General features: G+C 43.0%; 2 non-coding genes and 1 pseudogene across 2 annotated transcripts; all 3 read right to left on the bottom strand.

Annotated features, from left to right (window-relative positions):
* Positions 1-15,333: 15,333 nt before the first annotated feature.
* LOC129462741 (large ribosomal subunit protein mL45-like) lies at positions 15,334-16,326 on the bottom strand (annotated as a pseudogene).
* Positions 16,327-35,284: 18,958 nt separating this feature from the next.
* LOC129463274 (U6 spliceosomal RNA) lies at positions 35,285-35,388 on the bottom strand. Its single transcript, XR_008651079.1, has one exon. It is a non-coding gene; the product is annotated as a U6 spliceosomal RNA (small nuclear RNA).
* A 29,908-nt stretch (positions 35,389-65,296) lies between these two features.
* LOC129463255 (U6 spliceosomal RNA) lies at positions 65,297-65,403 on the bottom strand. Its single transcript, XR_008651064.1, has one exon. It is a non-coding gene; the product is annotated as a U6 spliceosomal RNA (small nuclear RNA).
* Between the last annotated feature and the right edge of the window lie 6,686 nt (positions 65,404-72,089).

Consider the following 72,089-nt stretch of genomic DNA (forward strand, 5'->3'; position numbering starts at 1 on the left):
AAAAAACGGAATGCAGCCTTGACTCTTTCTGTTCTAGCTGCAGAGTGATCCACTGGAAGTGAGATACAACCTCCCCATTCTAGGAGAGGTGGTGGCCTGGGGCCATAGGGGCCGCCACCGCTCTGGTTCCCTTTCTCCTGGGGCTTTGCTTGAACTGTGACAGGCTCTGGGTCCCTGAGCACTCTATCTCACCTCTGCCTGCCCTGACTCAGAAGAAAACCCGCTTTGGGCCAGGCGCGGTGACTCACGCCTGTAATCCCAGCACTTTGGGAGGTCAAGGCCGGTGGATCACGAGGTCAGGAGTTCGGCCAACATGGTGAAACCCCTTCTCTACTAAAACCACAAAAATTAGCCGGGCGCGGTGGCAGGCGCCTGTAATCCCAGCTACCCGGGAGGCTGAGGCAGGAGAATCGCTGGAACCAAGGGGGCGGAGGTGGCAGTGAGCCGAGATCCCGCCACTGCACTCCAGCCTGGGCGACAGAGTGATACTCCATCTCAAAACAACGACAACAATCCGCTTTGTCCTTGAACTTTTTGAAAGGATCTCTGCAGATTTAAAGGAAAGCAACTGCTAGAAGGATAGCCTGAACAATTTTATGTAACTGATGTGTTTCCCTCCTACTCTGGCCACCTTCTGGCTGAAGGTAGGCAGGTGCAGGGGCTGATAAGCCCAGGGTGAAGGGAAGGAGGTCCTCGCCTCCCTCCTCTCTTGAGTGACAGCTGATGGACTTCTCCTTGCAGATGGGGTGGGGCCGCCTTCTGGAGGACTAGGCCAGGTTCAAAGAATACAATATTTCCGATGACCACCTTAGAGTGCCTTTCAGGTGGAGTTTCCCAACTATTTATTTGTGCGCAGTACTAACCTGATAATGTCAAGCAAGGCTAAGCTATGAAATAATTTTACCGAACAGGCTAGAAAAGGTAAATAGACACGAATGCTGCTCTGCCACCCATCGCTGGAGAGCCGACTTTCCTGGGCTTCAGTTTCCTCACCTGTCAGGTGAAACACTGGGAAGCAAGAAAAAGGACAAGCCAGACTCAGGCTGTCAGGACAAAGGGCCCCGCCGCATGCGCTGGACGCCCCCATTCCCGACCTGAAATCCCCTCAGGAAACTGTCACCGAACTATTTCTTTCCCGAAAGCTTTGCTTCCAGTGGGTCTGGGGCGGAGGAGGGGTGGGAACTGCAGGTGGAGAGGGAGTGGGGGAGGGAAGTTCATAAACAGGCTGGCGCCACCCCTCCCCTCCCCCGGTGGCCGCCCCACTTGGAGGTCTGGGTGGGGTGCTCCTCCCGAGGGCACAGGCTGCCAAACTCCCACCCACCGCCGCCGGCGAAGCCCCCAGGAGACCACAGAGCAGAAGGAATTCAAAGGAGCCTTCTCAGGTACAGGTGTGTGCATTCCAGGCCTGCCAGCCGCCTCCCCCGCCGCCTTCCCGGGCCGTTTGTCCGAAGGCATTATGCAAAATAAAGCCGCCTTGTTTCCTGCGCCTGGTAACCCCGGGCTTCCCGGAGGCTTTCTTGGTGAGAGGGAGGATCCCAGAGAGGCGACCCGGCTGAATCACCGCGAGCCGCGAGCCTTCTTCCTGCCACTTGTTCTGGCCCACCTGGGAATTCGCAGTGGGGAGCAGAGGAAGATCAGACCCAGCTTCTACTTCAGCAAGTGTGGCCCCATAACGCCTGGGCAGCCCCTAGCCAGGGGACCGCACCTCAAACACCTAGCACTGCGCGGGAGGAGATGGACCTGCGCCACGGCGGCGCGGGCTGGGGGATTGGAATTCAGGCCGCGAACCAACTTGCAGGAAGAGGAGTTCCATGTTGAGCCTCTAGGTGGCGCAATTCTTCCCGGGGACGCGTGGGTGAAACCCTGGCTGGGCCTGCGGCTGTGGCATAGTGAGGCGTGAGAAGAGTACAGGGCACAGAGTGGCGCCACTTTTCCAAGTTAATCAAGTCCCACAAGAGCTAAAAGGCAGCCCAGAGACGAAAGGTCCCCTAACTGGATTTCAGCATCTAGCGAGGCATAACAGTGGGGCAGAAAAGCCAGGGTCCCTAGATCTGGTTCCAGCATGTCCCCTCCTGGTGGGCTACCTGGTCTACTCATTGATTTCCTAGTGCACCCCCGCCCTCTCTCTTCTCTGTGGGTACCAAACTGCTGAACAGGGAACACCTGGATGAATAAGAGAGCATCACTCCTCCCTCTTCCACAGAGAACACCTCCAGCTTGACTCATGGCCTAGAGAAGAAACGTGTGTTGTTTTGAGTTTTCTTGGGGAAAGCAGTTTTATAAGCAGATAATTACAATGCAGTATGATATGGTTATAATAAAGGCATGTACCGAGTTTTTTGGAAGTTCAGGGAGAGGGAAATTAACTCTTCCTGGGACGTTGAACGAGGTTTCACAGAGGAACTGGGTCCTGATGAAGAGTAGGCATTTGAACGACAGGAATGATAGAAATTCAGACAATAACTTCAGAATCAAAGACCTTGAAGCAGGAAAGTGCAGACGATAGTTGAAGAATGGTATTACTATTTTCATATGATGTGAAGATCTACACTGAGAACACAAAAAGAATCATCTAAAAAAATATTAGAGCTAATTAGACCTGATTACAAAATAACCTGAAAAAAATCAAGTTTGAATTTTTTTTTATTCTAGAAGTAAGTAATGAGCAAAAAGATTTTCCTTTTGGTAACAATAGCAACAACAAGCAAAAGAGCAAGAAATAAAGGTGCGGAATGTAGATGAACAAAATTTCAGCTTTTTTTTTTGAGTTGGAGTCTCGCTCTGTTGCCCAGGCTGGAGTGCAGTGGAGCAATCTCGGCTCACTACAATCTCTGCCTCACGGGTTCACGCCATTCTCTTGCCTCAGCCTCCTGAGTAGCTGGGACTACAGGTGCCCGCCACCACGCCCGGCTAATTTTTTTTATTTTTTAGTACAGACGGGGTTTCACCATGTTAGCCAGGATGGTCTCAATCTCCTGACCTCGTGATCCGCCTGCCTCTGCCTCCCAAAATGCTGGGATTATAGGCATGAGCCACCGCGCCTGGCCCCAGCACTTTGTATTTTTTTAGCCATCTTGTTCTGTCACCCAGGCTGGAGTGCAGTGGCATGATAGCTCAATTATTGCTCATGGCAGTCTTGAACTCCTGGGCTCAAACAATCCTCCTGCCTCAACTTCCCGAGTAAACAAGAACGACAGGGGCATGCCACCACTCCTGTTAATTAAAAAAAAAAAAAAAAATCTTTATAGAGATGGGGTCTCACTCTGCTGCCTAGGCTAAAACTTCAGCACTTTCTGAAGGACACTTACAACTCTAAATGGAAAGACACAAATATACATAAAACTTTAGTGTGTAATAAGGGGAGGCACTTTCAAATCAACATGCTATGCATCTATTCCCCCAAAAGAATAGAGAGAGAACTGGATAATCATTTGGAATAATTATAAAATAAGATCCCATCACACTCCAAAATCGGTTCCAAAAAGGTTCTAGTATTTCTCCTTTCTTGCTTGTGACTTTAAATCTTCTTGCCAGAGTTCTCATGAGCCAGGCCTTGCGTCTGTAGGTAAAGGCTTCATCAAGGACGGAAACCCATGGACACTGACACTGGCGAACCCAGACTCTGCCTCAGTTCATGAGTAGGGAAAATGAGGAGAATGTATTTGCCTTCTTTGAGGAGTCAGGCTGTTATATCCTGACACAGAAGCCTAGAATACCAGAGGTTAAAACCAGCAGATGACATTCTGCCAGATTGCTGAGGACAGAACTTTGTACCACAGAGATCAAAGTACTGTATTTCACATATATTGTCTTTCTCTGTTATGGGTTGAGTTGCATGCCCCAAAAGGATATGTTGAAGTCCTAACCCCCAATGCTTCATTCGGAAGGTAACTTTAGCCAGGTGCGGTGGCTCATGCCTGTAATCCTAGCACTTTGGGAGGCTGAGGCAGGCAGATCACCTGAGGTCAGGAGTTCGAGACCAGCCTGGCCAACATGATGAAACCCCGTATCTACTAAAAATACAAGAGTTAGCCGGGCATGGTGGCAGGCACCTGTAATCCCAGCTACTCGGGAGGCTGAGGCAGAAGAATCAGTTGAACCCAGGAGGTGGAAGTTGCAGTGAACCAGGATCTCGCCACTGCACTCCAGCCTGGGTGACAGAGCCAGACTCTATCTCGAAAAAAAAAAAAAAGAAAAAAAAGAAAAAAAAAAGATGGTAACTTCATTTAGAAATAGAATCATTACAGATGTAATTAGTTAAGCTAAAATGAGGTCATACTCAATTACAGTGGGTCCTTAATTCAATATGACTGTTGTCTGTATAAGAAGCACACAAGGGGCCAGGCACGGTGGCTCCCAGCCCTTTGAGAGGCCGAGGCGGGCAGATCAAGAGGTCAGGAGATCAAGACCATCCTGGCTAACACGGTGAAACCCCGTCTCTACTAAAAAAAATACAAAGAAATTAGCGGGGCATGGTGGCGGGTGCCTGTAGTCCTAGCTACGCGGGAGGCTGGGGCAGGAGACTGGAGTGAACCCGGGAGGTGGAGCTTGCAGTGAGCCGAGATCGTGCCACTGCACTCCAGCCTGGGCAACAGAGCGAGACTCCATCTCAAAAAAAAAAAAAAAGAAGAAGCACACAAGGGGCCGGGCACGGTGGCTCACTGGCTCACGCCTATAATCCCAGCACTTTGGGAGGCTGAGGCAGGCGGATCATCTGAGGTCAGGAGTTCGAGACAAGCCTGACCAACATGGGGAAACCCCGTGCCTACTAAAAATACAAAATTAGCTGAGCATAGTGGCACATGCCTGTAATCCCAGCTACTTGGGAGGCTGAGGTAGGAGAATCGCTGGAACCTGGGAGGCAGAGGTTGCAGTGAGCCCAGATGGTGCCACTGCACTCCAGCCTGGGCAACAAGAGCGAAACTCCATCTGAAAAAAAAAAAATGCACACAAGGAGAAGCCATGTGTAGATGGAAGCACAGATTGGAATGATGCACCTACAAGCCAAGGAATGCCAAGGGCTGCCAGCAACACCAGTAGCTAGGAAAGGGCCATGGAACAGATTCTCCCTGGGAGCCCTCCAAAGGAACCAACCCTGCCAACACCTTGATTCTGGACTTCGAACCTCCAAAACTGTGTGAGAAGAACTTTCTCTTGTTTTAAGTCCTCCAGTTTGTGGTACTTTGCTGCAGCAACCCTGGGAAACCAATGCATTCTCTAAAAAAAGAGAGAAATACAGTTCATGCATTATTTGAGTGAGTTCTTTTAAAGTCTACTAACCACCAAGTAAATGATATTTAATGGAGTCATTCTACTTGTATTTTTAATAAAGTGATGCTGGTAACATAAGTGTGCAAGGCTATTGGCAGGCGTATGAGAGGGCTGAGCCCCCCTCTCCCCAGCCCCAACCTGTACCCTGGCTTTCCCTCAGAAGACCAAAAGGCAAGTTGGCTGCCTTCCCAGGCAGCTGCCCCCCAAGGGGAAGCCACCCAAGCTTCCTGCATTAGTTTGGGGCTGCAGTTACCTGCTGAGGAAAATGCCTCCCAAAAAGCACGAGAAAAGGAAGGTGGAACATTGAGTAAAGGAGTCTGAGGGTGTGGTATTTGCCACCCAAACCAGCCATTTGCTTTAAGTCTTAATAAATGTACAGGGTAATCTCATCTATTAAGCATGGACCCAAGCTTGTGGGCAGTTTAGGTTTTCCATCCACAGTGTCCTAAATAATACAATGAGAATAACCACCTGCTGTTGAAGAGAGTGGGGAAGGTCCTCTGTACCTCCTGGAACCTTTATAAAGATAAGAGAGGCTACCTGGGGAAATCACACCAAAGATTTCAACTGCAGTGGGAATCTCATTGCTCCAACCCAGCCTAATAGGCTGGATGGAGCAGGTCTTTTTGGGTTGGTTCATACTGAGCCTTCTTCCTTTGTGCCTCCCCTTCCTGCCACAAAGGCTTCATATGATTGCCTCCTCTGTTTAAAATACTCTTCCCAATTTTCAAAACACTGTGTCTCCCCTGCTCCTTACCCAGCCTCCTCTTATAGGCATCCTTCAAGTCTCAGGTTTAACATCATTTTATGGAGGAATTCTCCATGTGACACGCCATTCTTTCTGCTCAGAATTCTAGATAAGGGATCGTTAAATGATCATTCTAAAACTATATGATTAAGTATGAGTTCAGGATTTCCAGGAATAAGGTAACCTAAATATACTGAAATCCTCCAGTGCAAAACAGCTTCACCCTTTACAATGCCTGGATGAGCTTACAAAAAGAAAGTCAAACAACAACAAAGGGAAATCCTTGTGAGAAGAGGCAATGCTGGGTAATCACCAGCTCTGAATCCGCAGCTGCCCTGAGGGCACCATTTCACCCCTGGTGCCTAGAGTTTAGACCACTTGCTGGGAACCAGACAAAGAGCCAAGAGTAAGATCAGAGACCCGCTTTTAAAGCTGGACCTCCACAAAGGGCTACACCATAGGGAAACAGTGAGACAGGAAAAAAAAATCTGTATAGGAAGAAGACAGCATGGAAAAGAGTTTGTCTTGGCCTTGGCTCTAGGTAGGTTCAGGGAGAGTCTTCTCAGAAAACTCATAGTCAAAGGCCTGAGTTTCTTTAGGTGTGATAATGGTAATGTGGTTTGGGGCTTTTAATAAAGTGCTTATCTATTAGATGTACACAGTGAAATATTTATAGGTATAATTATAAGATGTTGTAATTTACGTGTAATGGTAAGTGAGGGGGATATGGATAGAGGTTATCAGTGGAAACTAGAATGTCCGTGAGTTGACAATTATTGAAGCTGGGTGATGGAGAGATGGAATGTTATACGATTCCAATTTTGCATATGTTTGAAAATTTCTATCATGAGTTCACATGGTTCAAAAATATTAAATGGAAGGCTGGGCACAGTGGCTCACGCCTGTAATCCCAGCACTTTGGGAGGCCGAGGCGGGTGGATCATTTGAGGTCAGGAGTTTGGGACCAGCCTGACCAACATGGTGAAACCCCGTCTCTACTAAAAATACAAAAAAATTAACTGGGAGTGATGACACATGCCTGTAATCCCAGCTACTTGGGAGGCTGAGGCAGGAGAATCACTTGAACCCAGGAGGCAGAGGCTGTAGTGAGCTAAGATCGCACCAATGCACTCCAGCCTGGGAGATAAAGGCAGACTCCATCTCAAAATAAATAAATATGAAATAAAATATTCATTACTTGAATATTATTAGGGACAGAAATACAAAAGAATTAATAAGTGGCCTTAGCAAAATTGCTAGATACACTCTTTTTAGAAAATGTAACTGCAGTGGCTCCAGTGGCGCAATCGGTTAGCGCGCGGTACTTATAAGAAAATGTAACTGCATTCCTAGATACTAGAAATATACAATTCAAAAATCAAATTTTAAAAATATCATTTCCAATAGCATTGAAAAACACCAAATACCTAAGAGAAATCTAACAAAAGAACAGAGCATTACAGAGAAAACTAAAATCATTATTGAGTAAAATTAAAATCTAAATAAATACAAAGACATACCTCCTTCATAGATTTGAACACTCAAGTTCATAAAGATGTCAGTTTCCCCCAACATAATCTACAGATTTGATGCAATCACAATCAAAATCTCAACTGCATGTGTGCCTGTGTGTGTTTATAATTGCTTAGGGTCAAGAATAACTGTGACAATCTTAAGGAAAAAGACAAAGCAGGAAGACCACTTTTGCTGATATCAAAACTTATTGTAAAGCAATTGTGATAGAATTGCGGTGTTGGCAAAGGATAAGCAAATAGACTGATGGAACAAAATGAAGAGTTCAGAAACAGACTCATATACAAATGTTCTCTTAGTATGAATACACTTATTTAGTGTATTTCTATAAATAAGAATTAGTATGAATACACAGTATATTTCTATAAACAAGAATTACAGTTGATTTTTAAGACTCAGTAGAAGAATTAAATAGGAGAATATACATCAAAATGAAAACTGATGAAAGGGAGATAAATATAAAGAAATTACGAAAAATGTGACTTGGAGAAAAAAGGGTGGAAAATATAATAAAGAGGTTAAGCAAAAGAAATGATAGATGGCTGCGTGCGGTGGCTCACACCTGTAAACTCAGCACTTTGGGAGGCCAAGGTGGGTGGATTGTCTGAGGTCAGGAGTTGAAGACCAGTCTGGCCAACATGGTGAAACCCTATTTCTACTAAAAATACAAAAAAATTAGCCGGGCCTGGTGGTGTGCACCTGTAATCCCAGCTACTCAGGAAGCTGAGGCAGGGGAATTGCTTGAACCAGGGAGGTGGAGGTTGCAGTGAGCTGAGATTGCGCCACTGCACTCTGGCTGGGCGACAGAGTGAGACGCCATCTCAAAAAAAAAAAAAAAAAAAGAAATGATAGAATAAGTTTTACCATATATTAAAGCAAACTCTCAGAAAAGAGAATAGAAACAATGAAGGAGAGGTGGTATTCAAAAAGATGATTGCGGCCAGGCATGGTGGCTCATGCCTGTAATCCCAGCACTTTGGGAAACCGAGGCTGGCAGATCACCTGAGCTCAGGAGTTCGAGACCAGCCTGGCCAACATGGTGAAACCCCGTCTCTACAAAAATACAAAAATTAGCCAGGCATGGTGGCGGGCACCTGTAATTCCAGCTACTCGGGAGGCTGAGGCAGAATAATCACTTGAACCTGGGAGGCAGAAGTTGCAGTGAGCCGAGATTGTGCCATTGCACTCCAGCCTAGGTGACAGAGTAAGACTCTGTCTCAAAAAAAAAAAAAAGATGATTGCTAGAATTTTTCAAAATTGATGATAAACATTGAAAAGATAAAAACTCTCATGCAGAACATATAAAAAGAACTCCATACTGAGACATATCTTAATAAATCTGAAGAACATTGAAGATAGCAAGATTATTGAAAAGTAACTAAGAATGGATCAGAGATGGACATGAGATTAGAAAAAAGAAGTAACCAAGAAAAAACAGAGTCTCTATATAGTAATAAGAATTGCATTGGAAGCTAGCTTCCCAACAGGAACAAATGAATATCAAAGACAGTAGAAAATATCTTCAATGTGAAGCTATCTTCACATTGAAAAAATGAAGACCTTTGTTAGATAAGAAAAAACTGAGTGAGTTTATAGCAATAAAACTTCACTAGTGGAATTCCTAAAGTGTCTATTTCAAGAAACCAAGTTTTGATGTCAAAGGATGATTTGAGATTCAAGGAGCAATTTCAGCAAAGAAAATGGTAAACAAGAGGGGAATTGTTGAACAAACATTTCCACTATAAAACAATACTAGAGGCGGGGTGTGGTGGCTCACACCTGTAATCACAGCACTTTGGCAGGCTGAGGTGGGTGGGTCACCTGAGGTCAGGAGTTCAAGACCAGCTTGGCCAACATGGTGAAACCCCTTCTCTATTAAAAATACAAAAATTAGCCAGGTGTGGTGGTGCACGCCTGTAATCCCAACTACTTAGGAGGCTGAGGTAGGAGAATCGCTTGAACCTGGGAGGCGGAGGTTGCAGTGAGCTGAGATCACGCCACTACGCTCCAGCCTGGATGAAAGAGCAAGACTCCATCTCAAAAAATAATAATAATAAAAATAAAAGTAAGTAGTGGTAAAACAGTGGACAACAAATAATAGCATATAAGCTGGAAGCTTGGTGATTAGAGTTAAGGCTTCCAGATATATTTGAATCATTCAGGACCAGCCTGAAGATAATAACTCAACTTTAGCCTTTAAGTTAAAAGTGCAAATTAGGCCAGCCATGGTGGCTCATGCTGGTAATCCCAGCACTTTGGGAGGCCAAGGTGGGAGGATTGCTTTGAGGCCAGGTAGGCAACACAGCAAGACCCTATTTCATAAATAAATAAATAAATAAAATCACAATGCAGAAAAGGTAAGAAAAACAAAATGTAGAAAATATATGGTAGAAATAAATCTAAATGTGCAACAATATGTGGAAACAGATTAAGCCCTCCAGTTAAGGGGCATAATTCGTCAGAGTGTATGTTATTAGGAAATACACCTAAAAATAAAACCAAGAAACCTTAGAAAGTTTGAAAGTAAAATGATGTAAACAGATATTATAGTAGATAAGAAGAAGACTAATCCAGCTTCTCTACTTCAAGAATCATGAGTGAGTAGGAGCTCCAAGAAATTGTGTTCCAGGCTGCGTGTGGTGGCTCACGCCTGTAATCCCAGCACTTTGGGAGGCTGAGGCAGGTGGATCACGAGGTCAAGAGATGGATACCATCCTGGCCAACATGGTGAAACCCCGTTTCTACTAAAAATACAAAAATTAGCTGGGTGTGGTGGCGTGCACCTGTAGTCCCAGCTACTTGGGAGGCTGAGGCAGGAGAATTGCTTGAACCTGGGAGGTAGAGGTTGCAGTGAGTTGAGATCACACCATTGCACTCCAGCCTGGTGACAGAGTGAGACTCCGTCTCAAAAAAAAAAAAAGGAATTCTGTTCCAAAACCGTAAGACTCCAGATATGACACACTTTGGTAGGAAATGCTGATCAATCTCTCAATCTTATAGGAGGTATTAGAGATCCCCAAAGACAACCCCCTAAAATTAACTAACCAGACAAAGTAATTTAAAAAGCTAAATCCTCAGTGAGGGAGGAATAGGGGGCTTGGAAAATCTGGGCCCTGGGGCCTAGGGTGTCAGAAGCCAGCTGTATACATGTAGGTAGGTGATGCCATGGTGGCAGGAGATCAGGGCCAGAATGGCGGAGAGCAGGAGGAGAGCAGTGGGAGAGTCAGGAAGTCAGACCTAACAGGCTGGCAGCAGGGATAACACGGTGTCTACATCAGTCTGTTCAGGCTGCTATTACATAGTACCATTGATTGTGTAGCTTATAAACAACAGGAATTTATTTCTCACAGTTGTGAAACTGGAAGTCTAAGATCAGGGTGCCAGCATGGTCAGGTTCTGATGAGGACCCTCTTCTGGGTTGCTGATGGCCAACTTCTAGTTGTGCTCTTACATGGCAGAGAGGGATGAGAGCTCGCTGAGATTTCCTTTTATGAGGGCATTAATCCTGTCCATGAGGGCTTCAAGCTCGTGACCTAATCACCTCTCAAGTGTTCCAACTCTGAATATCATCAATTTGAGGATTAGGATTCCAACATATGAATTTGGGAGAACACAAACATTCCATTCTTAATAATGCCCTTACTATCCCAGCGCTAAAATAGTATACCGATTTTTTGAAATAACAAGAAGGGTGGGGGTGTACCCAATCCCCTGCAGAAGCAAAGGCAAATCCAATGTGAAAAACATTCCCAAAGTAGGCCTATAGCACTGTCATAAATGAAAATCAGGAATAAACTAAAAAACAAAGAACTCACAGCATGTAAGAAAGAAAGCCGCTGTGAGGCAGTTTATAGAAACAAGACAATAGATTTAGATCCCCAACTATAAAGAGTTGGAAATGTCAGGTAGAGAATACAGAAAGGCTGTGTGTGAGATGGTTAAAGAAATAAAAGATGCAATCACAAAGATGAGCATAACACAGGAAAACATCAGAAATAAAGAGGTAAACTTAAAAAAAAAAAAGATGGAAATGGTAGACAGGAAAATTCCAATAATTGAAATTACAAACTCAGAGACTAATGCACAGCAAGTTAGTATTCTTTTCCTAACTTTTAGTAGGATGCTCATTACATTAATTTTCATTTTCATTTTTCTTAGTTTCTTTTTTTGTTTTTTTTTTTTTTTTTGAGGAGTTTCGCTCTTACTGCCCAGGCTGGAGTACAGTGGTGCAATCTCAGCTCACTGCAACCTCCACCTCCCAGGTTCAAGCAATTCTCCTGAGTAGCTGGAATTACAGGCACCTGCCACCACACCCAGCTAATTTTTTGTATTTTTAGTAGATACAGGGTTTCACTATGTTGGCCAGGCTGGTCTCAAACTCCTGACCTCAGGTGATCCACCCACCTTGGCCTCCCAAAGTACTAGGATTACAGGTGTTAGCCACTGTGCCCGGCCAATTTTTCTTGGTTTCTAGTACAAGCATCTGAAGATCTAAATTTTTTTTTCTTTTTTTTTTTTTTGAGACAGAGTCTCGTACTGTTGCCCAGGCTGGAGTGCAGTAGTGCAATCTCAGCTCACTGCAACCTCCACCTCCCAGGCTCAAGCGATTCTCCTGCTTCAGCAGGAGAGCTTTAGCTGATTAGAACTTTCGCTGCATCTCATGATTGTTTATATTTTTCCTAAAATTAAATTATAAATGATTTTTAATATTCAACAGATTTGGAAATCAACATTTCTTTCAATTTAAAGATTTCTTTCTTGCTGCATGAGATAATTAGATAATTAGAAGTGTGTTTTTAAGGTTCCAGGTGATTTTTTTAGTTATTTATTAATGATGTCTTACTGAAAACTTTATTGACAAAGAACATAAAATCTAGACCAGATTTTTGAAGTTTAGTTTTATATTATGGCATAGTGCCTAGTCAAGTTCATAAAGCTTTCTTTTTTTTTTTTTTTTGAGACGGAGTCTTGCTCTGTCACCCAGGCTGGAGTGCAGTGGCGCCATCTTGGCTCACTGCAACCTCTGCCTCCCGAGTTCACGCCATTTTCCTGCCTCAGCCTCCTGAGTAGCTGGGACTATAGGCACCCGCCACCACACCCGGCTAATTTTTTGCATTTTTAGTACAGATGGGGTTTCACTGTGTTAGGAAGGATAGTCTCAATCTCCTGACCTCATGATCCACCTGCCTCGGCCTCCCAAAGTGCTGGGATTACAGGCATGAGCCACCGCACCCGACCCTAGTTCATAAAGCTTTCTAATATCCCTCAAGAGATGTTATATTCTCCAATCGTTTCTATATGTGCCCATCAGATCAACCTTGTCAATAGATTTTGTTCTAATTTTCTGTATTCTTAAAGATGTTTAACATTACTAATCATTAAGGAAATGCAAATTGAAACCACACACTTCACACACATTAGGATGGCTATTACTAAAAACAAACAAAGAGGCCAGGGACAGTGGCTCACGCCTGTAATCCCAGCACTTTGGGAGGCCAAGGCAGGTGGATCTCCTGAGGTCAGGAGTTCAAGACCAGCCTGGCCAACATGGTGAAACCCCGTCTCTACTAAAAATACAAAAATCAGCTGGGCATGATGGAGGTGCCTGTAATCCCAGTTAACTTGGGAGGCTGAGGCAGGGGAATCATCTCTTGAACCTGGGAGACGGAGGTTGCAGTGAGCCGAGATCATGCCATTGCACTCCAGCCTGGGTGACATGAGCAAAAATCCGTCTCAAAACAAACAAACAAAATAACAAGTGTTGATTAGGATGTGGAGAAATTGAAACCCTTAGGCACTGCTGGAAAAGGAATTTAAAATGGTGCAGCAGCTGTGGAAAACAGTCCAGTGGTTCCACAGGAAGTTAAATCAATGAGTGGATAAAGAAAATATGGTAGATATATCTACCATGGAATACTACTCAGCCATAAAAAAGGAATGAAATAATGGCATTTGCAGCAAACTGGATGGAATTGGAGACTATTATTCTAAGTGAAGTAACTCAGAAATGGAACACCAACCATTATATGTTCTCACTCATAATTGAGAGCTAAGCTATGAAGACACAAAGGCATAAGAATGATACAATGGACTTTGGGGACTTGGGGAAAAGGGTGGGCGGGGGGTGAAGGATAAAACACTACACATTTGGGTACAGTGGGTGCACCACAATCTCAGAAATCACTGCTAAAGAACTTATTCATGTAACCAAACACCACCTGTTCCCCAAAAACCTATTTAAATACAAAATAAATTAAAACAAACAAGTTAAAGCATGTAGAATTACCATAGAACTCAGAAATTCCACTTTGGGTATATACCCAAAATAATTGAAAATAGGAACTCAGATATTTGTACACCCAGGTTAATAGCAGCATTATTATTATTATTATTATTATTATTATTATTATTATTATTCTTTTTTTTTTTTTTGAGATGAAGTCTTGCTCTTGTCCCCCAGGCTGGAGTGCAGTGGTGCGATCTCGGCTCACTGCAACCTCCGCCTCCCGCATCCAGGTGATTCTCCTGCCTCAGCCTCCGGAGTAGCTGAGATTACAGGCGCCTGCCACCACGCCTGGCTAATTTTTGTATTTTTAGTAGAGACAGGGTTTCACCATGTTGGCCAGGCTGGTCTTGAACTCCTGACCTCTGGTGATCGGCCTGCCTCGGCCTCCCAAAGTGCTGGGATTACAGGTGTGAGCCACCTCGCCTGGCCAATAGCAGTATTATTTACAATAGCCAAAAGGTAGTTACAACCTAAATGTCCGTCAACAAATGAATGGATAAACAAATGTGGTATATACATAAAATGGAATATAATTCAGCCTTAAAAAGGAAGAAAATTTTGAAACATAATACAACAGGGATGAAACTTAAAAGTGAAATAAGCCAGACACAAAAGGACAAACATTGTATGATTCCACTTACATGGAAAACCTAGAATAGTCCAATTCATAGAGACAGGAAGTAGAATAGTGGTTATCAAGGGGGAAATGAGGAGTTACTGCTTAATGAGTACAGACTTCCAGTTTGGCATAATGAAAGAGTTCTGGAAATAGATGGTGGTGAAGGTTACCCAACAATGTGGATGTACTCAATGCCACTGAATTGTATACTTAAAAATGGTTAAATTGGGCCAGGCTTGGTGACTCACACCTGTAATCCCAGCACTTTGGAAGGCTGAGGTGGGCGGATCACCTGAGGTCAGGAGTTCGAGACCAGCCTAGTCAAAATGGTGAAACCCCTGTCTCTAATAAAAATACAAAAATTAGCTGGGCGTGGTGATGCACATCTATCATCCCATCTACTCGGGAGGCTGAAGCAGGAGAATCGCTTGAACCCAGGAGGCAGAGGTTGCAGTGAGCTGAGATGGTGCCACTGCACTTCAGCCTGGACAACAGAGCGAGACTCCATCTCAAAAAAAAAAAAAAGTTAAATTGTGAGTTTTATGTTCTGTTCTGCCCCACCCCACCCCCACCCCCACACACTCGGAGAGTGTTTTATTTCAAACTCTGATCCCTGCCCTGTGATTACAAAGAGAATACTCCTGGTTATCTCCTGCAGTCCCTGCTGTGGGAAAAACTGGTATCCGACATTCTCTGAAACATACTGCCTTTCATCTAGACTCAGAAGCTAGACATACAATTTTAAAAAGAAGAAGAGGATCCATGGCCGTGTTATACCCACCACCTGCCTAGGACCAGCCATCAGCCATGGTTGTTGACGGTGAGACGGCTGAAAAGACCCAAGCAGGATGGGAGAGAAAAAAGATATTTCTTTCTATAGCATGAAGGAGATAAAAGACTTTCAAGCTTCCAGAAGCCTCATCACTCAGGCTTCATCCCAGAAGTTATTCTTGCCATCAGGCTAGCTGAGGCTTCTGGGCCTCTCCTTGTGCCTCTTCATATTCTTCCCCAGGTTTCAGCTGAGGGCCAGGGATCATAACTGTCTTAAGGATGGTGCTTAGCGGGTGCCCATGGGGGAACGATCTTGCCAAGCATTCTCCAGCTTCCACAGGGGTTTGTCAGGTGCTTTTCAAATACAACATACTCCAGGACATTCTTGGGTACATCTTCCTGTCCATACATCAACCGGCCAAACCAGTCACAGATGGCCAGAGTCTGCTGGGTGTGCCTATGGTGACCTAGCCGTATATGTTGCCCTGGTTCGTCAGACTTGAACAGCGAACCTGAACCACATGGTAGGGCTCTAAAGATTCCACGAAGCTCCAGCGGATGGTCTTATATTTGATGTCTCAGATCATGTCTGGAAAACAGTGTTCAGTTACCAAGGTATGCAGTCAGTCATGCGTGAGTTGTTTAGACAAAGGTGAGCTTCAGTAAATACATCCTTAGCTTTTTCAGGGAAGTCCTTTGTTTTAAAATTGTCATGATACTCTTTTATCTTCTGGATTGACAATTGTATGCCACATTCTTCTTCATTTGTTCAGTTCTCTGTTTCAGTCCTTCCTTTGAAAGAGATGGCATGTGAGCATCACCCTCAGGAGGAACATAGGCATCAAAGATACCAGCCGTACAAGCCAGATGTATGGGACGATCCAGATGTTCTGGAGGAATAACCAGTCCTGCTTTCCAGGCATGTTCCATAAACTCCTTTTGTGTTTTGTATTTAGGTTGATAAATAGGAGGTGTGAAACATTTTTTAGTTCTTACTGGAACTATAGCTGCAGACTGAGTCACCAGAACTGGCTGCCGAGATCACCAGCCCAAAACCCTTAATAAAAGAGACAACCCCTGAGATATGGGGGTTGCCATTTTGTTCACGCAAAGGCTGCCAGGAAGGTTTTTTTGTTGGTTTTTGTTTTTTTAGACAGAGTCTCGCTCTGTTGCCCAGGCTGCAGTGCAGTGGCACAATCTCGGCTCACTGCAATCTCCACCTCCAGGGTTTATGCCATTCTCCTGCCTCAGCCTCCCGAGTAGCTGGGACTAGAGGCACCTGCCACCACTCCCAGCTAATTTTTTTTGTATTTTTAGTACAGACGGGTTTCGCCATGTTGGTCAGGCTGGCCTCAAACTCATGATCTCAGATAATCCACCCACCTTGGCGTCCAAAAGTGCTGGGATGACAGGCATGAGACACCATGCCCGGCCAATGTTCTGTATATTTTATCACAATTTTTAAAAAGGAATGAAGGGCCAGGCATGGTGGTTCACACTTGTAATCCTAACACTTTGGGAGGCTGAGGTGGAAGGATCACTTGAGCCCAGGAGTTTGCAGCCAGGCTGGGAAACATAGGGAGAACCTGTTTCTAAAAAAAAAAAAAAAAAAAAAATTAATTAGCTGAGTGTGGTGGCACATGCTCCTGGTCCCAGCTACTTGGGAGGCTGAGGTGGGAGGATCACTTGAGCCCAGGAGATGGAGGCTGCAATGAGCTGTGATCATGCCACTGCACTCCAGCCTGGGCTACAAAGTGAGACCCTGTCTCAAAGAAGAAAAAAAAAAAAAGGAAGAATTTATACATGCTACAATGCAGATGAACCTCTAAAACACGCTAAATGAAGGAAGCCAGACACAAAAGGTCACATATTACATGATTCCATTTATATGAAATATCCAGAATAGGCAAACCCATAAAGTCAGACATCAGATTAGTGGTTTACCAGGGCCTGAGCAGAAGGGAAGATAGAGAGTGACTGCTAATGGGAATGAAATCTCCTTTGCGGGTAATTAAAATATTTTGGAACTAGATAGAGGTGGTGGTTGTATGACATTATGAATATACTAAATTGCCACTGAATCATACACTTTAAAATGGTTAATATTATATTATGTGAATTTTACATTATGTGAATTTTACCTCAAGTTAAAAAAAAACTTACCTGATGCTACACATTAGTTGGGATTGAAAAAGAAAAATAAATAAATACTTGAGAATAAAGACAAAACATGGAGACTCTGTAACGACTAAAGAAATTGAATGAGGGGCCGGGCGCGGTGGCTCAAGCCTGTAATCCCAGCACTTTGGGAGACCGAGGTGGGCAGATCACGAGGTCAGGAGATCGAGACCATCCGGGCTAACACACTGAAACCCCATCTCTACTAAAAATACAAAAAAATTAGCCAGGCGTGGTGGCATGTGCCTGTAGTCCCAGCTACTTGGGAGGCTGAGGCAGGAGAATGGTGTGAACCCGGGATGCGGAGCTTGCAGTGAGCCGAAATTGCGCCACTGCACTCCAGCCTGAGTGACAGAGCCAGACTCCATCTCAAAACAAAAAAAAAAGAAAGAAAGAAACTATTTGAGAATCTTTCCACAAAGAATACACTAAACCCAAGTGGATTTACAAGTGAATTCTTCCAAATGTTCCAATACCCAAATGTGTAGTTGAGTGGAAATGTCAGAAAAAGTTTTAATGGCTGGAAAGCAGAGTGTGGGATGGGGTGGTGCTTGGTGAAAGGTGGGCTGGAGAAAATGGGCAAAAGCCAATCATGATAAAAGTCTATCATGGGGTTTGGACTATCTTAAGGGGCCTTGGGAAGATTTTGATGGGTCTGAGCAGGAGAGTGAAATACTACCTTTGAACCTCTGCCTTACATGGTGGGTTTGACTGTAAACAGTGCTCTCAATAACCATTATGAGTATAACTTTTAAATTTTTAGAATTTATTTTAAAAATATCCTTGGCCAGGCGCAGTGGCTCACGCCCATAATCCCAGCACTTTGGGAGGCTGAGACAGGCAGATCATCTGAGGTTGGGAGTTTGAGACCAGCATGACCAACATGGAGAAACCCGTCTCTACTAAAAATACAATATTAGCTGGGCGTGATGGCACATGCCTGTAATCCCAGCTACTCGAGAGGCTGAGGCAGGAGAATCTCTTGAACCCGGGAGGCAGAGGTTACGGTGAGCCGAGATGGTGCCATTGCACTCCAGTCTGGGCAACAAGAGCGAAACTACGCCTCAAAAAACAAAACAAAAAAATCCTTGCACAGGGGCCATGCTAATATTCTTGGCATCATTCTAATTTTACTATATGTGCTGCTGAAGCAGATACTATATAACTTTTATAAGCTTTATTAACCAATGCCTTTTGTTTGCTCTTTTCATTTTTTCTTCTATTCTTTTTTTATGTATTTTTAAATATTCTTTCTAGAGACAGGGTCTTGCTTTATCACCCAGGCTGGAGTGCAGTGGTGTGATCTCTGCTCACAGCAACCTCTGCCTCCTGGTTCAAGCGATTCTTGGCTCACTACAGCCTTAAACCTTTAGGTTCAAGTGATCTTACCACCTTAGCCTCCCAAGTAGGTGAGACTGCAGGCACGCACCACCATGCCTGGCCAATTTTTTTGTATATTTTGTAGAGAGGGGGCTTCCACCATGTTGCCCAGGCTGGTCTCAAACTCCTGGGCTCAAACAATCCACCCACCTTGGCCTCCCAAAGTGCCGGGATTATAGGCATGAGCCATTACACCTGGCCTGTTCCATTCCTTTAAATGCAATCTAAGATATAATGACCAGAAGTTTTAAAAATGAGTTTTAGTTTATTAAGATTAATTCATCCTTTTAAACTGTTGACATGCTTATTAATTCTGTCCTAACCATGATTTTATTTTATTATTTTTTTTGAGACAGAGTCTCTCTCTGTTGCCCAGGCTGGAGTGCAGTGGCACAATATTGGCTCACTGCAACCTCTGCCTCCCAAGGTTCAAGCTCCCGCCTCAGCCTTCTGAGCAGCTGGGACTACAGGCACATGCCACCACCCCTGGCTAATTTTTGTATTTTTAGCAGAGACAGGATTTTACCATGTTAGTCTTGAACTCCTGACCTCAAGTGATACAGCTGCCTTGGTCTCCCAAAGCGCTGTGATTACAGGCGTGAGCCACTGCACCCGGACTTTAACCATGATTTTTAAGCATAACTTGGTTTTTTTTGTATCTTTTTTCTAACTTTTTATTTCTGTGTTTTTAATATTTATGTATTTATTTAGAGACAGGGTCTCACTTTGTAACCCAGGCTGGCATGATCATAGCCCACTGCAGCCTTGAACTCCCAGGCCGATATGATCCTCTTGCCTCAGTCTCTGGAGTAGCTAGGACCACAGGCACAGACTGTCACAGCTGGCTGATTTTTTTTTTTTTTTTAATTTTTAGTATAGATGAGGGCTCGCTATATTGCCCAGGCTAGTCTCAAACTCCTGAGCTCAAGTGATCCTCCCGCCTTTGCCTCCGAAAGTGTTGGGATTACATGTGTGAGCCACCACGCCTGACCTCTAACTTTTTATTTTGGAAAATTATAAATATGCTCAGTTGGAAGGAATGGTGTGATGAAATCTCATGTATACAACATCCAGCTTCAACAAATTTCAAGTAATGGACAGTCTCTTTCATCTATACTGTCACCTACTTCTTTACTCTCATTATTTTGAAATAAAACCTAGACATTGTATCCGTTTATCTGTAAATATTTTATTATTAAACATAATCATGTTCCATTATAAAATGAGTTTACCAAACTTCAATTCTCAGGTGTCTGTTATATATGTTTGTATATCATGCTCATTGAAGATATTCCAAAATTATCTTTAAAAATAAAATGTGGGCTGGGCACAGTAGCTCACACTTTTAATACCAGCACTTTGGGAAGCCTAGGTGGAGGATCACTTGAAGCCAGGAGTTCAAGACTGGCCTGGACAACATAGCAATATGTCATCTCTATTTTCTTTTTAAGGTAATTAATTAATTAAAATAAAATAAAACGTGGCATGTATATTTGGAACTTTGTTCACAGATGTCAGGAAAAATTATAAAATGCACCATTACCCATTTGAAAATAGCTTTTAACCTGGTTTCATCAACAAGGTGTCTCTAAGAGAAAGAGTAACAGATATAATTAAAAATTATTTGTTAACTTTGTAAAAGCCTTTTTGATATATTTCTCAGGAACTGAGAGAGGGAATAACACTAATAACTTGGTAACACATTATTTTCTTCATTGAATGGTTTCTATTTCTTTGATTTTTTTTTTTTTTTTTTGCTTTTCATATGTTGATTTGCTTTCATCCTCACAACCCACTCAAGGGCTACTGAGAATCCCACTCCATCATGTTTCAGCATTGTATAATTGGTACGGTTGTCTCCCTGAGTTCTATCCCCTCCAACAAAGAGGTAGTATCCAAAATTGCCACCTGTCTGGTCGAAGCCATGATGACCTCAAGCCTTCATTTTATAATAAACTTCTTTTTTTTTTTTTTTTTTTGACACAGAGTCTCGCTCTGTCACACAGGCTGGAGTACAGTGGCATGGTCATAGCTCACTACAGCCTCAACCTCCAGGGCTCAAGTGACCCTCCCACCTCAGCCCTCAGAGTAGTTGGGACTACAGGTGCGTGCACCACATCAAGCTAATTTTTAAACTTTTTCATAGAGACAGGATCTCACCATGTTGCTCAGGCTGGTCTGGAACTCCTGGGCTCAAGGGATCCTCCCATCTTGGCCACCCAAAGTCCTGGGATGACAGGCATAAGCCATAGGTCTGCTCAATAAAAGACTTTCAAGCAAAATTATATTAGGATAAGATTCTGGGAGAAAAAAAGAAATATAAAATTTCCAATTTTACAAAAGTGTTTATGTATTTGTCAGTGGCTGATAAATACAAAAGTCATTGTGGAATTTAGATTACATTGGATAAATACAAATTGGGGAAACAATCATATTTTAAAATTATGCATGTATGCATATGTGTTTATGTATTCAAAATCACATTTTTCAAACTAAACAAACTAAAAAATTGTAATGTCTATTATATGAAATAGTATATAATTTTAAAAAATTCTATCACAGGGTACATGAACCAAAAATGTTGGAAGCCATTCCTCTAGATGGCCTATCTTCAGGAAAGGATAGAATCTCAGGAACTCCTCTCCCCTAACATCTACCTTGAAATATTTACTGATTTTTAAAATTCTTCTTTTTCAAGATTTCCTACCACAATGAGCCACTTGATCCACCCCATCAACCTTAGGCCCTCTTTCCTTTCTGGTTCAACAGTGGACCCGTCCCTGCCTCCATCTCTCCTACCCTTCCCCAAACTCCCTTCCAATCATCCTAAAGCCCAAGACCCTCTCAGCCTGGTTGGAGCTCTGAGCTGCCTGTAAACATGAAAGGATTTATACCTCCATGACTAAAATGAACTTTTACTGCCATCATCTAAGCCACTTAATTGAAAAGTATATTTGTCCCTTGGTATCCAAGAGGGACTGGCTCCAGGAACTCCCTCAAATACCAAAATCTGTGGATGCTCAAGTCCCTTATATAAAATGGCATAGTATTTTGCATATAACCTACACACATCCTCCTGTATACTCTAAATCATCTTTAGATTATTTATATTACCTAATGCAATGTAAATGCTATGTAAACCATTGTTGTACTGTATTGTTTAGGGAATAATGACAGGAAAAAAGTCTGTGCATGTTCAGTACAGACTTTTTTTCTTTTTTTGAGACAGATCTGGCTCTATCGCCCAGGCTGGAGTGCAGTGGTGCAATCTCAGCTCACTGCAACCTCCACATCCCAGGCTCAAGCCATCCTCCCACCTCAGCCTCCTGAGTAGCTGGTAGCTGGGACTACAGGTGCACACTACCACGCCCAGCTAATTTTTGTATTTTTTTGTAGAGATGGGTTTTGTCATGTTACCCAGGCTGGTCTTCAACTCTCGTGAGCTCAAGCGGTCCTCTCGACTCCGTCCCCCAAAGTGCTGCGGTTACATGCGTGAGCCACCACACACGGACAGACGCAATTTTTTTCTCCAATTTTGTTTTTCTTTTTTCTTTCTCCAGTGTTAGTGTTGATCCAAATATTTCCAATCTGCAGTTGGTTGAATCCACCAATGCAGAACCCACGGAAACAGAGATCTGACTGTATTGGACCTTGAATCATTCAGGTTATATCCAGAACAGTCCATGTAGCCTCCTGTACTTTTGTCTATGAGTGACCTAAGGCTGAAGGCTGACTTTGACCTCCAGGTGAGTGCCTGAAGGCACTAGGTATCACAGCCCTTCAGGGCCACTCTTGTTTAATACCTCTCAATGGTGCCAAATACTGCGGACAACAGAATGCAATCTCCCAATTTCCCTCCTTGACTGGGCCAACCTTATCTTACTAAACTCACTTAAGGTCACTTTCCTCTTCTCCTTTCTCACTAAACTCAGTCACCCCACTGTCCTTCAGCCTCTGGTACAGGTCTAGCTCTCTTGTGTCCCTCTCCTCTACCTTCACCTTCAAGGTCCTTTAGCCTAAAGTGTTTTCCAGACTCCTTCAGTGATTGGCTGCCTCTTTCTCTTTGGGTTTGTTGCAATTTGACAGTAACTGTCAAGATGTAAGGTATCTACCTATGAGCCCATATGAAGAAATATTCATATAGTAGCCCATAACATTAAAAGGATGATTATTGCAACATTTTTTATTTTTATTTTTTACACAGAGTCTGGCGTGTCACCCAGGCTGGAGTGCAGTGGTGCAGTCATAGCTCACTGCAGCCTTGAACTCTTGAACTCTTGAACTCAAGAGATCCTTCCACCTTAGCCTCCCTGGGAGTTGGAACTATAGGCATGCCACCACTTCTCACTAATTTTTTATTCATTTTTATTTTTTATAGAGATGGGTCTAAGTATGTCTAAGTATGTTGCCCAGGCTGATCTTGAACACCTGGACTCAAGAAATCCTCCTGCCTTGGCTTCCCAAAGCACTGGGATCACAGACATCAGTCACCACACCCAGCTCAGCATTTTTTTGTTTGTTTGTTTGAGACAGGGTCTTGCTCTGTTGCACAGGCTGAAGTGCAGTGACACAATCATGACTCGTTGCAGCCTTGATTTCCCCAGGCTCAAGCAATCCTCCCACCTCAGCCTCCTGTGTAGCTGGGACTACAGGCATGTGCCACCACGCTGAGCTAATTTTTAAATTTTTTTGTAGAGATGAGGGGTGTCACCGTGTTGCTCAGGCTGATCTTGGACTCCTGGGCTCAAGCGATTCTCCTGCCTTGGCCTCCCAAAGTGCTGGGATTACAGGTGAAAGCCACCATACCGGCCTTTTTTTTTTCTTTTTTTAATAGATAAGGGGTTTCACTATGGTGCCCAGGCTTGTCTTGAATTCCTAGGCTCAAGCAGTCCTCCTACCTCTACCTACCAAAGTGCTGAGATTATAGGCATGAGCCACCACGCCCAGCCTGGTCATTTTTTAAGAGAAAAAAATTGTTAAGAATTTAAATACCCTTCAAGAAAGGAATGGTAAAATGGTGTACATATGCAGCCATCAAAAAGAGTGAAGTAGATCAGTAAGTCCTGGCATGGGTAGAGGTCCACGGTACTGAATATTGCATGTAAAAGAAGAAAATCACAGCACATATAGAATGTGTAGTCCCATTCATGTAAATACCACAAAGCCACCAGCCTGTGTGGATATAGAAAAAGTTCCAGAAAGCCTCACACCAAGCAGGAGTGGAAGAACAGGAGAAAGAACATTTTTCTTTTCCTCTACTTATTTCTATTTTGTGTGAGCACTTTACAGTAACTGTGTGTTTATGTACTAATATAAATTTGAGGTAAATTTGAAGGCAAGGAGCTATCTGCGAATTGGTGTCATGCTAGGGAAATATAACCTTCCAAAGAGATACCAAAAGTTTAAAGCAACCTCCCTGGCACCTGCCTTGAGCTGAGCAAGTAAGATGTGACCCATTGCCTTCGTGCTGGAATTGTCAGTTAGATGCTTATTGTCCATGGCTAGGCACGGTGGCTTATGCCTGTAAACCCAGCACCTTTGGAGGCTGAGGCGGATGGATCACTTGAGGCCAGGAGTTTGAGACCAGCCTGGTCAACATGGTGAGGCCTCATCTCTACTAAAAATACAAAAAATTAGCTGGGCGTGGTGGTGGGCACCTGTAATCCCAGCTACTCGGGAGGCTGAAGGAGGCTGAGGCAGGAGAATTGCTTGAGCCCGGGAGGCAAAGGTTGCAGTGAGCTGGGGATCGTGCCACTGCACTCCAGCCTGGGTGACAGAGCAAGACTTTGTCTCAAAAAAAAACAAAACAAAACAAAAAAAAACACTTATCTTCCAGAACAGGATCACATCTTTTGACATAAAGCTGTTGGGTAGATGGCACAGGCAGGGCCACCATGTGCATGGATGTCATCACGGTTAGTGTGTTAGGCCATTCTTGCACTGTTACAAGGAAATACCTGAGGCTAGGTAATTTGTAATGAAAAGAAGTTTAATTGGCTCATGGTCTGCAGGCAGTACAAGAAGCCTGGTGCCAGCATTCATTTCTGGTGAGGGCCTTAGGAAGCTTACTTCTCGCAGTATTATGTTGGTGCAAAAGTAATTGCTGTTTTTGCCATTACTTTTAATGACAAGTAAAAGTATTACTTTTTTACCAACCTAATAAGTACTTACTGGCTGAAGGTGAAGTGGGGAGTGAGTGTCTCACACGGTAACAGCAGGAGCAAGTGGTGGAGGGGGAAGCTCTGCACACTTTTAAACAACCAGGTCTCAAGAGAACTCACTATCTCTAGGACAGCACCAAAGGGATGGCACTAAACCATTCATGACAAATCGTCCCCATGGTCCAGTCACCTCCCACCAGGCCCCACCTCCAATTTTGGGGATTACAATTCAACATGAGGTTTAGCAAGGACATCATCCAGATCCTACAGTTAAAAATGGTTCATTTCTTCTTGCCGGGGTTCCCAGCCAAGGCAAAGCTTGTTTTTCTTCCCTGGGGCAAAAAAGGGAAATGGGGAGAGTGGCAGGGGCTGGGAGATGAGAAAATAGAAGTGGAAGAATAAATGAATCAGGAGAATAAAAAAGAAAGGAGAAGAACAAAGGGGAGCAGATGGGAGAAGAGAGAAGGGAATGGGATGGGGCAGGCAAGAGCAGAGGAGAGGAGAAGAAGGTGGAGAGGAAATGTGAAGGGAAAGGAAGGAAAAGGAAAGGAGGAAATATGAGGGGAGGGGAGAGGAATTCTTATCACTCGAATTTTAGGTCGAAGAGGAGCACTTGAGAAAGGATGGAAAGAAAGAAGGGAAGACAAAAAGGAAAAGAGAAAAAGAATGAAAACTCAACCTGATGGTGACTATTATTTTAATTTCTAAGCCAAGTAGGAGGAGAAGATAAATATACACGATAGGTTGTTTCTGAACAGCTGATATTTGGGAATGCTTTGTTTTCCGACCACTGCCAGTCTAAATAAACCAAGGTGTCTATTGCTGCATAACAAATTAACCCAAAACTTAGTAGCTTAAAACAACAAACATGTATTATCTCACACAGTTTGTAAGAGTCAGGAATCCAAGGGTTGCTTAGCTGGGTAATTCTGGCTTAGAGTTTCTCATGAGGCTGAAGTCAAGATACAGCCAGGGCTGCAGTCATCTGAAGGCTTGACTGGGGCTGGAGAATCAGATGCTTCATCTACACTGACTACAGGCCTCAGCTCCTTGCCAACTGGGCCTCTCCATAGGACCGCTTGAGTATCCTCATGACATGGCAGCAAGCTTCCCCCAGAAGGAGTGATCCAAGATAGCAAGGTAGAAGTCACAATGTCTTTTATGACTTAGCCTTGGAAGTCACAGACCATCACTTCTACCCTATTCAGTTGACCATACCCACCTTTTATACAGTGTGGAGGGGAACTACAGAACAACATGAATATCAGAATCTGGGGATCATTCAAGGCCATCTTGGAGGCTGGTAATCACACAAGGCAGAAGAAAAAATTCTTTATTTTGAGACAGAGTCTCACTGCTCACTGTCACCTAGGCTGGAGTACAGTGGCACAATCACGGTGGCTGACTGCAGCCTCAACCTCCTGGGCTCAAGTGATCTCCCCACCTCAGCCTCCCAGATAATTTGGACTATAGACGCTCACCACCATGCCTAGCTAATTTTATTTTATTTTAGTAGAAACAAAATCTCGCTATGTTGCCCAGGCTGGTCTCAAACTCTTGGGCTCAAGCAATCCTTCCACCTCAGCCCCGCAAAGTGCTGGGATTACAAACACCTCACCTGGTCTAACAGATAAATTTCTGATGAGAAGTCTCTTCTCTAGCTGTTTACAGTGACTCAAGAATTAGTCTTGTCAAATATCTCTGGGATGCTTATCACTCAGCAGTTTCTCTTCTAGCTGTATTCTCTGAAGATATGTGTACCAATGGACAAGAATATCCCTAAAAGCATTGTTCTTGGACAAAAAATATTTGATAGCCCAAACACCATTCAGCAATTAACCACATAAGTTGTGCTATATTTATATGACATAATACTCCAACTATAAACCCACTATCATGATTAACCAACTATGACCATATGCAACAACCTAGATGAATCTCACAATGTTGAACAAAAGAAGCCAGACCAATATATACTTTCTTAGTTCCCAGTTAGATAAAGCTTAAAACACTCAAATCTAAACTAAAATGTTCAGGGCTGTCTTCTTAGGTGATAAAACTATAAATACAACAATGAACTTATCAGCATAAAACTCAGGGGAGTGACTTCTTTTTTGGAGTGATGGAAGGTGTTACAATCAGGAAGGGGCAGGATGAAGCTTCTGACAAAGTTTTATTTCTTTGTCTGAGTGCTGATTACAAGTGTTTCCTTTTAAATAATACCTTAAGCCATAGATTTACGTGTTGGGCACTTTTCTGTATATGTATCGTTTCACAATAAAAGGACTTTAAAAAAATATCTTAATGCTCCAAGATCCTGTCTTAGAAAACAATCAACAATGATGATAATAGTAATCAGCCTATAATGTGCATGTAGGCCCCATCCCTCTGCAGTGTGGGTGATGGGGATTTGCAGCGAGTAGGGAGAAGCTTGTACCCTCAAATCAGTGACACGCAGTGAACCCTGACCCCTGGTGCCCATGGCTGCAGAGCCTCACGTTTGGACTCTGGGAACTGAATCCCTATTGTGGTGACCTCTGAGCTTCTCCTTCCAGAAACCTTGGTCCTGGAGGAATTTCAGTCTGGTTCTGCCATCATGGGTCTCCCCCATCACCCGTCCTTCTTTGCCTGCTCCCTCCCACCCCTTCCAATCCTAGCTTTTCTGAATTTCTTTTGTTAAGCTGACAGAAGCCATAATTGAGCCTCCTGACAAGAGCTGGACTGTGCTTTTCTCTCTCTTTTCCTTTTTTGCAATCTACAATGAGCCTTCCAAGTTCATTACCGCAGATGGTCCTGGTCAGGACCCAGGGCCCGATGGCAGAAGCTTATTATCCAGCCTCGGGGACAGTGAGAACTGGCTGGCAGCCGCAGTCATTTTGAAGCAGTCATGTCCAATTAGAAGAAACATTAGGCACTTTCCTTCTGGAGCCCCATTAACAAATTAGTCGTACCACAAACTGAGAGAGACTGGATGGGACCAAATACCTTTTGACCACTGGATAATTTGATAATTTGGAGAAGAAACAGTGCAGAACACTGCTGTGTGTGTGTATGTGTGTGTGTGTGTGTCTGTGTGTATGTGTGTGTCTGTGTGTATGTGTTGGAGGTATGAGATAGCAGGTAGTTTGGGAGGAGGATTTGACCCCATATGCCTGTGCCACCCAGGAATGAAATATTTCTAATACTAAGCTATGCCTGTTACTGGATTAAAATGGTCAGGGATTTGGCAAGAATGGCTGTCTTTTTTTGTGGTCAGTGTCTCATCCATGCTGCACTTGCTGGATAGTAGAAGCTGGCACTGTGTCCTTATGAATTTTTGTTAAGCTTTAGTTCCAGGAAGTTTGTGGGAAGAGGGTTGGGGAATCCAATGCCCCATGAACCTGCTGTGATAAAATAATCTTAATTCACTATTTTAAAATTATGTTGGGTTTTTAAAATATTGGTTGTAAATGGCTTGCTCAGGAAAAGTACTAATTAGACCTCTGAGATTTTTTTAAATTCCAAAGTCTGAACCACAAATAAGTTTTTGTTGCTAAGGAAACCACTGCATTCAAATTACCATTGCAAATTTAAATTGCCATTTTAGGTTCATTTGCAATAGAGCAAAAGATTAGAGCAACTCCTCTAAAAGGGAGAGAGAGAAAGGAATATGAAGTAAAGAGGAAAGGATGTTACTGGTGAGAACACAATTCCTATTTTTGATGGATAGCTGAAGAACTAAGAAAATCTAGAAGCAGAAGACTGCAGAGAAGGCATGACAGGTTATCAATCCTGAAGTCTCCCATTAGAAAGATTCTTAGAGATTTTCTGCCAACTCCTATTCAGCACAGGAGTGTTCTTTTTATTTACTATAGATCTTACATATATAAACAAATAATAAGAGAATCTTATAAACAACTTCATGCCAATATGTTCAAAAACCTAGATAAAATGGATGGGTTCCTTTAAAAACATAATTTATCTTATCTGTCATAAGATTAGAATTAAAAGAATACAAATTATAAAAAGTAAAAGAAAAAAGTAACGTATCAAAACTAACCCAAGGAGAAACTTTAAAATCCAAATAGCTTCATATCTGTTAAATATGTTGAATTGTTATTATTATTTTTTGAGACAAAGTCTCGCTTTGCCACCCAGGCTTGAGTGAGTGCAGTGGCATGATCTTGGCTCACTGCAGCCTCTGCCTCCCAGGTTCAAGTGATTCTCCTGCCTCAACCTCCCAAGTAGCTGGGATTACAGGCGCCTGCTACCACACCCGGCTAATTTTTGTATGATTAGTAGAGATGGAGTTTCACCATGTTGGCCAGGCTGGTTTCGAACTCCTGACCTCAGAAGATCCACCCGCCTCAGCCTCCTAAAGTGCTGGGATTACAGGCATGAGCCACTGGGCCTGGCCAAGGAAGTTATTTCTTTTTTTTTTTTTTTTTTTTTTTTTGAGACGGAGTCTCGCTCTGTCACCCAGGCTGGAGTGCAGTGGCGCGATCTCGGCTCACTACAAGCTCCGCCTCCCGGGTTCATGCCATTCTCCTGCCTCAGCCTCTCCGAGTAGCTGGGACTACAGGCGCCCGCCACCACACCCAGCTCATTTTTTTTTGTATTTTTAGTAGAGACGGGGTTTCACTGTGGTCTCGATCTCCTGACCTTGTGATCCGCCCGCCTCGGCCTCCCAAAGTGCTGGGATTACAAGCGTGAGCCACCGCGCCCGGCCCCAAGGAAGTTATTTCTAAAAAGCAGTGCTGCAACTGTGTATCTTTTAAGGAAAAAAATTTAATCCCAACCCAATCTCACTCCACATGTAAAATTAATTTGAAATTAATCACAGACAAAACATAAAAACCAAAACCGGAAAGCTTCCAGAAACAAAACACAACAAAAAGCAATCTTGAAGTTATCAAAGATTTCTTGAACGGGCACAAAAAATGTTAAAGAAGAAATAAATAAGTTTGACTTTATAGATACTTCTATTCTCCAGAGATACTAAAAGGGCAAGCCACAGACTGGGAGAAAATATTCACAACGTGCATATGTGGCAAATGTCTTTAATCCCAATAAGAAATAGTTCAGGCTGGGCGCGTGGCCCACGTCTGTAATTCCAGCACTTTGGGAGGCTGAGGCGGGAAGATCACCTGAGGTCAGGATTTTGAGACCAGCCTGACCAACATGGTGAAACTCTGTCTCTACTAAAAATACAAAAATTAGCCGGGTGTGGTGGTGGGCATCTGTAATCCCAGGTACTTGGGAGGCTGAGGCAGGTGAGTTGCTTAAACCTGGGAGGCAGAGGTTGCAGTGAGCAAAGACCGCGCCATTACACTCCAGCCTGGGTGACAAGAGCAAAACTCTGTCGCAAAAATAAATAAGTAAATTAATTCATAATAATAATTCTTACAAATTAATAATAAGAAAACCAACCTTTTTTTTTTTTGAAATGAGGTCTTGCTATGTTGCCCAGGCTGTTTTGGAACTCCTGAGCTCAAGTGATCTGCTCACCTTGCAAGTGATCAGCTCAGGCTGCAGTGCAGTAGCTGTATGTAGCCTCGACCTCCAGGGCTCAAGGGATCCTCCCACCTCAGCCTCCCAAGTAGCAGTGGAGGCCAGAGGATCACTTGAGCTTGTGCGGAAATTATATGTGTGATTTCCACGCATATAATCCCTTTAATATTCCCAACCATTCCGTGAGGTATCTGCTTGTATTCTCATCCTGGAGACAAAGAAAGTGAGATTCAAAAAGGTTCAGAGAATGTCTCAATAATCCCTCCCAAAGTGCTGGGATTACAGGCGTGTGCCACCGTGCCCAGCCCCCAACCCAATTTTTAAATGGTCAAAATTTTGACCAGAAACCACTAAAAAAGATATGCAAATGGCCCATAAACACGTGAAGTTATGTTTAACATCATGAGTCATCAAGGAAATGCATATGAAAACCACAATAATGGCTAAGTGTTAAAAGACTGATAATTACAAGAGTTGACAAGGATGTGGAACAATGAGAACTTCATACACAGATCATGGGAGGGTAAAATGGTACAACCACCTTTGAACACCGATTGTAAGTTTCATATAAAAATGACACGGCTGGGTGCTGTGGCTCACACCTGGAATCCCAGGACTTTGGGAGACCAAGGTGGGTGGATCACGAGGTCAAGAGTTCAAGACCAGCCTGGCCAAAATGGTGAAACCCTGTCTCTACTAAAAATACAAAAATTAGCCGGGAATGGTAGCAGGCGCCTGTAATCCCAGCTACTCAGGAGGCTGAGGCAGAAAATTGCTCAAAGAGAATTGCTCGAACCTGGGAGGTAGAGGTTGCAGTAGGCTGAGATTGCACTACTGCACTCCAGCCTGGGCAACAGAGAGAGATTCCGTCTCAAAAAAAAAAAAAAAAAAAAAAAGACCAAAACACCTGTATTATGATCCAGCAAATTCCACTTCTAGGTAGCAGCAGATGTCCACAAAAGCACTTCCATATAAATGTTTATATGATAGTAGCTGCCATGTTCTGAATGTGGCCCTCCAAAATTCATGTATTGGAAACTTATTTTATTTTATTATTATTTTTTAAAGACAGGGTCTCGCTTTGTTGCCCAGGCTGGAGTGCAGTGGTGTGATCATGGCTCAGTGTAGCCTTCACCTCTGGGGCTCAAGTAATCTTCCTGCCTCAGGCTCCTGAGTAGCTGAGACCACAAGTGCACACCACTATGCCTGGCTAGTTGTTTAATTTTTGTAAAGATAGGTTCTCACTATATTGCCTGGGCTGGTCTTGAGCTCCTGGGCTTAAGCCATCCTCCCGCCTAGGCCCCCCAAAGTGCTGGGGTTACAGGCATAAGCCACCATGCCTGGCCATGTTTTGGAAACTTAATCCCCAATGCAACAGTGTTGAGAGGTAGAGCCTTTGGGGAGGTGATTAGATCAGGAGAGCTCTGCTTTCATGAGTAGATTAATGCTGTTATAAATGGGCTTGATGGAGGAAATTGGACCCGTTTTCTTCTTTCCACTTTCCACCATGTGAGGACACAGTGTTCCTCTCCTCTGAAAGATGCAGTGTTCAAGGCTCCATCTTGGAAGCAGAGAGCAGCTCTCACCAGATGCCGATGCCTTGATCATGGACTTTCCAGCCTCCAGAACCCTGAGAAATAAACTTCTGTTCTTTATAAGTTACCAAGTCTAGCATTCTAATATTACAGCAGCAAAAACAGACTAAAACGGTAGATTTATTCATTAATAGCCGAAAACTGGAAATCAATCAAATGTCCATCAGTGGGGGGCTAAAGAATCTGACGTACATGTACACAGTAGAATATTACTCAGCAAGAAAAAAAAACAATGAATTATTGATACATGCAATAACACAGATGAATCTCACAATTATCATGCTGAGTGAAAGAAGCCAGACAAAAAGACTACACTGTGTATTTCATTTATATAAAGTTCTATAGCAAGCAAAACTGATCTGTGGTGACAGAAATAAGATCTGCCATGAGCTGGGTGAGCAGTCACCACAAAGGGGCAGGAGGGAGCTCTGTGAGGTGAAGAAAGTGTTGTACATCTTGACCAGGTGGTGGGTAAATGGCTTTATATGTACCAAAACATAGCCAACTGACTACCAAAACGGGTCCCTGTCCTGTACATAACTAAACCTCAATCAAGGTTTTTTTTGTTTGGTTGGTTGGTTGTTTTTTGTTTGTTTGTTTGTTTTGAGACGGAGTCTTGCTCTGTTGCCCAGGCTGGAGTGCAATGGCGTGATATCGGCTCCCTGCAACCTCTGCCTCCTGGGTTCAAGCAATTGTCCTGCCTCAGCCTCCCAAGTAGCCGGGATTACAGGCATGTGCCACCACACCTAGCTGATTTTTGTATTTTTTAGTAGAGACAGGGTGTCACCATGTTGGTCAGGCTGGTCTCGAACTCCTGACCTCAGATGAGCCACCTGCCTCGGCCTCCCAAAGTGCTGGGATTACAGGCGTGAGCCACTGCACCTGGCCTTCAAGTTTTATTTATTAATTTTTACATGGGTGGGACCAGATTAGAAAGAGGTGTGAAGATTGAAAGAGGAGCTTGTGTTGTATCCTGCAGCCAATAAGAAACCACTATAGTTGCTTACCAGAGAGTGATAGGATGAAATTAATCAGAATCATTTAAATTCACCAAATAGCTGTTGGGGCAAGGCATTGTGCGAGATAGTGCAGCAATTCTGATGGAAATAATACAAATAAAAGTCATTTATTCTTGTTACATTTTACCTGTTCCACAACCAATGCACTTCCAAGTACACTGAGTAGACTGGACATCACCCCCAAACAACCTGCTAAGGTAGAGGAGGAAGGTTTCTAGATCCCTTTTATATAGGAGATAACTGATGCTCAGATTGGCAAGTGAGGAAGTAAGGACTAGACATTCAGATACAAATTCAGCTCTTTTGTAATGTACACTTACACAGAGTTTAACAACCTACAAATGATTTTCACACATATAATCCCTTTAATATTCCCAACCACCCCACGAGGTATCTGTTTGTATCCTCATCCTGGGGACAAAGAAAGTGAGATGCAAAAAAGTTCAGAGAATTTCTCAAGAACCCAGAGCTAGTCAAGTTCAGAGGCTAGTACTGGGACCTGGTTTTTGTGATTCCACATCTAACCTGGCACCACCTCACGGTGTCTCTGAGTCCTCGTTCTACGGATTGGAACTTTGTCAGGTCCAGAGCCACAGCTTCTGTGTGAGCCATCCCTGCTGAAGCTCCTCACAGCCCACTCAGACCTGGGGATAGCCATTGTGGCCACACTCAGATCCCTTGACTCCTTCCACTCTTTTTTTTTTTTTTTAAATTAAGAGACAGAGTCTTGCTCTGTCACCCAGGCTGGTGGAACCTCCGCCTCCCGGGTTCAAGTGATTCTCCTGCCTCAGCCTCCAGAGTAGCTGGAACTACAGGCACCCGCCACCACGCCTGACTAATTTTTTTGTACTTTTAGTAGAGACAGGGTTTCACCATGTTGGCCAGGATGGTCTCGATCTCCTGACCTCGTGATCTGCCCACCTCGGCCTCCCAAAGTGCTGGGATTACAGGTGTGAACCACCACACCCGGCGAACTCCTTCCACTCTTTTCTTTTTTGAGACAGGGTCTCACTCTGTTGCTCAGGCTGGAAGGCAGTAGCTGCAGCCTCGACCTCCAGGGCTCAAGGGATCTTCCCACCTCAGCTTCACAAGTAGCTGGGACCACAAACACATACCACAATGCCCAGCTAATTTTGTTTTTGCTTTTGTTTTTTTGTAGAGAGGGATACTCAATATGTTGACAGGCTGGTCTTGACTTCTAAGCTCAAGTGATCCATCTGCCTCGGCCTCTCAAAGTGCTGGAATTACAGACATGAGCCACAGTACCCCGCCAACTCCTTTCACTCTTAAAACTGTCAAAAACAGACCGGGCGCGGTGGCTTATGCCTGTAATCCCAGCACTTTGGGAGGCTGAGGCGGGTGGATCACGAGGTCAGGAGATGGAGACCATCCTGGCTAACATGGTGAAACCCTGTCTCTACTAAAAATACAAAAAATTAGCCGGGCGTGGTGGTGGGCACCTGTAGTCTCAGCTACTCAGGAGGCTGAGACAGGAGAATGGCGTGAACCCAGGAAGGTGGAGCTTGCAGTGAGCTGAGATGGCACCACTGCACTCCAGCCTGGGCGACAGAGCATGACTCCATCTCAAAAAAAAAAAAAAAAAAAAACCTGTCAAAAGCAAAAAAAAGTAAATATGAGCAGTGATGGATATGCTAATTAGCTTGATTATGGTGATCATTTCACAATGTATACATACATAAAAACATCACATCGTACACCTAAAATATATACAATATTTATTTTTCAATTATGCCTCAATAAAGCTGAAAAAAATCATTTAATATGAAAGGACTTTTCTGACCGGGCATGGTGGCTCATGCCTGTAATTCCAGGACTTTGGGAGGCTGAGGCAGATGGATCCCCTGAGCCCAGGAGTTTGAGACCAGTCTGGGCAACATGGCAAAACTACGTCTCTACAAAAAAATACAAAAATTACCTGGACATTGTGGCTTGAGTCTGTAGTCCCAGCTACTCAGGAGGCCGAGGTGAGAGTATCTTCTAAGCCCAGGAGGTCAAGGCTGCATTGAGCTGAGATCATGCCACTGCACTCAAGCCTGGGTGACAGAGCGAGACCCTGTCTCAAAAGAAAGAGAGAGAGAGAGAGGGAGGGAGGGATGGAGGGAAAGAAAAGAAAAAGAAAGGACTTTTCCTTTCTGGCTTAGGCTAGGTTTTATTCATCTCAATTTCCCCTTCTGTCTCTCTCTCATTACCCCAAATCTTTATTTATTTATTTATTTTAATGGAACACTCCAGGAATTTGCATGTCATCCTGGTGCAGAGGCCATGCTAATTTTCTCTGTATTGTTCTAATTTGCAGTATATGTGCTGTGGAAGCAAGCCTAAATCTTCATTGGTTTTTTAAAAATTATTGTAAAAGTATACATTCTTATTGTAGAAACAAAACCAAACCAAAGAAATATAAACATTTATGACTTAGATTTGAGGGGAGTGGTAAATGCCTCTAATTTCATAGGGAGTCATTTACAATGGAAACAAATTACATGACACTTCTGTAAAAAGTGTTGTTGTTGTTGAAAAAGTGACACCCTGACTGGGTCTGGTGGCTCACTCCTGTAATCCCAGCACTTTGGGAGGCAGAGGCAGGCGGATGACGAGGTCAAGAGTTCGAGACCACCCTGGCCAACATGGCGAAACCCTGTCTCTACTAAAAATACAAAAATTAGCCGGGTGTGGTGGTGCATGCCTGTAGTCCCAGCTACTCGGGAGGCTGAGGCAGGAGAATTGCTTGAACCCAGGAGGCAGAGGTTGCAGTGAGCTGAAATCACACCACTGCACTCCAGCCTGGGTGACAGAGCGAGAGTCCATCTCAAAAAAAAAAAAAGAAAGAAAGAAAAAGTGACATCCTGCCTGCTTAACTAGTCTCCATCATCACTGGACCCCTGAAGCCATGTGAGTTTGCAACCCCTTCTGTACGCTCAGTCCTCATCCTTGGACTGGTTACTCCCCTCATTGGGGTGGAGGAAAATTCCAGCTAACATTTACAGGTCTCTGCTATGAACTAAGTGCCTTTCCATGTATTATGTCATCAGATCCCAGGGACTAGCCTTAGAGGAAAGGCACTGCTCTCCTTATTTTTCAGATAAGGGCATGGGGAGTTGAAGCTCAAGGTCATGTAGTCTGTGCAAGGTCAACACTAGTGAATACAGGACTCTAGTCAAATGTAGAAAATTAATTCTGAACCCTATGCATTTAACTCTAGACTGTACCACCTCCCTAAAGAGACCCAAACCATGCCTTATAGCGACCTTGAAGGATAAAGGCAGGTCCAGCAGAGGGTCTAACATCCAGGGAAACCTCGCCGGAGAGCTTGGGCTTCACTAGGGATCCTTGGCTCCAGATGGAATAAGTCCTGAATGGGTGCCTTTCGGGTTGGGTGACAAGCCAAAGGAAAGATATTCTGGGGGGAGGGGATGGGACAATAGGAAAGCAAAGTCTCTTTAGCACCCTCCGTGTTGATGATTTCTATTTTTAGAATCATCAAGTTTCCTTTCCTTCCTCCCTCCCTCCCTTCCTTCCTTTCTTTTTTCTCAATCTCTCCTTTTTCATCCAACTGAAACCTGTGGGAAATGCTGGTATCTTCCTGAGCTGAAACCTTTTAAAAATTTTTTAATCTGATTTCAGAGAGGCATGTGTTGATCCCTCCATTGTCTATGATGGAACAAAATCTCAGACCCATAATTATCTCTTCTCCTGGCAGGCCTTAAGATGAAACAGACAGGAAGACCTGAGCGGATTCTTCTCAGATGCCACCTCTTAGCACTGGGCTTTGCGAGCCTGTTATTTGGGGCGCTGCAGAAGGCAAGGCCCTATCCCGCCAAGGATCAATGGGAAAATAAGCAGTTGCTTGTGAATAGACTGCGGTCTCCTGCAGTTGTCAGGCCTCCTTGGTAATGGCTATTTATCCCCACTTAATTGCTACCTGGGTTCCCCTCATTCTGTGCTGGCTGGCACTTCCCACCACTGCCACCCTGGGCAAACTCAAGGCAGCCTGCAGAGGTGCAGCATGCCTGCCCTCCAGCCCCTTCACAGAAGCTGAAGATGCTGGTGACCTCAGCAAGCCTGCATGGGTGACACCACCCTTTACTGCCTCTCTACTGAGTGGTGTTACCCTGATCATCAATGCCTCATGACAGCTGTACTGGCTCAGCCTTGAGATCTGCTTGCCAGCCATGCTGTGTCCGGGTGGTTCGTGGGTAGACTTGAGTGATAGTACTTCTATTTGACAACAAACAGTCTGAAGCTGAAAGAAAAAAAAGAAAAGGAAAAAAAAAAGTGTGTTCCTGGAAAGTGGAAGAGCCCAGAGAACTTCAGAGAAAGGGCCTCTAAGTCCATCCATATCTGGATCTCTTGTTATGTGATATGATAAATGGATACCCTTAAAATAAGAGAGAAAAACACATTAGCACCTAAGTAAAAATCCCACACAAAATATGATAAACCAAACCACACATTATAGCATGAGTAAATTTGACAAATATAAACTAGCTTGAACTTGGAAAATCAAATCCTGTAATTTATAAGCATCAAGAAGAGACAACTCACAGAATGGGAGAAAATATTTGTACATTATCTACTAGACAGTGGCCTAGTGTCTGAAATATATAAAGAACAATGATAGCTTAACAATAGAAAAACAATGCTAGCCTGACAAAGGCAAGGCAAAAAAAAAGATAATCCGATTTAAAAAGATTTGAACAGGCATTTCTACAAAGAAAATATACAAATGGGGCAGGGCATAGTGGCTCACACCTGTAATCTCAGTACTTTGGGACGCTGAGGAGGGATGAACCCTTGAGACCAGGAGTTTGAGACCAGCCTGAGCAACATAGCGAGACCTCATCTTTACTAAAAGAAAACAAAATTAGCTGGGCATGGTGGCTGGTGCCAGTAGTTCCTGCTACTTGGGAGGCTGAGGTAGGATGATGGCTTGAGTTCAGGAATTCGAGGCTACAGTGGGCTGTGACTGAGCCACTGTACTCCAGCTTGGGCAACAGAACAAGTCCCTGTCTCAAAAAAATAAATTAAATAAATAAATAATGCAAATGGCCAATAAGCACATCAAACAACGTTCAACACAATCATTGGGAAAATGTAAATCAAAATTACAATGGACTACCATTTCACATCCACCAGGATGGCTATAATCAGACATATAGACAATAGTAAGCACAGGCAAGGAAAAATCATACATTCTCATACATTGCAGCTGAGAATATAAAATGGTGCAGCCACTTACATGCTGGAAAAAGTATGGCAGTGCCTCAAAAGTCAAACATGGAATTACTATACAATCCTATGCATAGAGCAGCACTTCTACTCTTAGTTCATGAGAACTGAAAATGTTACGTCCACGCAAAAGCTTGAACATGAATATTCACAGCAGCATTATTTACAGTAGCCAGCAAGTAGAAACAACCCAAATGTCTATCATCAGATGAATGGATAAATAAAATGTGGTACAGGTTGAGTATTCCAAATTTGAAAATCTGAAATATAAAATCTGAAGCTTTTTGAGCACAGACATCATGCTCTTTTTATATGTTGAATGTTCAAACATTCAACATATAAACATATAAACATATGCTTTCAAACATTGCTGTTGAACATCATCTAATTATCAATAACTTATGTTTTTATTTTCTGAAGTGACCACAAATCACATTATTCTTGATGAATTAATTGATTCATGACCTCCTAAAAGACAAAAATGGAAAGAAGTTCAGAGAATAAATAGCATTAATTATTCAAATTTTAATTAATAAGAATATAAAACATTTTTCCTAAGCAACAAGGAAAATAATAGTCATGTCAGTAGACCTGGAGACACCTCGTTCGATGATGCGAGGAGTGACTTTAAGACTCAGACATGACACAAAGACTCTTATGTTTTTATTTGTTCACTTACTCATCTCTTAAACCACTACTGATTGTTAGTTTATGCTGGGCCCTGGGGAGAGACTGTGACAATGCTCAAAGGAAATGTTGATTGGGAACATTTAGAATTTTTGATATTTGGATTTCGGATGCTCCACCAGTAAGTATAATCCAAATATTCCCAAATTTTAAAAAAATCCCAAATTTCAGGCCGGGCACGGTGGCTCACACCTGTAATCCCAGCACTTTGAAAGCAGAGGCAGGCGGATCACCTGAGGTCAGGAGTTCGAGACCAGCCTGACCAACATGGAGAAACCCCATCTCTACTAAAAATACAAAATTAGCCGGGTGTGGTGGCGTATGCCTGTGGTCCCAGCTACTCGGGAGGCTGAGGCAGGAGAATAGCATGAACCTGGGAGGCGGAGGTTGCAGTGAGCCAAGATCACGCCACTGCACTCCAGCCTCGGTGACAGAGAGAGACTCTGTCTCAAAAATAAAAAAATAAAAAAATAAAAAATAAAAAAATAAAAAATAGTGGCCAGGCACAGTGGCTCATGCTTGTAACCCCAGCAACTCGGGAGGCCAAAGTGGAAGAATCACTTGAGGCCAGGAGTTCGAGATCAGTCTGGGCAACATAGCAAGACCCCGTTCTCTACAAAAAAAAATTGTTTATAAAAATAAATAAATAAATATGTAATAACAATTAAAAGGTTTTAAATAAAAATCAAAATGTCTAGTTTCTTTTAAAAATCTGGGCTGGGCCAGGTGCGGTGTGACTCGTGCCTGTAATCCTAGCATTTTGGGAGGTCGAGGCAGGTGGGTAACTTGAGGTCAGGAGTTTGAGACCAGCCTAGCCAACAGGGTGAAACCCCGTCTCTACTAAAATACAAAAATTGGCCAGGTGGTGGCACGCACCTATAATCCCAGCTACTTAGGAGGCTGAGACAGGAGAATAGCTTGAACCCGGGAGGAGGAGGTTGCAGTGAGCAGAGATCACACCACTGCACTCCAGCCTGGGTGACAGAGCAAGACTCTGTCTCAAAAAAAAAAAAAAAAAATTTTGGGCTGAGTGTGGTGGCTTACTCCTGTAATCCAAGCACTTTGGGAGGTGGATTGCTTAAACCCAGGAGTTTGAGACCAGCCTGGGCAACATGTGAAACCCTGTCTCCACAAAAATACAAAAATTAGTTGGGAATGGTAGCATGCGCCTATAGTCCCAGCTAATTGAAAGGCTCAGGAGGGAGGACTACTTGAGCTCAGGAGTTCAGAGCTGTAGTGAGTTATGATTATGCCACTGCACTCCATCATGCCACTGCACTCCAGCCTGGGCGACAGAGCAATATACTGTGTCTAGAATAAATAAATAAATAAATAAAATATTTTTTTAAAAACCTGGTAGTTCTGGACCTCTGTACTGGCATATAACTCCAAGCTAGCATAGAATAGTAGCTGTTTCCACTCACCAGATGCACAAATGGACCCAGATTTCCATAACCTGCCTAGGATCGATGAGCTGGGTGATGGGTTCAAGGGGCTGCATTATGCTGTCATCTCTTCTTTGCATATATTTTTAGATGTCTATAATAGGTTTAAAGCAAACAAAAAATTCAGGGTATGCATTCTTCAACTGGCCACAGTCTCCACCCTGTGCTACTGTAATTGAGGCAGAGTATTGGTTACCATTCACTGGAATTGAGCTACTCTTTTTCTTAGTAGTATTAAAAGTCTACTGACGGCCGGGTGTGGTGGCTCACACCTGTATCCCAGCACTTTGGGAGGCTGAGGGGGGTGGATCATTTGAGGCAAAGAATTTGAGACCATCCTGGCCAACATGGTGAAACCTCATCTGTACTAAAATACAAAAGATTAGCCAGGCATGGTGGTGTGTGCCTATAGTCCCAGCTACTAGGGAGGCTGAAGCAGGGGAATCACGTGAACCCAGGAGGCAGAGATTGCAGTGAGCTGAGATCGCGCCATGGCACTCCATCCTGGCGACAGAACAAGATTCTCAAAAAAAAAAAAAAATCTACTGACATGTTTTTCACACCTCTCCTGTTTGCCTCATTTTCTTTTCCTGTGCATGGCTCCTGTACGCTCCTTCAAGTACACTGTCTCTAAAAGAAGTCTTAAGCAGAGGGCACAGCCTGGTGGCCAATGGCCAAACTCTGCCCATAGATGTGTTTTGCTTGGCCCAAAGAATGTTTTCCTTAATAAGAATGCCACAAGTGGGCATCACTTGCTAGTTTTCCTAGTCCTCGCCTCCCACTACCTTAGGATCCTCTGGCCCAGTACCCATTTATGTTCCTTACCTTGTCCCTGTAGGCATCTGAATTTTAGAATCTAAGACAAGAAAGACAGTGATAGTATTCAGTATTTCTACTGGTATATGGATGGACCCTGCTAATCTTCAACAGTCGTGGAAGTCCTGTCTACCATTAATCTTTCCCATTTAGGTATTGTTGTAAATATCTTCTATTTGGGGAGTTTAAAACAGCTCTTTATCTTTCTTAATTTTTTACTAAATGAGCAGCTATGTTCTGCCCAATATTGGTCATCATCATCACCTCCATCTCTGACTATGTCTCATTATTATTAAATGTTCAATGGAAGTGGGTGAAAGTAAGTAACTAACTCAATGTGACCAAATATAGTTTATACTCAAGAAGATGCAGACAGTCTATGATCACTTCAAAAACTTACAAGCTTCCTAGTAAAGGGGAAAAAATGCAACACCAAATAGGTTTAAGATATTATTATATCTCTACTGAGTTGATTTCAAAAATTAAAAGGGTAACATTCTGTGATTATGAGAAACAGGTTCACTTGCACATCACTTGGTAGCTGCAAATTGGTTGGATCAGGTAAGTAACTTGCAAATATTATAATAGGTGTGGTTAGGTAATTTCATTGGAAGATAAACCCTCCTCAAAAAATAACCAAAAATGAAGTGGACAAAGATATTTCTACTAGTGCCATTTATAAGATTAAAACAAAATGTAAGCAAACCCCAATGCCAAAAATAAGTGATAGACTAAGAAAACTTTTGTTTATTATCATTATTATTAGAGATGAGGTCTTGCTGTGTCTCCCAGGCTGGAGTGCAGTGGAGCCATCATAGCTCACTGCAGCCTTGAACTCGGGGGCTCAAGTGATCCTCTCACTTCAGCCTTCTGAGTAGTTAGGACTACAGATGCACACCATCATGCCTAGCTAATTTTTTATTTTTTGTAGAGATAGGGTTTCACCGTGTTTCCCAGGCTGGTCTTGAACTCCTAGCCTCAAGCCATCTTCCTACCTCAGCCTCCCAAAGTGTTGGGATCACAGATATAATATAGTTTTGATGTTTGTCCCTTGCATATCTCATGTTGAAATGCGATTCCAAATGTTGGATGTGGGGCCTAGTAGGATGTTTGGGTCATAAGGGTGGATCCTTCATGAATGACTTGGTTCCCTCCCAGTGGTAATGATCTGGCTGTTTCAAAGATTCTAGGACCTCGCCCTTCTCTCTCTTGCTTTTTCTCTCACTGTATGACACCCCTGCACTTGTTCACCCTTTGTCTTCCACCATGATCGTAAGTTTCTTTTTTTTCTTTTTTTCTTTTCTTTTCTTTTTTTTTTTCTTTGTCTTTTTGAGATGGGGTCTCTTTCTATCACCCAGGCTAGAGTACAGTGACATGATCTCAGCTGACTGCAACCTCCACCTTCAAGATTCAAGTGATTCTCCTGCTTCAGCCTCCCGAGTAGCTGGGACTACAGGTGCATGCCACTATGCTCAGCTAGTTTTTGTATTTTTAGTAGAGACAGGGTTTCGCCATGTTGGCCAGGCTGGTCTTGAACTCCTAACCTCAGGTGATCTGCCTGCCTGGGTCTCCCAGAGTGCTGAGATTACAGATGTGAGCCACCACACCTGGCACCCATTATCATGAGTGCCTTTAGGCTTTACTAAAAGCTGACCAGACACTGGTGCCATGTTTGTATAGCCTGCAGAACTATGATCCAAATAAACCTCTTTTTAAATAAATTACCCAGCCTCAGGCATTCCTTTAGAGCAATACAAATGGACTGACACAGAAAATTGGTACTGAGGAGTGGGGTGCTGCTATAAAGATATCTGAAGACGTGGAAGCAGCTTTAGAACTGTGTAATGGCAGAGACTGGAAGAGTTCGGATGTTACAGAAGAAAACAGGAAGATGAGGGAAAGTTTGGAATGTCTTAGAGACTGGGTAAATGGTTGTGACAAAAATGCTGATGAAATATCAACAGTAAAGGCCAGTCTGAGGAAGTCTCAGATGGAAATGAGGAAATTCTCAAACTGGAAAAAACAAAAAAACAAAAAAACCCTTGAACTGGTTATGCCTTAGCAAACAGCTTGGCTGAATTGTGTCCATAGGAATTTGTGGAAGTTTTAACTTAAGAGTGGTGGAGGAAATTTTTTTTTCTTTTTTTTTTTTTTTTTTTTTTTTTTTTTGAGACGGAGTCTCGCTCTGTCGCCCAGGCTGGAGTGCAGTGGCGCAATCTCGGCTCACTGCAAGCTCCGCCTCCCAGGTTCACGCCATTCTCCTGCCTCAGCCTCTCCGAGTAGCTGGGACTACAGGCGCCCGCCACCACGCCCGGCTAATTTTTTGTATTTTTAGTAGAGATGGGGTTTCACCGTGGTCTCGATCTCCTGACCTCGTGATCCACCCACCTCGGCCTCCCAAAGTGCTGGGATTACAAGCGTGAGCCACCGCGCCCGGCTTTTTTCTTTTTTTTTTTTTTGAGACGGGGTCTCATTCTATCACCCAGGCTGGAGTGCAATGGCATGATCTCGGCTCACTGCAACCTCCACCTCCCCAGTTCAAGCTATTCTCCTGCCTCAGCCTCCCAAGTGGCTGGGATTACAGACACCCACCACCACTCCCGGCTAATTTTTTGTATTTTTAGTACAGACAGGGTTTTGCCATGTTGGCCAGGCTGGTCTCAAACTTCTGATGTCAGGTGATCCACCCGCCTTGGCCTCCCAAAGTGCTGGGATTACAGGCATGAGTCACCATGCCTGGCCAGGTGGAAGAAATTTCTAAGCTGCAACGTGTTCAAGATGAAGATGTGGCCTGGTCAAACAACCTATGGTCAGGTACAGGAGGAAAGCAATGACTTAAAGTTGGAACTTATAATTAAAAGGGAAGCAGAGTACAAAAATTTGGAATATTTGCATCGTGGCCACATGGTAGAGAAGGACAAAGCATTTTCAGGGCCAGGTGTGGTGGCTCATGGTGAAACCCCGTCTCTACTGAAAATACAAAAATTAGCCGAGTGTGGTGATGTGTGCCTATAATCCCAGCTACTCAGGAGGCTGAGGCAGGAGAATCGCTGGAAACTGGGAGGCAGAGGCTGTAGTGAGCTGAGAACATGCCACTGCACTCTAGCCTGGGTAACAGAGTGAGATTCCGTCTCAGAAAAAAAAATATATATATAACAAAAAACATAAATATGTATATCTCTCTCTCAAAGCTTGAACCACAGCACCCCCTGGCACATAAAAAAACTATAAATCTCTGATTGTTCTTTAATTATTTCCATGTATATGTCATAGCAGCTCAGGTCAATTGTAAACACACGTTTTAGGAATAGTGAATGGCATCACCATAATTTATATAGTGCGTAACCTACCCAACTGTTCCTGCCTGTCCTGATTATGGTTAATTTTATATGCGGAGGTTAAAAGGTTTTGCTGTGATGCTCCTTCTGTATTCTTTAAGTTTTCTGATCTTCCTGCTCTTCCTAAGAAATACAGAGAACAATCCCACTTCTCAGAATGATCTGAAGCTATCTTGCCACCTTTTAAGTAGACTGCTATTGATTATTTAATTTATCGAATAACTCATTTAGCAAACATGATTTGGGTAACAACTACAGGCCAGGCTCTGGTGCCCAAGCAATGAAAAGAATAAGATTCCCCAACTGCTAAAGAACCAACATAAAATTGTCCTCATGGGGATTAGAAAATTAAAATTAAAAAATCCAAAATATCTCTCCTTTCTTTTTTCCTTAAAGAGAAAACAGTTGTCAAAAATCATTTTTTTTTTTTGAGACAGAGTCTCACTATGTTGCCCAGGCTGAAGTGCAGTGGCTATTAACAGGTACAATAATCACACACTATAGCCTCAGCTCAACTCCTGGGCTCAACTCCTCGATCCTGCCTCAGCCTACTGAGTAGCTGGGACTACAGGTGTGTACCACTGTGCCCAACTGTCTTCTTTATGTTCTATTTAAAATAATACACAAACTTCCTACAGCTTTTTGAAACTACTCATAGTTAGTATCTATTCTCCCCTTTCTTTTATCTACAAAATGAGGATAAAGATGTGAATAATCGACATCCGATTAGCAGCAAGCTACTTAACCAGAAAACACCAAAGAGGTGGTTGGGAGCAGTTCATGAGCAAATAAATTTGGAAAACAAGTCAAGTCATATTCCATCTTGGGGATTTACGTGCATATTCACTTATTAAAGGGCCTGAAAAATAATTTTTTAACTTTGGCTAATTCAGAATTTCCAAAACATAGCTGGCAATAGAACCATTTTTTTGATAGATTTTCCAGCACTAACTTTAGGGACTGGTGAAGTGTGAGCCATAGGCATCCTACATGAGAATCACCTGAGGGTAACTTTATCAAAGTCTTGCAAAAAGACTTGCAAGGGTTTAACATTTAGATCATTAATGCTTTACAGGTAATAGTGTGTTAATGGCCAGCAGGACTAGTAGCCAGAGAGCAGAAATGGGCAGGGTCAGTGCAGGAATGTCCCTAGGAAACTCCAGTCTGATGACAATAGGACTGAATTACGAATCAAGCATTTAAATTTTAGTCCCGCTGTCCCCTGAAACTCATGTTTCATCTTGGGGAAGGCACTTTCCTCCCAGGACCATCTGTTAAGGGAGGGGTTGAATTAGACTGGATGGCACTACCCCTATAGGGTGTGGAAATGTACGAGGCCATTTTTGCTTGTCAGTGACTGGGAGGGTCACCACTGACATGGAGCATGGAAAAGGACTACGGATGCTAGAGATTTGTGGCATGCCAGATAGTTTCACACCTTGAAGGTTGCATGATTTTCTGATGTTCCTCTGGACATTCACATAGGAGGTTAAAAAAAAAAAACCAAAAACCTGATTATCTAAGATACCAATGATCCAAGCCTACAACCTAATCCCAAACTGTACATAAATGGTTTAGTATGCACTAAAATTTCCAGGAATGCAACTACATTGCAAATCAAGAGAGAGTTGTACTTGATATATTCTGAATTTTGCCAAGAACTTTGGAATATCGCATCACTACTCATAGGTTTTCATTAAATTACCAATATTTCAAGTTTGTATCAGTCTTCGCTTGTAGCTATAGCATTCACGTTGACTCTATGTAGGGGTGTAAGCATCTGAATGTTATGTCATCTAGAGCAGGCTAAAGTGTCAGTATGATGATAAGGAGTCTGTACTAGACTGTTTCTGTTAACATCTTGCTTCTTTCATCAAGAAAGTCTTTGGCCGGGTGCGGTGGCTCACGCCTGTAATTCCAGCACTTTGGGAGGCCGAGGCAGGTGGATCACCTGAGGTCAGGAGTTGGAGACTAGCCTGGCCAACATGATGAATCCCCATTTCTACTAAAAATACAAAAATTATCCCGGGCGTGGGGGTGCTACTTGGGAGGCTGCGGCAGGAGAATTGCTTGAATCTGGGAGGTAGAGGTTGCAGTGAGCCAAGATGGCGCCATTGTACTCTAGCCTGGGGGACAAGAGCCAAACTCCATCCTCCCTCCAAAAACAAAAAAATTAGCCAGGTGTGGTGGCACATGCCTGTAATCCCAGCTGCTTGGGAGGCTGAGGATGGAAAATCGCTTGAACCTGGGAGGCAGAGGTTGCAGTGAACCGAGATCGCAGCACTGCACTCCAGCCTGGGAGACAGAGGAAGACTCTGTCTCAAAAAAACAAAAACAAAAAAGTCGGCCGGGCGCCGTGGCTCACGCCTGTAATCCCAACACTTTGGGAGGCTGAGGCGGGTGGTTCACGAGATCAGGAGATCAAGACCATCCTGGCTAACACGGTGAAACCCTGTCTCTACTAAAAATACAAAAAAAAAAAATTAGCCAGGCGTGCTGGCACGTGCCTGTAGTCCCAGCTACTCAGGAGACTGAGACAGGAGAATTGTTTGAACCCGGGAGGCAGAGGTTGCAGTGAGCTGAGACTGCGCCACTGCACTCCAGCCTGGGCGACAGGGTGAGACTCTGTCTCAAAAAAGAAAACAAACAAAAAAGTCTTCAAAAAAAATTTTTTTCATAAAGACAGGGTCTCACTATGTTGTCCAGGCTGGTCTTGAACTCCTGGGTTCAAGCTAGCCTCCTGTCTTGGCATGAACCTCTGTGCCTGGTAAAGAAAGTGTTGCTTGATGGAGACTAAAAAAAATGTCAACAAAACTAGCGTGCTTAGGATGTACTGGCTTTTATTGTGGTGTAAGCTTTTTACCTCATTGCAGACCAGTAACAATTTATTTTATGTTTATAGCATATTATTCTTTTATAGTCATGTATATAAACTTTATTATAGATATTATAGATGTATTTTATTTCAGAAAAGGAAAGAGGACATAACAAATATTGGTTATGAAAAAAGAAAACTGGGCACAATGGGATTAATATCATTGGATCTAAGGGTGGATTGCCAAGGGCAGGAGCAGGGCATGGCACGGTTGGGTGAGGGGCTTTAGTTTGCCCATAGCATCATTAGCTACCCCACTCAGTTCTCTGATAAGGATAATTGAGAAATCTCAACTTGGCATAAAGTGAGAGCAGGTCAGTTGCCACTTTGGGACACCTCTTTCAAACAGAACACAGGCCATGAGCCCCATCTAGGTAGAAAGTCTGGGGCACTCTGCTAGTGAAGCCTAAGTTCTTTTTCAGACTTTTTTGTTGCCAGTTTATTTCTACATCTTTCAAGATTTGCAATTCTATGTCTTGACCTATCAGTATAGCTACCCAAGTCACAGAAAGAATTGATGCTACTCTATCAGGGGAGCAATTTAATGCTTTTCCCACCCCTAAAATAAGGAGAATTACCTCCTTCATTTCTCTGTCCCCTGAATGTGTACTGGGAAATTGATGAGAGTAAATTTTCTTTACATAGTCAATGCAGTTCAGCCCAGCAAGAGTTAAAGCTGGCTTCCAGTCTCTGCTGGGGAGCCAGGCTGGATGGGGCTCCTCCTGAACTGGGCGCAGATGCCGCCATGCTTTGTTGATTACAATCTCCCACACCAAGGAGGCTTTGACTAGGTTTGACATAATCAGCTCACAGCCTCTGCCTGCACTCTTTCACAAACAGGCCATTTTCACATCTTTTTCATGGAATCCGACAAGCGGAAAAATAATTAATGTTACCTCAGCCCAACAATGACCCTGGCTCTGATTCAAAAAGAAGGCATGTTGCATAAACTGCCCTTTAATTGAGGGTTGGGGGCAGACCCCACATACTCCTGTATCGGTTCTGCCTCCCTGGCCAAGGATGATTAAGGCTTTCCTAAGATTGAGGACCCATGGTCACTGAGTAGTACTCAGTTTCAGGTTCAAAGAGCTTCCGTGAAAGAATTCTGTTCATGGTATTTAGCAAGCACAGACCTGTTGTGTTGGTCAGAGAATTCCAGATGGTACTGTTGCTTGTTCCCATTTTACTGATAAAAACAAAGTGACTTCCTCTTTGCAGAAAACACAAAATTAGAACCCACAACTATTTTTCAATGTTTCTTTTCTTTCTCTTGAAAAAGAAAATACAAATATTTTTTATTGTGGAAGTCTATGTGGTTACCTTCACTGCTGTTGTGAGTGTGAAATGGTGCAGCCACTTTGGAAAATAATCTGTAAATTTCTCAAATGGTTAAACGTAGAGTTACTATTTGATCCAGCAACTCCACTTCTAGATACATATCCAAGAGAAATGAAAACATACATTCACACAAAAAGCTATACCTGAATATTCATAGCAGTATTATTCATAATAGCCAGGAAGTGAACACAACACAAATGTACATCAGTTGATAAATGGAAAAACAAAATGTGGTATATCCATGCAATGGAATATTATTTGATCATAAAAAGGAATGAAGTACTGATAGAGGTTATAACATGGGTGAACCTTCTAAACATGCTAAGAAGTCTGTCACACACACACAAAATGCATATTATTTTATTTATATGAAATATTCAGAATGTGCAGATACAGAGAGATAGATTAGTGGTTGTTTCAGGCTAAGGAGCATAAAGCATTGAGGGGTGAATAGCTAAGGAATGTGACACTTATTTTTGAAATGATGAAAATATTCTAGGGCCAGGCTCAGTGGCTCATGCCTGTAATTTTAGCACTTTGGGTAGCCAAGGCGGGCGATCAACTGAGGTCAGGAGTTCGAGACCAGCCTGGCCAACACGGCGAAACCTTGTCTCTATTAAAAATACAAAAATTAGCTGGGCATGGTGGCAGGCACCTGTAATCCCAGCTACTTGGGAGGCTGGGGCAGGAGAATTGCGTGAACCTGGGAGGCAGAGTGCACTGCACTCCAGCCTGGGTGACAGAGCGAGACACCGTCTCAAAAAAAAAGAAAAGATTCTAAAATTGATTATGGTATTTGTTACACAACTCTATGACTACACTAAAAATTATTAAACTGTACACTTAACAAAAAGTGTAAAGTGCACCCCAATCTTACTCTAGAAAAATAATTGTCAAATTGTGGGCCAAGAGCCCTGAAGATTCCGAAGCTTTTGCAGGGGTATCTGTGAGTTTTTACCTTTTCAACTATATACTCATGTGAGACTGGACTTCCTAAATCATTCAGCTTAAAATATCATGAATTTCTTTATATAATTTAGCAATGAAACATAGTACAATGGATTGAATAAAAAAGCAGAGATAAGAATCAAAGTGCCAATTTTTGACCAAGCCATAGAAATCTTCAAGAATTTAAAAAGAAATGGAGTTAACATGGTCACCAGAGAAAATCTGGAACATATGGAAAAGTAAAAAAAGACAGTAAATGTCTTTCAGGATCTGACCAACCACAGAGAACCACTGATAGCATGTGGGCACGCTTCCATCTGGTCTTTTTCTGCCTCCTTGAGTCCCACCCATGTCTTGTGAAGTGGTGAAGCTGTGGCAAGGGACCCAGCTCTGCTGAGCAAGCCCCTTCCCTCTTTGTCTTTCCACTATTCTCTTACAAGTAGAATAGCCAATATCTGCTTGCTTCAGGGTGGCAGGATCCCATTTATAATTGCTTAAGACTATGTTTACTTACTGAATACAAAAGTAGCACATGATCATTCTATAAAAATATTGTGTGTGTGCATCTGTGCATCATGAATGTATAAAGCAGAAAGTAGGCTGATACGGTGTACTGGATCCAGGTGGCAAGTGCAAACACATCTCTTAAACTTGCCAACCCCAAATCCCTTAAAATGACAGAAAAGTGGCTTAACGATAAGTTTATTATAGCAAATGAGAACAGATGTCACTAACAGACCAGAAATCATGAAGAATTCCCAGAAGACAGAATGTAGAATGGAAACAGATGAATGAGAGGAGAAACTCCAAACATACTCTGTCAAAAACTACAGATGAAGAAAAAGAAATCCAGAGAAACACCAAATTCCAAGTCAAATAATAGATTCTCTCTCTTGTCTGCAATTCTTAAATACAAAAGTTTCTCAAATCAGAAAGATTTTTTTCCCCTAAGTTTGGGACAAACTCATTTGCATCAAAATCTCACCAGGACTGATGTAAAGCTATTTGTAGATTTTATTTATCTTACTTTGTGTGAATATTCATTTCTTTCTTTGCAAAAAAAAGTTAACATGTCTGATTACAGGATGCTACCCTAGACCCATTGGGAGCATTATGAAATATCAGTAGATGCTATGCTAGTTAACACTGAGTGTCAACTTGATTGGATTGAAGGATGCAAAATATTTAGGATGTTTCCAAAGGAGATTAACACTTGAGTCAGTGGGCTGGGGAAGGCAGGCCCACCCTTAATCTGGTGGGCACAACCTAATCAGCTGCCAGCAAATATAAAGCAGGCAGAAAAATGCAAAAAGGCGAGATAGACCTAGCCTCCCAGCCTACATGTTTCTCCCATGCTGGATGCTTCCTGCCCTCAAACATCAGACTCCAAGTTCTTCAGTTTTGAAATTCAGACTGCCTCTCCTTGCTCCTCAAGCTTGCAGACAGCCTATTGTGGGACTTTGTGATTTTGTAAGTTAATATTTAATAAACTCCCATATGTGTGTGTGTATATATATATATGTATACATATGTGTGTGTATATATATGTGTATATATATATATAATATATCTCCTATTAGTTCTGTGTCCCTCTAGGGAACCCTCTTTTTTTTTTTGGAGACAGAGTCTTACTCTGTCACCCAGGCTGGAGCTCAGTGGGACGATCATAGTTCACTGCATCCTCAAACTCCTGGGCTCAAGTGATCCTCCCATCTCAGCCTCCTGGGTAGCTGAGACCACAGGCTCACATCATCTCACCTGGTTAATTTTTTTTGAAACTATCTTCCTAAATTCAAAAAATTAGGCCAGGTGCGGTGGCTCATGCCTGTAATCCCACACTTTGGGAGGCTGAGGGGTGGATCACCTGAGACCAGGAGTTTGAGACCAGCTTGGCTAACATGGTGAAACCCCGTCTCTACTAAAAATACAAACATTAGCCGGGCATGGTGGCAGATGCCTGTAGTCCCAGCTACTTAGGAGGCTGAGGCAGGAGAATTGCTTGAACCCAGGAGGTTGCAGTGAGTCGAGATCATGCCACTGCACTCCAGCCTGGGCAACGGAGCAACACTCTTGTCTCAAAAATAAATAAATAAGTCAATAATAAAATAAAATAAAATCCAAAAAGTGTAGAATTTCAGCATACAACTGGATCCTAGAGATTTGGATAAAAAATGTGGGTTTATGATGATATCAGAACAGGTACCTAGAATAAAATAAAAATCAGATTTTCAACAATAAGAAAATGAGCCGGGCGCGACGGCTCATGCCTGTAATCCCAGCACTTTGGGAGGCCAAGGCAGGCGGATCACGAGGTCAAGAGATCGAGACCATCCTGGCTAACACAGTGAAACCGAGTCTCTATTAAAAATACAAACAATTAGCTGGGCGAGGTGGCGGGCGCCTGTAGTCCCAGCTACTCGGGAGGCTGAGGCAGGAGAATGGCGTGAACCCCGGGGGGCGGAGCCTGCAGTGAGCCGAGATCGCGCCATTGCACTCCAGCCTGGGCGATAGAGAAACTCTGTCTCAAAAAAAAAATAAAAACAATAAGAAAATGAATAAACAAGTGGGTGTATATGCCCATGAATTAAAAGGAAATTAAAGACATACATATTGGAAAGGAAGAAATAAATTGCCCCTATTTGCAGAGGACACAATTGTCTAGAGAATCCCCAAAGAATCCACCAAAAAAGAAAAATGCCAAGAACTAATAAGTGAATTTAGTAGGTTTTCAGGATTCAAAGTCAACATACAAAAAGGAATCATGCTAGAAAGCATATACTAGTGATGAGCAATTGGAAACAGAAATTAAAAACACAATACCATTTATAATTGCTCAAAACTAGAGGAAATACTGTGTATAAATCTAACAAAACATATATAGCATCTGTATGATAGAAACTGTGAAATACGGATGAAAAAGGTTTTTAAAAAGCCTAAATTAATAGTGAGATATACCATGTTCATTAGTTTGAAGACTAACCATAAAAGTGTCAATTATGTCCAAACTGATCTATCGAAGCCTCAACAGGATTCTTTGTAGATATAGACAAGCTGACTCTGAAATTTATACAGAGAAGCAAAGGAACTAGAAGAGCTAAAACAATTTTGAAAAAGAATAAAATGGGAGGAATCAAATTTCCTGATTATAAGACTTACTTATTATATGGTAACAGTAATTAAGACAGTGTGGTGTTGGCAGAGGAACAGACACTTGTGATCACTGGAACAGAACAGAGTACAAAAATAGGCCCATATATTCACCAACAGATTTTTGACAAAGGTGCAAAAGTGATTCAATGGAGGAAGTATAACCTTTATAATAAATAGTCTTGAAACAATTGGATATTTATAGGTTAAAAAAAGAACGTTGGCTGGGTGCGGTGGCTCATAACTATAATCCCAGGATAGCAGTGCTTTAGAAGGCTGAGGTGGGAGGATTACTTGAGTCCAGGAATTTGAGATCACCCTGGGCAACATGGCAAGACCCTGTCTCTATAAAATATAAAAAGTGGGTGGGCACAGTGGCTCATGCCTGTAATCCCAGCACTTTGGGAGGCCAAGGCGGGGAGATCACTTGAGGTCAGGAGTTCCAGACCAGCCTGGACAACATGGTGAAACCCCGTCTCTACAAAAAATACAAAAATTAGCCAGGCGAGGTGGCTCATGCCTGTAATCCCAGCTCCTCGGGAGGCTGAGGCAGGATAATCACTTGAACCTGGGAGGTGGAGGCTGCAATGAGCCTCCAGCCTGGGCGACAGAACAAGACTACATCTAAAATAAAAATAAAAAAAAAAAAATTAAATCAAAAATTAGCTGGGCATGGTGGTGCATGCCTGTGGTCGCAGCTATCAGAAAGTGGGAGGATTGCTTCAGCCCAGGAGGTCGAGGCTGCAGTGAGCCATGATCATGCCACTGCACTTAGCCTGGGCAATACAGTGAGACCCTGTCTTAAAAAGAAAATAAAAAAACAAACAAAAAAAGCTTGACCTACACCCCTCACACTTCGTGCAAAAATTATATCAAAATGGATCACATTCCCAAATGCCAAACAAAAAACCATACAGCTCTTAGAATAAAATCTTCATAGCCTAGGATTAGGTGAAGAGTTCTCAGACATAATAAAGGCATGATTTACAAGACAAAAAAAAAATCAATAAATTGCTCTTCATCGAAATTAAAAACTTTGCTCTGTGAAAGATTCTGTTAAGAGAATAAAAAGACAAACAACACACTGTAATAAAAGGTCGGCAAATCACACATCCAACAAAGAACTTGTATGCAGAATGTATAAAGAATTCTCTAAATTCAACAGAAAAGAAAAAAACTCCAATCAGAAAACAGAAAAAAAAAAACAGTTTACCAAGGAGTATATATATATGGCAAACATGCAGCTAAAAAAATTTCACATCATTAGTCATTAGAGAAATGCAAATTTCCCTAATGATGAAATATTACTAAAAGCTATGATGAGATATTACCACATATCTATAAGAATGATTAAAAGAAAAAAATATTAGCCAGGTGCGGTGGCTCACGCCTGTAATCCCAGCACTTTGGGAGGCTGAGGCGGGCGGATCACAAGGTCAGGAGATCGAGACCATCCTGGCTAACATGGTGAAACCCTGTCTCTACTAAAAATATAAAAAATTAGCCGGGCGTGGTGGCGGGCGCCTGTAGTCCCAGCTACTCGGGAGGCTGAGGCAGGAGAATGGTGTGAACCTGGGAAGTGGAGGTTGCGGTGAGCTGAGATCGCGCCATGCCCTCCAGCCTGGGTGACAGAGCGAGACTCCGTCTCAAAAAAAAAAAAAAAAAAGGAAAGAAAGAAAGAGAAAGAAAGAAAGAAAGAAAGAAAGAAAGAAAGAAAGAAAGAAAGAAAGAAAGAAGAAAGAGAAAGAAAGATAGATTAGTAATACCAAGTGCTGGTGAGATGTGGAGCAACTGGATCTTTCATACATTGCTCATGGGAATGTAATATGATTTAGCTACTCAGCAGTTCAGCTGTTTATTAAACATACTCATTACTTACCTAGCAGTGAACATCCTGGCTATTTATCCCAGAGAAATCAGAACTTACATTCATACACACAAAAGGAATGAAGCATTGCTACATGCAGTAACTTAGATGCATCTCAAGGGCATAATGCTGAGTGGGGGAAAAAAAACAACAGGCAAGGTGCAGTGGCTCACACCTGTAATTCCAACACTTTGGGAGGCCAAGGTGGGTAGATCACTTCAGGTCAGGAATTTGAGACCATCCTGGCCAACATGGCAAAACCCCGTCTCTACTAAAAATACAAAAATTAACCAGGCATGGTGATGCACATCTGTAATCCCAGCCACTCAGGGGGCTGAGGCATGAGAATCGCTTGAACCTGGGAGTCAGAGGTTGCAGTGAGCCCAGATTGTGCCACTGCACTCCAGCCTGGGTGACAGAGTGAGACTCCATCTCAAAAAAACAAAACAAAGCAAAAACAATAAAGTGACAAAATTATAGTGATGGAGAACACATCAATGGTTGCCAGGGTTGTAAGTAATGGACTAGTTCTGGATCCTGGTTTTGGTAATAGCTACTGGATTCTACGCATGATGAAATTTCATATAACTATTCACACACACACACACACCAGAGTACATATAAACTGGCAAAATCCAATAAGATCTGCACTTGAATTAATATTATTACACCAACCTTAATTTGCTGGCTTTGATGATGTACTATGCTTATATGTATAAGATATTGTTATTAGGGGATGCTAGGTAAATGGTATACTAGAACATTCTGTACTATTTTTACACTTTCTCGTGAGTCTGAAACTTTTAAAATATAAAAAGTTATTTTTAAAAAGCAACGATATAATAACTGCAAAACTTCAAAAAATAGTCACCAAGGGAGAGATTCAGGAAATGGAATAGATAAGAAATATATATATAGATGTAAGTTATTGGTTTTGTTGTAGTTCTAGGTTCACTGGTGGGTTCATGGCTGCTCACTGTTTTATAATGTTTTATGTAGATACAGATGTAGATGTAGATGTTTCTAGAGATCTAGATGTAAATGTAGATGTAGCTATAAATGTAGCCATAAGCTGGGGGCAGTGGCTCATGTCTATAATCCCAGCATTTTGGGAGGCTGAGACGGGCAAATCATCTGAGGTCAGGAGTTCGAGACCAGCCTGGCCAACATGGTGAGACCCCGTCTCTACTAAAAAAAAATATACAAAATTAGCGGGGTCTGGTGGTCCATGCCTGAAGTCCCAGCTACTCAGGAGGCAAGGCTGGAGAATAGCTTGAACCCGGGAGGCGGAGGTTGCAGTGAGCTGAGATTGTGCCAATGCACTCCAGCCTGGGCAACAAGAGGGAAACTCCATCTCAAAAATAAATAAATAAAAGTAGCCATAGGCATAGAGACAGAGTTAGAGACAGAGATCTCACACATAATCTTCCCTGCACATAAAAACAATATTTTCAGACCTAATGAAGAAAAAATAATTTTAATAAGAAATTGTAAAACAGTATTGATAGCAGCTCATTCTCACTTTTTTTTTTTTTAAAAGCTCTATTCCTATATGCACATATATGGGTGTAAATGTACAGGAAAAGGCAGAAAGAATACAAGCTGAAAGACTAGTCAAGACTTCTGGGGAGAATACTGGGATTGTGCATAGATGGAGAAGGGGAGAAGTAAGAGAGGAGAGTGAATTGGGTATTCCCCCTTTACTCGCTATATTTTATATTTTAAAAACTTTTCCAAGATAATGTATTTGTATAAATTAGGCTTCACTGCACCACTGCTATTTTATGTTCTTGCTGAAATAGACATTTATAAGGCATGGGGATGTGCCTTCTGTCCACAGTGCTTCTAATAAAACCATCACCTGGCCGGGCGCAGTGGCTCACGCTTGTAATCCCAGCACTTTGGGAGGCCGAGGCGGGCGGATCACGAGGTCAGGAGATCGAGACCATGGTGAAACCCCGTCTCTACTAAAAATACAAAAAAATTAGCCGGGCGTGGTGGCGGGCGCCTGTAGTCCCAGCTACTCGGAGAGGCTGAGGCAGGAGAATGGCGTGAACCCGGGAGGCGGAGCTTGCAGTGAGCCGAGATTGCGCCATTGCACTCCAGCCTGGGCGACCGAGCGAGACTCTGTCTCAAAAAAAAAAAAAAAAAAAAAAAAAAAAAAAAAAAACATCACCTATGGACTTAAAGTATGCCTTATTCATTTTTATCCACATAGCATTGCTGCTGCTGATGCTTCCTTTTTTTGTTTTTTTTGTTTTTTTGTTTTTTTGTTTGTTTTTGAGACAGGATCTCACTCCGTCACTCAGGCTGGAGTGCAGTGGCGAGATCTCGGCTCACTGCAACCTCCACCTCCCTGGTTCAAGTGATTATCCCACCTTAGCCTCCCCAGTAGCTGGGATTACAGGCATGCCACCACCACACCAGGCTAATTTTTGTATTTTTAGTACAGATGAGATTTCACTACATTGGAAAGTCTGATCTCAAACTCCTGACCTTAAGTGATCCAACCACCTCGGCCTCCCAAAGTGCTGGGATTACAGGCATTGAGCCACCACGCCCGACCCACATAGCACTGCTTCTGACTAAGAAACTGACTTTACAGCAAACAAGGACTGCACTGGGCTATGATCATAGAATTTGCTTGTATTATCATGTTCCCATCATCCTGAAGCAAGAGCTTCACAGAGCAGTTACTAGCCTTTTTGAAGACTCAGTTTTATCATCAACTGGATGACAATCCCTGGGCAGTGCTAGGGCAATGTGTACTATGGCACATTGATATAGCTCAATGTGTTATCCATTGTGATGGTTAATACTGAGTGTCAACTTGATTAGATTGAAGGATGCAAAGTATTGATCCTGGGTAAGGTGATTAACGTTTGAGTCAGTGGGCTGGGAAAGGCAGACCCACCCCTAATCTGGGTGGGCATAATCTAATCAGCTGCCAGCTGCCAGCAAGACCAGAATAGAAGCAGGCAGAAGAATGTGGAGAGATCAGACTGGCTTAGCCTCCCAGCCTACATCTTTTTCCCATGCTGGATGCTTCCTGCCCTTAAACATTGGACTCCAGGTTCTTCAGCTTTAGGACTTGGACTGGCTTCCTTGCTCCTCAGCTTGAAGATGGACTATTCTAGAACCTGTGATTGTGTAAGTTAATACTCCTTCAATTCCCCTTTTTATATACATCTATCCTATTAGTTCTGTCCCTCTAAAGAACCCTGACAGCCAGGCAAGGTGGCTCACGCCTGTAATCCCAGCACTTTGGGAGGCCAAGGCAGGTGGATCACCTGAGGTCAGGAGTTCGAGACCAGCCTTACCAACATGGTGAAATCCCGTGTCTACTAAAAAATAGTCGGAGGTTGCAGTGAGCTGCGATTGCACCACTGCACTCTAGCCTGGGAGACAGAGCGAGACTCCATCTCAAAACAACAACAACAACAAAGCCAAAAAAAAAAACAAAACAAAAGAGTAGCACCTCTAAAATATGACTCCATAGAACAGCAATATAAAAGGTACTCCAAAGCTTTGAAATTCCTGAGTTCCTTAATTCAGTCCTCGGGAATTTGGTTTCTATTAGTAAAATACAAAAGTAGTTTTAAAAAGTTAAATAGAAATAGTCCCTACCAGTATAGATACTTGGTTGTTTATCTTGCTTATCTGGGGTTAAAATCAAAGATATTAAGGCTTTAAATGGCCATCAAATTGCCTTTTTACCTGGGCAACTTGAGTGTCTTCCAAGGCTCACTTCTGCTTGAGAGAATGAGAAATCTCTGCTGTAAGTGTGCAGATTGAGATGCGATTAAGATAGACATGGCAGGAAATTCACTACTTCCAATGACCGTGATGTCATCATGATGTAGCTTATCAAGGTCCATAAGGATGGGACCACATCCCTGGAGGCAAGCGGCTAGGGCTCTTTTGAAAGGTAGAGTCGTTTCTGGCACCAATAGGATGGTGAAAATGTAGGTCCTCATACGCAAGGACATCATTACTCCAAAGTTAATGGAGTTGGTTTGCTCAAGTCTTTATTTTAACAGTGGTCATAAATTTGTTATTATTCATCATCAACCCCCCTACTGACCACTGTTGGCCTTTTTAATTTAATTTAATTTTGAGACAGGGTCTCACTCTGTCACCCAGGCTGGAGTGCAGTGGTGCAATCTCGGCTCACTGCAGGCTCTACCTCCTAGGCTCACTCGATCCTCCTACCTCTGCCTCCCCAGTAGCTGGGACTAGAGGCACACTACAATGCCTGGCTAATTTTTTGTAGGGACAGGGTTTCATACCATATTGCCAAGGCTGGTCTTGAACTCCTGAGCTCTAGCAATCAATCTGCCCACCTCGGCCTTCCAAAGTGCTGGAATTACAGACGTGAGCCACTGCACCTGGCCTGTTGGCCTTTTAAAGAGACAAGACTTGTTAAGACTTGTGTCTCTGCAGAGTCACTTTCCCGCTGGATGAGTTTTCACCTGCCAAAAACTTCCACTGTATCTCCCACCTGGACCTGTTGTTCTTCACTCTGGAAATCTTTCTCCATTTAATCAAAATCGAACGTTCCATCCAGGCATGGTGGCACGCATCTGTAGTCCCAATTACTCAGGAAGCTGAGGCTGGTGGATCGTCAGAGCCCAGGAAGGAGGTAGAGGTTACAATGAGCCATTTTGGTGCCACTGCACTCCAGCCTGGGTGACAGAGATCATTGACCTCTCCCTAGGGCCTGGCTCTCTACCATCCAAGGTGACTGGCTGTTTGGCTGATAATTCAACCCTATTTATGTGGTAGTAGATGGTAAATTTACAGCAATGATAATGCACAAAATGTGATAGTTCCTATGACATTAACACTAATCCTCACAGCAGCCCTGTGAGGTGGGTTGAATTATTTCCATTTCATTTTATTTTATTTTTTTATTTTTGAGACAGTGTTGCTCTGTCACTCAGGCTGGAGTGTAGTGGCGCAATCTCGGCTGACTGCAGCCTCTGCCTCCCAGGTTCAAGCGATTCTCCTGCCTCAGCCTCCCACGTAACTGGGATTACAGGTGTGTGCTACCACACCCGGCTAATTTTTGTATTTTAGTAAAGATGGGGTTTTGCTATGTTGGGCAGGCTGGTCTTGAACTCCTGACCTCAGTTGATCTGCCCGCCTTGGCCTCCCAATGTGCGGGATTATAGACATAAGCCACTGTGCCTAGCCTGTTTCCATTTTAAAGGAATTGCAAAATACAAAAACAGAAGAGAGGGTTAGAATGGAGAGCTGTCTGCTCCCAAAGCAATACTTGTCTGAAAATCCCAGTGAGGTTTTACAGCTTGCTATAATAACCAATGCCCCCAAATGGCTTTGTAGCAGGTATCTTTGGAAATCATAATCTTAAATCATGATTTCCCAAATCTGACTAAAGATAAGAATTTATCTGGCTGGGTGTGGGGGTTTGCACCTGTAATCTCAGCACTTTGGGAGCCTGAGGTGGGAGGATCGCTTGAGCCTAGGAGTTTGAGATCAGTCTGGGCAGCATAGTGAGATCCCATCACTATATAAATAAAAAATAAAGAAAAGAATTTATCTGTAAGCCAAATTAAAAATACAGGCTCCAGGAAGGCTGGGCACGGTGGCTCACGCCTGCAATCCTAGCACTTTGGGAGGCTGAGACGGGGGGATTGTCTGAGGTCAAGAGTTTGAGACCAGTCTGGCCAACATGGTGAAACCCCATCTCTACCAAAAATATAAAAAAGTAGCTGGGTGTGGTGGCGCGTGCCTGTAATCCCAGCTACTCAGGAGGCTGAGACAGGAGAATTGCTTGAACCTGGAAGGTGGAGGTTGCAGTGAGCCAAGATTGCGCCATTGCACTCCAGCCTAGGTGACAGAGTGAGACTCTGTCTCAAAACGAAACAAAAAAACAGGCTCCCGGGGCACAGGCCAGGCCACTGAATTCAAGTCTTCAGCTCAGAGGCCAGGGAAGCTGTGCCTTTAGTCTTGCATCCCCAAGTGGGAACCACTGTCATAGTTGAAGGAGCACCTTATCAGTTGGATTTCTACCAGCTTGAGAGTTGGGCAAGGCAAATTATTGGAGAACGGTAGGGGGTTCTTAGGAATCTCAAAAATCTCATCAAGTAGAATCCTCCAGCCACTGGGCAGGGAACACTGTGGAAGAAAAGTCAGGAAATGAGAGTGCAGAGGTACAGGTTTCCCACCCAGAGATTTGATCTTGCCTAAAATTCTGCAAATGACGAAATCATGATCTTTTCTTTGAATGAGAATTGTGGAGTCAGACCATCTGAATTAGTACCTGGTTCCCCTAGCTTCTGAACTTTGTGAGCTTGGACAAATTACCTAACTTCTCTATGCCCTGGCTTTCCCATTTATGAAAGAGAAATGATAATCGTTAATTACCACCTAAGGATGTTGTCAGAATTTTAAAATATAATACTTAATATTGTGTCTAACACATAGTAGGCATCCAACAAATATTATTAGTTATTATGGGGTTAGATAATAATATCAAGTAATAATAAAACTCAGTTCTACATAATGCTTATAGCACAAAAGACTGAACTTCTAAAATACTTCTGGGCATTGCATCAGGTGCTTTACACATAATTTTAAAAACTTCTTATTCTAAATTATAGACCCATAGAAAGTTGCAAAAATATGGAATAATTCTCATTAGAAACAAAACAAACAAAATAAAACGATGACAAAAAAGTTGCCAAAATAATACAGAGAGGAAAACGCCTGTGTCCTATTTTCCCAGCTTCTTCTAATGTACCATCTTACACACATACATATGTGTGTGTATATATGTATATATATATATATATATTTAGTTTTGTTTTTGAGACGGAGTTTTGCTCTTGTTGCCCAGGCTGGAGTGCAATGGCGCGATCTTGGCTTACTGCAACCTCTGCCTCCCAGGTTCAAGCGATTCTCCTGCCTTAGCCTCCTGAGTAGCTGGGATTACAGGCACACACCATCATGCCTGGCTAATTTTTGTATTTTTAGTAGAGTCAGGGTTTCACCATGTTGGCCAGTCTGGTCTCAAACTCCTGACTTCAGGAGATCTACCCGCCTTGGCTTCCCAAAGTGGTAGGATTACAGGTGTGAGCCACCGTGCCCTGCCTATAATATATATATTTTTAGATGAAACTTTCCAGAAGAAGAAACTGAGGCTGGCAAGTGAAGCAACTTACCTAACAACAGACAAACTCAAGGTCTGTTGAGACAAACTCAAGACAAACTCAAACTAAAGGAAAAACTGCCTTTAACTTTTTGGGGTAGGGGAGTAGCTGACAGGAAAGTGACAATCAGAAACAGAAGCCTGCTTCCCCTGCCCAAACCCGTTATTGAGGTATTATTGACAAATAAAAATGGTGTATATCCAAGGCACACAAGGTGATGTTTTGATATACATATACACTGTGAACTGATCACTACAATCAAACTAACATATCTATCACATTACCTAGTTAAATTTTCTTTTTTTTCTTTTCTTTTCTTTTTTTTTTTTTTTTTTTTTTGATGTGGGGAGAACACTTAACCCTACTCTGTGCAAATTTTAAGAATACAATACATTATGGGTCGGGCGTGGTGGCTCACGCCTGTAATCCCAACACTTTGGGAGGCCGAGATGGGCGGATCACAAGGTCAGGAGATCGAGACCATTCTGGCTAACACGGTGAAGCCCTGTCTCTGCTAAAAATACGAAAAAATTAGCAGGGTGTGTTGGCGGGCGCCTGTAGTCCCAGCTACTCAGGAGGCTAAGGCAGGAGAATGGCGTGAACCCTGGAGGCAGGGCTTGCAGTGAGCAGAGATCACACCACTGCACTCCAGCTGGGGCGACAGAGTGAGACTCCGTCTCAAAAAAAAAAAAAAAAAAAAAGGATACAATACGTTATTAACTACTGTTGCTATGCCATACATTAGATCGTCAGAACTGAATCATCTTACAACTGAAGATGCATACCCTGTGATCAATAGCTCCCTTTTCACCACCTTCAAAAAGCCTCCTTTTGAAGAGGATTGAGTACTCTCACCTGCAAAATGCTTCACCTATTCAGAGATGGTTACATATTTTATCACATTCAATTCCTAAAAACAGCCCTGTGAGAGAGCAGGGTAGATAATGTTATTATTTCAACTTGACATAGTCTAAGGTCACATGGCAGACTCAGATAGAGCTGCCTTTAAAAATGTCCAGAAAAATTGTTACATTAACAGTTACTGAGTCTACCTTTTCATCCTATAATCTCAATACCAACAGAAAATAAACCAGCAAGTTGTCATCTATAAATGAACATTTTGTGGGGAGAACAGAACACCTGGTATGCTGAATATGTGGAAACTCTTAGTCATTTCTATCTAAACTCTTCTGAAATGATAGAAAAATCACGTAATGAATGAGGCAACAGACTCTTGTGAACTTATGGTTTCGGCCTGGAAGCCACAGCACAGGAACCACAGGGAGGAAAAATTGTTCTGGGGTTTTAGATGCCCAAACGCCTCCAAAGACACCTTCATACTGGAAATCATAAAAGTGAATTTGGCTCCCTCTTTAAAGCCCAAGGACCAAACTGGATTTACTGTTTGAGTGCAGGAAACTTTACCAAGATTATGGAAACAGAAAAGAATTCAAGATTAACACATACTGTACATTTCAGTACAGGTGGCAGGACAATTAGAAATCTAGTTAAGCTATGGAAAATCTTCATAAATCTGGGAAGGATTTAGGTCTTGGTGTGCTTTGGTGTAACCCATCATCAGATGCATGTTGTACTCGGTCTCCGTGCATCCAGACTCCCCAGGTGCCGGGGAGATGATGTAAAGGGAAGAATAAAGAAGCGATTTTCTCTGATCCACCTTTTGTGTGGAGCAAACAATTAGGTGGCACTGGTGCCTGCAAGGGGGAACTGAGTAAGTCTCTGAATGCTGCCTTGCGTTAATGTTCTAAAAGTTTCATGCTTTCCTTTTAAAAGTAATTAAGAGCATTCTCATGAAATAAAAAAATAGCTAAGGGAAAAGGAAAAAAAAAATTCAAAAGCAAAGACAACCCTTGACCATGGCGGCTCCAGCCATCTCACTGACATATTCTCTAAAATAAAATAAAATAAAATAAAATAAAACAAAATAATTATATATTTATTTGTAAACAATATATATTATATTCATATATATATTAGAGACAAGGTCTCATTTTGTTGCCAGACTGGAGTGTACAGGTGGGACTACAGGCACGTCCCCCTATGCTCAGCTAGTTTATTTAGTTTTTATTTGTAGAGATAAGGTCTTGCTATGTTAATATTTTTACCTGACCATGAATTGAGCTATGGTCTGCCTACCTGTAAAACCTATTCTGCTTCAGCTATGCCAAATCAGGGCTTTATTTTATCTGTAACCTTGGCCAAGTTTTAACACATTTTTTCTAAGTGCCAGAGGGTAGACATTTTAGGCTTTTTATTATTTTTATTATTTTTTTTGACACAGTTTTGCTTTTGTTGCCCAGGCTGGAGTGCAATGAGGCGATCTCGGCTAACTGCAACCTCCACCTCCTGGGTTCAAGTGATTCTCCTGCCTCAGCCTCCTGAGTAGTTGGGATCACAGGCACCCTCTACCAAACCCGGCTAATTTTTGTATTTTTAGTAGAGACGGGGTTTCACCATGTTGGCCAGGCTGGTCTCCAGCTCCTAACATCAGGTGATCCACTCGCCTCTGCTTCCCAGAATGCTGGGATTATAGGTGTGAGCCACTGTGCCCGGCCACATTTTAGGTTTTGAGGAGTACATGGCCTCTGTCCACTACTCAGCCATGCAGTGTCAGTGCCAAAGCATCCATAGACAATACACAAAATGAATCAGAGAGGATGTGTTCTGGTAAAACTTTATAGACATTGAAAATTAAATTTTATATAATTTTCTTTTCTTTTTTTTTTTTTTTTCAGACTGAGTTTCGCTCTTGTCACCCAGGTTGGAGTGCAGTGGTGCAATCTCGGCTCACTGCAACCTCCACCTCCAAGGTTCAAGATATTCTCTTGCCTCAGCCTCCCGAGTAGCTAGGATTACAGGCGCCTGCCACCACGCCCAGCTAATTTTTGTATTTTTAGTAGAGAGGGGGTTTTACCATGTTAGCCAGTCTGGTCTCGAACTCCTGACCTCAGGCGATCCACACAACTTGGCCTCCCAAAGTGCTGGGATTACAGGCGTGAGCCACCGTGCCCAGCCATAATTTTCTTTTCCTTAATTTAAAAAAATACGCAGCTGGGCATGGTGGCTCACAGCTATAATCCTAGCATTTTGGAAGGCCAAGACAGACGGATCACTTGAGGTCAGGAGTTCGAAACCAGCCTGGCCAATATGGTGAAACTCCGTCTCTACCAAAAATACGAAAAAATTATCCAAGCATGGTGGTGCACGCCTGTAATCCCAGCTACTCAGGAGGCTGAGGCAGGAGAATCACTTGAATCCAGGAAGTGGAGGTTGAAGTGAGCCAAGATCATGCCACTGCACTCCAGCCTGGGCGACAGAGCGAGACTCTGTCTCAAAAAATAAAAAATAGGGAATGCTTCACGAATTTGCATGTCATGCTTGCGCAGGGGCCATACTAAACTTCTCTGTACCATTCCAATTTTAGTATATGTGCTGCCGAAGCAAATACAAAATTTTATATAATTTCTATGTGTCAACAGAGTACTCATCTGATTTCTTCCAAACATTTAACAATGTAAAAATCATTAACTCAGGCTATGCAAAAACAGGCAGTGGATGGGATCTGGCCCAAGCGCTGTGGTTTACTAAGTCCTGATCTAGACCTACCCTGCCTTCTTAAATCTCTTCTGGAGGGATCCCATTAAGTTGGGGAAGATGGAGTTTCCCCAAGTTTGTGCGGCGGTCTGTTTTCCAACTTGCTAGGGCCTAGATCCTGTCTTCTAGATGTTTTGACTTTTTTTTTTTTTTTTGAGACAGAGCCTCACTCTGTTGCCCAGGCTGTAGTGCAGTGGCATGATTTCAGCTCACTGCAGCCTCCACCTCCCGGGTTCAAGCAATTCTCATGTCTCAGCCTACCAAGTAGCCAGAACTACAGGCATGTGCCACGATGCCTGGCTAATTTTTGTATTTTTAGTGAAGACAGGGTTTCACTATATTGGCCAGGCTGGTCTCAAACTCCTGACCTCAGATTATTTGCCTACCTCGGCCTCCCAAAGTGCTAGGATTACAAGCGTGAGCCACTGCACCCAGCCAAGATGTTCTTTCTGTGTCACCTGTCAGGCTCACAATCAGCTACCATGTTCCAGCATCACTTGAACCCTTTTAATAGGATTCCTCTTCCACTCAACGATGTCTGTTCTGAATCATGGATAAAACGTAACAGAATACACACTTAAATTAGTTGGTTGAATTTTTATGGCATGTAAAATGGCTGATTTTTTTTTAAAATAAACAGAAAAAGAAGAAAGAATATACACTTAAGAGTGGCTTATAAAGAAGCTTTAAAATCCGGATCTTGAAGCTCTCAACAGGGCACTAGTTGTTCTGCTCTAGGTACTTCCAGCTGCATTTTGCAGAGGGTGAGGATATGTTTGCCCAGAAACAGGCTTGCAGAGGCTAATTCTGGCTTCAAGAGTTGCTTTCTCCTGACCAAGAGGATTGAGGAAAGAAAGCCCCCTGCCCTCTTTATCAGGGATTTCCTGTGGGTGGAATGAAAGACTGCTTTAGGGTACTTTGGGAATAGATTTTTATCTGCTTTGGCAGTCTCTCAAATGAAAGACCAGAAAACACACCTTGAATGTCAGAAAAAGGAGTTTCCTGCAGAGAGCTTTGCAAATCTTTTGTAATTCCAGTGGAGTCCTGGGGATTGTGCCCAGTGCCTTAGAGCAGAAATTTCAAACCTGCCGGGTGTGGGTGAGCACCCGCCTTCCAGGTACCTCCCCAAGCCAAAAAGTCAATACCAGGAAAGGAAGAGAAGGGTTTTGCCTTGTTTTTGCCTTGTCTTTGGGTTAGTCCAACAGTGAGAGGGAAACCCTAGTACAGATGCAAACAAAAGGGCCCACGACATCCTATAGCCCAGTCCTGGAGAGGGGGCAAAGAAAAAGGCAAGGCCCAAAATGCACTAGTAATAGGGCCTTTCTTGACCAAGGAGGATGCAGATTTACTGGGGGCTGCTTCCAGAGTAACGTGTACAAATTCCTGTGCCGTGGGGTGGAGCTCACGCTACATTCCCTCTCTCTCTGCAGGCGAAGGTACTTTTGCCTCAGGTCCATACCAAAAGAGGGTCGAGGTAGGGAGAAAGGAAAGTCAAGGCAGACCCTCCTCTTATTAAAGTGAACTGAAGTGTAGACCGAAGCCGTGAGCCTTACAGAGAAGCAGCTAAATGTAGGCACTGGTACTGGTCTGACCAGACCTGAGCCCTTCTCTGCAAGGTTTTGCCAGGAGTTAGGGGATTTTGTTCGTTTGGTTGGGCTGGCTGGTTGTTGGTTAGTTGTTCCAGCAGTAGGAAATGTTTAGAGCCTCAAAAACAAGCCGAATTTCTTTCGCAGTCCTTTTTCTTTGCAAAAGCCCGGCAGGCAATCAGAGGTAGGAGTTCATTATTCTGACAGGAACCAATTATCAACAGTTAGCAGAGGACAGGCAAAAGCCCAGAGGGAAAAGGGTCCTTTCTCCCTTGAACACTGAATAAATTGAATTCAAGAGATAGTTTAACCTAGTAAGTGTTCCTAAATTGTTGTTAGGATGCAAAGGTGAGTCCCCATGAGATAGCAAATAAATATGCTTTTCATTTTTCAGAAGATGAACCTGATGCCTAGAGTTCAAGAAAGATTTGCAACCATTGAGTGACAGAACTAGCTGCACTGGGATCGATAAGCAGAGAAACAGAAAAGAAAATACACTCCCCATAGTAAACTGTAAACATGAAACAGAGCAGAACAGCAAAGAGGAAGAAAAATAGTAAGCTGACAGAAGTTAGATCAAACCTATGTGTTGGGACAACAAATGTGGGTATAAAAACTCACCCATGGGCCAGATGCGGTGGCTCACACCTGTAATCCCAGTACTTTGGGAGGCTGAGGGGAGTGGATCATTTGAGGTCAGGAGTTCGAGGCCAGCTTGGCCAAAATGGTGAAACCCTGTCTCTATTAAAAATACAGGAATTAGCCAGGCGTGGTAGTGCACACCGGTAATCTCAGCTACTTTGGAGGCTGAGGCAGGAGAATCGCTTGAGGAGAATTGCTTGAACCTGAGAGGCAGAGGTTGCAGTGAGCCAAAATTGTGCCACTGCACTCCAGCCTGGGCAACTCCATCTCAAAACAAACACACAGGTGAACAAGAAAAAGTTCATCCATGAAAGAGAAAAATTCTTAGAATGCCTCAGACACAAATCATTTTTCAGCGTATGCTTTATGCTTTGTTTCCTTATTCTCTTCCTATATAGTCAATTACATTAAGAGATTTTCTGATGTTGAATCATCCCTTAATAACTAGAATCAACTCTATTTTGCCATGATATGTGATCTTTTGATACATTACTAAATTCAACCTGATAATCATTTTAAACTGTTTTGAACCATGAAGGGTCTGAGATTTTTTTTTTTTTTTTTTTTTTTGAGACGGAGTTTTGCTCTTGTTGCCCAGGCTGGAGTGCAATGGCACGATCTCGGCTCACCACAACCTCTGCCTCCCGGGTTCAAGTGATTCTCCTGCCTCAGCCCCCCGAGAAGCTGGGATTACAGGCATGCACCACCACGCCCGGCTAATTTTGTATTTTTAGTAGAGATGAGGTTTCTCCATGTTAGTCAGGCTGGTCTCGAACTCCCAACCTCAGGTGATCCGCCCACCTCGGCCTCCCAAAGTGCTGGGATTACAGGCGTGAGCCACTGCGCCCGGCCATGGGTCTGAGATTTTTAACCCTCTTGCAAGCTAACAAGTTAGCCTGCTATAGTGTCATGCATATTGACAAAATACGAGACTCCTGGGTCAGAGGCAAAGGACTTCATTACTCACAGCATAGCAAGCGCCGTAAACATCATGTTCCCTAGGATTCCCTTGCCCCACAGGTACCACAGGGACAGAGTGAAGGGGCCGGAATGGATGCTATACACACAGCAGGGCTTGTGCCACAGCTAAGCAACTCCAAGCTTAGGGAGACTGAATCTTTTATAAAGAGAAGTTAACAAAGCTACTAGAGGGAAACATTACTTGTATCACACTAGGCAGTAAGCAAACCTGTGTTCTGCTCAGGACAGAGGTTCTATCACTATCTTCCGAAGTTGTTGATTGTACAAACATCTTCAAAAATATAGTCTGGGGCTGGGCACGGTGGCTCACGCCTGTAATCCCAGCACTTTGGGAAGCCGAGGCGGCTGGATCACCTGAGGTCAGGAGTTCGATACCAGCCTGACCAACGTGGTGAAACACCGTCTCTACTAAAAAAATACAAAAATTAGCCGGGTACAGTGGTGGGTGCCTGTAATCCCAGCTACTCGGGAGACTGAGGCAGGAGAATCGCTTGAACCCGGGAGGTGGAGGTTACAGTGAACTGAGATCGCGCCATCACGCTCCAGCCTGGGGGACAAGAGCGAGATTTTGTCTCAAAAAAAAAAAAAAAAGAAAATATAGTCTGGAATAAAAGGGCAGTTAGTACCTCTATTTGTAAGACATGCAGAAACACAAGAGACCCACAGAGTGTCTCCCAACAGAATTTTGTATACATTGGCATACATTTGTAAGTGAAATTTATCTATAGTTTTTTTTTTTTTGGAGAGCTATTCAGTTTGAGAGGAATCAGTATTTTGCTAGCTCCATAGGAAATATTAATAAATTATCATATTTGTACACATTTAAAGAAAACATTGGGATAATATAGTCTTCAAAGCATTATAGAGCTTACTTATATAATTGTCTTGGTCTAGTACCTTTCTCAGGTATACATTTTTGACCACCATTTGAATTTCTTCAGTGGGTATTGATCTTTCAGAACTCCTGCCTCATCAGTGTCTGTTTTTTTGTGTTGTTTTGTTTTGTTTTGTTTGTTTGTTTGTTTGTTTGAGATGGAGTCTTGCTCTGTCACCCAGGCTGGGGTGCAATGTTGTGATCTTGACTCACTGCAATCTCCGCCTCCCCGGTTCAAGCAATTCTCCTGCCTCAGCCTCCTGAGTAGCTGGGACTACAGGCACCCACCACCCTGCCCACCACCACACCTGGCTAATTTTTGTAGTTTTAGTAGAGATGGGGTTTCACCATGTTGGCCAGGCTGGTCCTGAACTCCTGACCTCAGGTGATCTGCCCGCCTCGGCCTCCCAAAGGGTTGGGATTACAGGCATGAGCCACCATGCCCGGCTGAGGCTGTAATAATTTACTAAGTAGACTCATGCAACCCTGGATCCAACTTTAGCCCACGCTAAATAATATTAAGATATCAGAAACATTTGGCATATGACAGATGCAAGATGGATGCAAGATTCGTTTCATATCCACATTTAGCTTTCCAGTTAAGCAAGTGTAAAACAGTGAAGGGCTTGAATCATAGTAATATGTTATAGACTTAATCTGGTAATAACTAGCAATTTCCATTCTAGATGTGGTCTTTCTATTGGAGAAAATCAAAATAGCCTTTAGTATTTATATGGAAGTATTTATGTGACAATGCTGTATTTTTCTTAATTTAAGAAACAGAGGAAATTGGAGGTAGTTTGCATTCATCAGGTAGGGGTAGCTATAGACCTTTACTGCTCTGCCTGGAGGGTATGCTAAATCTCAAAATGCATGCCACAGGTTTTATCTGCTGATAACTTTACCATTTATTACCCCACAGGTCATTACTAGTTCTCTCCAATAATGACACAATAATAATGGAGAGCAAGAAGTAGATATCCACACGTCTTTATAAAATAAAATATGAGAAAGCAGAAAATAAATCTTCAAAACTTACAAGGCTGCTTACCTAGTTTCTATAGGTCACATAGTCTGAAGTTTGACAAAATATGCCCTCTAATGTGACAGATCCCAATAATCTGCACCCCCTACAATGAAGAAAGAAGTGCAGTGCTTGATGGGTCAACATATGCAGTAATCCCCCATCCATGGTTTCACTTTCTGTAGTTTCAATTACTTCAGGTCAATTGAGGTCCAAAAATAGTTGAGTACAAACTGGTTGCAGGGCTCCCACCTATAATCCTAGGTACTCAGGAGGTGGAGGCAGAAGGATTGCTTGAGGCCAGGAGTTCAAGATAAGCCTTGGCCGGGTGTGATGGCTCACGCCTGTAATCCGAACACTTTGGGAAGCACAGGCGGGCAAATCACCTGAGTTCAGGAGTTCGGGACCAGCCTGGCCAATATGGCAAAACCCCACCTCTACTAAAAAATACAAAAAAATTAGCTGGGCATGGTGGTGGATGCCTGTAATCCCAGCTACTCGGGAGGCTGAGGCAGGAGAATCACTTGAATCTGGAAGGTGGAGGTTTCAATGAGCCAAGATCGTGCCACTACACTCTAACCTGGGCGACAGAGTGAGATTCCATCTCAAAAAAAAAAACCAAAACAAAACCAGCCTGGACAACATAGCTGAGACCTTGTTTCTAAAATAAATAAATAAATAATGTTTTTAAAAATAGGTGAGTACATGCTGGGCATGGTGGCTCATGCCTGTAATCCCAACACTTTGGGAGGCCAAGGCGGTCAGATGACTTGTGGTCAGGAGTTCAAGACCAGCCTGGCCAACATAGTGAAACCCTGTCTCTACTAAAAGTACAAAAAAATAGCCAGGGGTGGTGGCGGTTGTCTGCAATCCCAGCTACTCGGGAGGCTGAGGCAGGAGAATCATTTGAACCTGGGAAGCAGAAGTTGCAGTGGGCAGAGATTGTGGCACAACACTCCAGCCTGGGCAACAGAGCAAGACTCTGTCTCAAATAAATAAATAAATAATAGGTGAGTACAGTACAATAAGATATTTAGAGAGGGGGGAGGGAGAGATTACATTTGCATAACTTTATTACAGCATATTGTTATAATTGTTCTATTTTATTATTGTTGTTAATCTTGCACTGTGCCTAATTTATAAAATAAACTTTATCATAGGTATGTATGTATGTATAAGAAAAAGCATAGTGGCCGGGTGTGGTGGCTCACGCCTGTAATCCCAGCACTTTGGGAGCCCGAGGCGGTCAGATCACCTGAGGTCAGGAGTTCAAGGCCAGCCTGGCCAACATGGTGAAACCCTGTCTCTACTAAAATACAAAATTAGCCAGGCATGATGGCGGGTACCTGTAATCCCAGCTACTCGGGAGGCTGAGATGGGAGAATCGCTTGAACGCAGGAGATAGTGGTTGCGGTGAGCTGAGATCGTGCCAC

Source organism: Symphalangus syndactylus, chromosome 14, assembly GCF_028878055.3.
Source record: "Symphalangus syndactylus isolate Jambi chromosome 14, NHGRI_mSymSyn1-v2.1_pri, whole genome shotgun sequence".
NCBI lineage: Eukaryota > Metazoa > Chordata > Mammalia > Primates > Hylobatidae > Symphalangus > Symphalangus syndactylus.